Here is a 67,965-nt window from a genome sequence, read left to right as displayed (position 1 = left end):
GAGAAGCTTTAATTATTCCAGAATGAAGTTGGGAAGAAACTTCTTCTGCAATTTCAGACATCAAGTTTAGAGAAGAACCAGTCTCATTGTTTTCGCCATCAGATAAGGGGTTAGTTTCAGATCTATCAGTTCGCCATGTATTTAGCATAGATAGCAAAGTGAAAGGACCGCACTTATTTTCGGCATGGTATATCTGCACAAGAAATAATCACATAGAAAAAGTAAGAGGCTACATAACAAGCACAGACATGCACCAGTTCACTAAAGGATAAATCAAATAGAGAAAGGTGCTCCTTAAACATGCATTAATAAGTAAGATATTTTTCAAATGAGAGACCATATTAAACAAGTAAAATCACAATGAAAATCCTTCACTGCCCTCATATATTACTAGGGAAGCAGAAAAGGGTAGAGGAGGAGGGGGTGCCCAAAATAGCTACATTGAACCATAATATTGGAAGCCTCCAATTTCCATACAGATACAAGTAAAGACATAAAGCTCAATGCCTTCCTTTCCAAAACAATGGGACCCTCTTATTTCAACTCAAGATCTTGAACCTTGCATGGGCTCAAGGATATTTTGTCAGCATAGCCCAGGATACACCAAGCCTCAGAAGAAATTTATCAAAGGCCAGACTAAATGGCAATGCAATGCCTTTAAGTGTCCAATTTTTAAGAAATAATGCAATCATCATGTACAAGTCTTGAATGTGATCAAGGTGCTACAATGGAGCAATTCAAGCTTCAACTATTTATTCAATTAAGTAAACATGTACACACAGCATGCTGAAGAGGAAGGATTTTCATTTTTTAACTAGTGACATCCATATCCTCATAGTAAATTCTATCATAATATTAAAGTTCCATAGCTCACCATTGATGAATCGCTAAGATATCCATAATGATGCCAAGAATATAATTCTGCATAAGAATGTGGCCCATGTTTCCTTCCCTCACTATCCTCAAACAACCAACACGATGCTTCACCTGACTGGGATTTATACATTAAAAAAGAAAGAAAAACAAAACAAAAATTCAATAACCGCATAAATACTGAAAGATGCTTTTCATACAGTGAAGAGAAAAACTAGGTACTCCACTGAAAGAAGAAAACCAATGAAAGTTGCAATACCAGATGTGGATTTGAAGTACTGCAGTTTGCTGCTTCAGTGTTTGGCATTTGCCCGTCAAATCCATAAACACTGTGGCTGACACATGGCTGGGATGCTGACTGCAAATAACCCTTATCCAGAGCAGCAAACTCAACAGTGCCATCTTGTCTGTGTGCAGTCAAATTTGTAGGCCTTATTGTGGCTGAGATGCCAGCACTCAAATATGCAAAACCTGTGGTAACATGGTCCGGGAACTGCTTGAAGTATTTCAACGGTACAGGATTGATTAAATTCCCATTCACTACAGGATACACAGGAAGCTCATCAGGTAAAAAACCAGTAGATAAACCCTCGTATAACTGCTGCTGAATGTAAGGACCACACATTTGCCCTTGTTCATTGATGTACATCCATCCACCAACAAAAGGAGGAGGGGCATATCCAGAGCCACCCCTGTCCTGGTTCAAAGTCCCCCCAATATTACAAGATTGCAGAATATCATCAGTATTGCCATTAGACCGGCAGCTCATCTCCATTGCAGAATATGAACCAACTTGCTCATCAGAATTGCAACAAGATGAGGCCTGAACAATCTCTGAGCTAAAATGGCATCATCAAGAAATATCACAAAAATAAAAAAGACAAAAAAAATAATAAAGTTAGAAGATATTAGAACTGGTCATCTTAGAATAACACGAGAGGAATAGACTAATGACATCAGACAGATACAGTACCCATACAATGTACACTCTTGGGTGCTTGGCTGTGAAGGCAAGGCAACATCAAAATTGCCAATACATAAGTGTGACACTGAGTTGTCATGTACGGAATGCGATACTTTCAGTCTTTTTCTGGATAAAAAGAAAGAAGGGTCCTTTTCATGGAGATGGATTATCGAATCAAAGAAGTTAGTTTTTTCACAACAATGTGCTGATGAAACCATGACCTGAATGAGCTCCTCAGAAGCAACTGGATGAAAAATCTGCAAGTAAGAATTTAAGTTATGCACTCAACTCATCACAAAGAACCAAAGTGCGAGACACATTATTCTTTTCTTTTTTTTTTTGATAAATAAGCATAGATTGTATTAACAAGAGGCAAAAAAGCCAGAAAGCATACGAGACACATTATTCTTGAAAACCACTATTTATGGTGTTCATACATCAGGAGATGTGGTCATTTTATAAAATGACCTCAATGAAACCTGTCATCATCTTCCTTCCATCTAAAATGGGCTACGGAAAAATTTTATGGAAAACACATCCAAGGGAAGACTTTCCTGAAATTTTTACAATCCTTTAAGCTTCTGCCCGTGATTATCTAACAGTGGATCAAGGGGAAGAGTGATTCAATACCTCAAATTGAAAAACCCATTAATCCATTTTTCCCAATGAAATTTTGCCTAGAAATATAGTAAGAGCAATCAAACTGTGTCTGATTCGTGTCACAGTTATTACAATTGATAAATAACCAACAAAAACGACCAAAAGACAATAGAAAGATGTTATGATGTGATATTCGCTCATGAGGCCAACCTTTCATCGATTAACAAGAATCGAGGGTGAAGGAAAGCAGCCAAATAGATTTAATTAACCTCACATTCTGCTCTGATGCCTACAACTAAATATTCAGATGCCTACACCAATTGACGAAGCCTAGAATCAATGCAGAAAAAGGAATCGCTACCTTCAGAAATCAAGTAAAAACCCCGTAGAACAAAGCAAATAATAACCTAAAAAACAATTTACAACCAAAATCCACCAATTTCAGAATTAAGTAAAAAACAAAACACTCCAAATCAAATTTAGAACAAACACCCAAAAAAAGCCCCTGCTAGAAATATTGACAGGAATAAAAAGAAATTTCATAATATTCTTACGTTTTCCCGGGACTAGATACATGATCAAAGATGTCTGATCGTCATATAATACGGGGAAAACCCCCAAAATAAAAGTCAATAATAGAGACAACGGAACCCTAGATCTAAATTTAATCAAACAAAACCAGACAAAATAAATGGAAAAAAAACCCCGGTGAAAGGACATTGGGAGATTCGGAGACTACCTCACCGGAGAGATTGGGAAGATTAGGGATATTTCCTAGGACCAAAAAAAGATCTGAAGACTCATTCGAGGGTTACGTTCATATGCTTTTCCCTGCTTTTGGGGCCTTTATATATGAGAGTAAGCGCGAAGAGACGACGTAGAACTGTACATTCGGTCGTGCGGCCCGCCCCAAGGCCCAATATTGAGGTTTCGGGTGGGTCGAGAGGGCTTTTCGATTGGAGAATTAAATACAGGCCACCTCCGTTCTCTCAAATTCAAGGCCCAAAGTAAGGCTCAATGGACCTCAGGTTCAGTATTCAGGCTTTGACTCCGGGCTTAAATATAGGTCTAATTTATATTTTTAAATTTTAAGTTTTATTTAGATATTATTTAATAAATCGGAAAATTATAATATTAATTATGAAACTTATAAAATAAACTAAGATATTTCCAATGTACAAATCAAGATAGCACAATAATTTTTTTTTGCATTATATTTATTTTAAAATTTTGAGTTAATAAAACCATATAACGATTTTGATTATCTAAGATATCTCATTGATTTTATTAGAAATTGAAATCACAAGTATTAATTTTTATTATTTTGTTTTTGTCACGCATCTCAAATAACATACTAAAATAATACACGGAAAAATAAATAAATAAATAAATAAAAGTGTGGTGGCAAAGGTCATAAAGGGAACTTTATATTTGATTTGTAAGCTAAGCAAGTCACCTAGTTTGGGTTGAATTAACAAGTTGGGCTTCAAATCAAATCCGATTCCAACCTAGAAAATTTCGAATAAACTTTGAGTTTTGGACTATAAATTTTTATTGCTCTATTTTTGTTATACATCTTGAATAACATACTAAAGAATAATACATATTAAAAACATAGAAATAAAAGTGTGGTGGCAAAGATCATAAAGGGGATTTTATATTTGATTTACAAGCTAAGCGGGTCGAGCCTAGTTTGGGCAGAATTGACAAGTCGGGCTTCGAATTAATTCTAATTCCAACGTAGAAAATTTCAAACAAACTTCGAGCTTGGACCTTTTGGGCTTAAGGGTGGGGGTGGTTTTGATTTTTTTCTCTTTCTTCTTTTTTTTTTCTTTTTCTTTTTCAGGTTACATCTCTGTTTCTTTTTTCTCTTTTTTTTTTTTTTTGTCAGCTTTTGGTGTTGGAATTTGGCTCTCTTCTAATGCATTCACTCTTGGATTACTGTTGTTGATGACTTAACCTTGTTCCCAAGGGGGAATATGTCAATGAGACTATGATTTCTTATTGCCCTTTTTATGTTGACAAAGCATGTTTGTCATAGGAATGGCCTTACCTGAGAAGGATCTATATTCCATAGGATTGTATTTGTGAATCCTTGAGCTCTTTGAAGATTGGAATATAATGAGTTTGGTGATAAGGATCCATTCTACAAGATTGTATATGTGTATCCTTGAGTTCCTTGGAGATGGAAATGGAAAGAGTTTTGTGAGCTTCTTTCACTTGTAGTGATGGCATTCTACCATCTAGTTTATGATTTTCCGATCATGATTTTGAGGAATTTGACTTTTCATTTTGTAGAGTGTACAGTGATTGGTGAACTTTTGGAAATCATTTTGTTTGTTTATCATCACCTTCTAACTCTAGCATCATCTTATAATTAAAAATAGTTAGTGTTCAATTAATGTAGGTAAAAAATATAAACTTGTTTTAAGAATCATCATTTAGGTAACTCATTCTTACAACTTAAAAGCGGCGTTATTACATTCCAACATTGTGCTCATGTGGGTCAAACTTATAACCTTAGGCTTTCAAATCACTTGTGATATCAAAACTTTAATCGACTTCTCAAAAAATCAGTTAGTATTCAATGATGGTAGGTCTAGTCTTTTATTATATTCAACATCATACCTCATCAGCCTAATTCATCCAATATTTAAGAGTGACATTGTTGCAATTGAATGACATCATTTGATTTGCCCTAAATGTTGTTCATGTCATCCTTCTACATGTTGTATGGTTTGATTACCTTTCTTTTTTTCCATTTTGAACTTGTTATAATAAAATAAAATGGAAACTTCGAGATAAGAGTCACCCAAAAGTTGATTGAAAATTCTTATTCTACCTCTTATTTATGGTTTCAATCCATACATGTTAGTTGTGTGGAGACAAACCCAAGTTGAAACTTGAAACCAACCTCACCCAAGTTGAAATTTTGTATTTTTTTAAAATGCAATTTTATTTTAAAAAAATTTTAAATTATTTAAAATTTTCTTACTGTGATTAAAAAATTATGATCTTTTATTTTTCAAATAATACAAATATTTTTATATTTTTTTGCCATGAAATTTTTTCTTGTGATGTTGGTTTGTTAACACTTAACATGATCTTTTTTGTAATTGTTTTTTAAAAACTTATTGCCATAAGAAAAAAAATATATCTTTGCTCTTTTTAATACATAGTAATAATACAATAAATTTAAATAATTTTAATAAAAATACTTATAATAAAGACAATTAAAGCAAAGCCTTACAAGTGAAGACATATTCTAAAATCTATTTTGATTGAGATGCATTAATTAGAAGAATTGCATGCATATCTTTCAAACGCAGGTATCTTTTACAATAACTTAGTAAACTTATATTTTTCTTAAATTTAACTCGATGTTTTCATTATTAAAATGCTTTCTAAAAATTAAAGAAATAATAATAGTGGATTCTTCTATTCATTTTGCATTCAAAAAGAGTTTTTTTTTTTTTTTTTTAAATATCTTTGTAAAAAGGAAATTAGTTGATCATACAATCAATTGAGTCAATGTCTCTTTCAGAAAAACTCAAACGATTAAAGTTGAAGACACCTTAACTAAGTGAGTGCCAATTGAGATCAACTTCAACTGATCAAGGTGGGATTTGTGTTTCTTGTAAAATTCAATTACATATATTTTTGTTATTTTAATCCTTGATCGAAGCCTTTTGCGTCTTCTTCTCACTTTATTTTATTTTATGTCTTTTATAATTAACTTAATTTTTGTTATCTGTATCATATTTTGTTGTATTCCATAGATTTGATTAGCTTGACTTCACATCCTCGGCAAATATGCCTTTTACATGGCCCTACCTCGTTTTATTATTAAAGAGATAACTAAAGAGTTATCAGCAAAAGGGCCCATCGGACAAGCACTCAAAGAGCACTACCACATTTTGTCGTCAAAGAGATAACTTTAAAGAGTCATTAGCAAAGGGGCTCATGGGACCAAGCACTTAAAATAGTAATTTTTATTAACAAAAAGATGTCAAATTAGGACTATATTTTGATAATCGGAGATCAAATTAGTTTAAAATTGAAATCCAAATAACATGAATTAACCAGGAATGGACCCAAAGTAATTTAACTATCCCGGTATTTTTTTTTTCAAGATTAATTTATGATCAAGATACCATGAATCAAGAATTAAGGAGAGAAGCATCTCTAAGAGGAATTTTTATAGGCATCAAAAAAGCACTACAAATCGTGTGATATATTGTTTATACTTTAATCTCATTTATTTATATCATTCTACAGTCTAAATCAAAATGGGAAAATTCGATAAATACGAATTTATCACCTTAATACTTTTCTTTAAATTATAAAATTAATCTAAACTAAACTTTTTAAGATACTAGAGTCACGTCTATCAATATGCCCAAATTTTATTTATTCATACCATTATACCTCGACATTATTTATTTATACTATTATCCAACAACCTAATAATGTGTTTGACAGCGATTATACGAAATGTTTCTGACATTTTTAATACTTGAAGGATGAAAATTTTCAAGTATAATAGAGGTTATAAACACTTTCTAGAATCACTATCAAACACACTCTAAATTTCATATAATTCAGAGATTCGGATGAGAGAATTGAGTAGGTACAGATTCGATACCTTACTATTTTCTTTTACATTACACAAAGCTAACTTAAACTTTTGAGTTGACATTATAAAAATCTTCAATCAGATGTAACCCTGTGGAAGGTGTCAATCCACTTGCTTTTTCAAGTGTTCTTTCAAAGTCTGGTCTATTTCTCTTTTGGAATCAATATTCATTGGAAGCTTATCAAAGATTCCAATGAACTTGGCTTTGCAGCAGCCACAGATAATGGAGGAGGAGGTTGAAAGTGGAGTATAAAGGCAATCCGTTTTGTAACCAACCTCTGAACCATAATTCAAATTGGGCATCTGTCAGTGTCAGTATCCAAATTGTGAAGTCTTGAACATCATTCAACACAATGGGGTCCTTTTTCTTTTTGACAAGTTAGATGGGATATTTGATCAATGGGAATTAATTGGTCCACTGGTCTCGGACGGTTACCAGTGTCCTTCAGCCATGACGTCCAAATAAAGGATTTGGTTGCCACACCCTCCATTCATTCAATGAATTATTGGTGGTTCTCTATTAGTCACTCGTGTTAGATGAATAATCAATTAAAAGAAAAAAAAATAATTATATTATTTTATAAAATAGGATCTAAAATCCATCTGCCGACACAATTGAAGGTATAAGGATTAAGGCATGATGGAGAGAGCAGATGATGAGAAACACAGAAAATTCTGGTTCAAATGTCAAGTCATTTTGATGAGGTGAGCCACGGCCATAGGACATGTGTAATGACTTGGTGAATGGTGACAACATTGGAAACTAGCGGAAATGGTCACTCGGTTAAACTTAAAGGCTGCTCTGTTACCATCATGTTATTTTATCACCGGAAGAAACCCTCAACAAGTGGCCTAAATGCCCACATCTCAGAGGGAATCAACCATCCTTATTGGTCCAAACCCAATTGCCTCAATAATCGTCAGCCTTTTCTTCTTCTTAGTCTGATTCACTTCTCATTATATAAGATGGGGGAGCTGGGAGGCCTTTTCTTTAATGGGATTTTTGGAAATTCAGAGCTTTCATAAGTAGGAGGAGGGATGGGTTTGGTTTGGTTTCTGGGGTGGTTTTATCTTCTTGCAACTGCTTCTTCGTTTGTGGAAAAAGGTTAATTTCTTACTGTTTGTTCTATTCAAAATTTTCTCTTCTTATGTTTAATCAGCAAAAATCGTCAGCTGGATGCGCTTGTCTTTTTGTTTTTGCAGAAAATGAGGCAGTAGCACTAGGCCCCCGGGTGAACCAGTCAGGAGGCGTCGTACAGATGACTATACATCATGTGCATGGACCTGGCTCGTCTCTAGCACCCCAACCTCCAGTATCGTTCTCGGACGTACTGGCTTGGGATGACGCACGTGTAAAGACACTGAACTCCAGGCTGACAAGGAAGGACACCCGGTTCCCGAAATCCGTTCTGACAAAGAAGGACATCCGGTTCCCGAAATCCGTAAGCGTCCCTCTGAATCCAGGCGCTTCGATTGGGTCTGGCAATTATTATGTGAAGGTAGGGCTTGGCAGCCCTGCTAGGTACTACTCCATGATTGTGGATACCGGAAGCTCCTTGTCCTGGCTCCAGTGCAAGCCTTGTGTTGTATACTGTCATGTCCAGGCGGACCCTCTGTTCGATCCTTCAGCATCTAAGACCTATAAATCTTTGTCATGCACCTCCTCTCAGTGCTCCTCCCTCGTGGATGCCACTCTCAACAACCCCTTGTGTGAAACTTCCTCTAATGTGTGCGTTTACACGGCCAGCTATGGCGATTCGTCTTACTCCATGGGCTACTTGAGTCAAGACCTACTGACCTTGGCCCCATCTCAGACCCTGCCTGGTTTCGTGTATGGGTGTGGGCAAGACAGCGAAGGATTGTTCGGGCGAGCAGCTGGTATTCTTGGGCTGGGCCGTAACAAGCTGTCCATGCTTGGCCAGGTGTCCTCCAAATTCGGATATGCCTTCTCTTACTGTCTTCCCACCAGAGGAGGCGGAGGCTTCTTGTCCATAGGAAAGGCTTCGCTGGCGGGATCAGCCTACAAGTTCACCCCAATGACGACAGATCCTGGGAACCCCAGCTTATACTTCTTAAGGTTAACGGCTATCACAGTGGGAGGCAGGGCCCTGGGAGTAGCTGCAGCCCAGTACAGAGTCCCCACCATCATAGACTCTGGAACAGTAATCACCCGTCTTCCTATGTCCGTATACACCCCTTTCCAGCAGGCGTTTGTGAAGATCATGTCCAGTAAGTACGCACGGGCACCGGGATTTTCCATACTGGATACTTGTTTCAAGGGTAATCTCAAGGACATGCAGTCAGTCCCGGAGGTCCGACTGATATTCCAGGGAGGTGCTGACCTCAATCTCAGGCCTGTCAACGTCCTCCTACAAGTTGATGAGGGTCTTACCTGCTTGGCGTTCGCTGGAAACAATGGAGTGGCCATAATTGGGAACCATCAACAGCAGACATTTAAGGTTGCTCATGACATCTCCACTGCAAGAATTGGGTTTGCCACTGGTGGCTGCAATTGATTGAAATCTATATTTATATATATGAATGGGTACACACATAAAAACAGGAGTTCAACCATAGATACCCTTGTCTATGTGGTACATATCCTTATAATTCAGAATCCCATAAGAAAGAAGTGTATATACCAGTATTGTGATTAGAGCCTGCCCTGCTTAATTAAATAGAATCTCATTCTGCTTGGATTGTACATATGAAGGGATAGATTGTATGTTGATCAATATATGTGAAATAAAATCTGCCCCAGCGTGTATCTCTTCTTTGTTTCACATCTCTGTTCATTGTCTCAATTCTGCTTCCATCTATGATGTGTTGCCTCCTAGTTAATTCTGTGAATGAAAGATGCGGTGGTCCCTAATTCATAAACATCAGTAGGTATACAGAATTTTCATTCTACTGTAATAAATTTGAAAGGGCATCATGATGTTGGTTAATTCGCCTGTCTGGCATGCCAGCTACATTGCCAAAGGGCAGGTCTCAAGGAGAACAAGTCTGCAGGACCCTCTACTTCCTAAGTAGGAAACAGAGAGACGGCATATAATGGGGATACTCTCACCCATTTTTGCAACACAATCGACTGTTTTTCTAAGCTAATTTGATACACTGCCATTTGATTTCTACTCTATTGGTAATAAATCCACAAGGGTGAAAGAATTGAGTCATTTTTTTCTTTTCTCCCCTTATGGAAATTTTAGTTCTTATACCTCAACAACCAACCCACTCCAAACCCAAGTCCTTTTCTGTTGAAATTTGGACTTTGTTGTTTTCTGGGTTGAATTTGAATTGTACTTAAAGCAAACTCAATTGCAATTAAAGCATACTTGTAAACATTGACACTTGGATTTACGTTTCTACTGTGAGGTAGAGAGCAAACTGTATAATGAGTAAATTTCATTATTGAGACATGAGAGTGCCCAATTAATACTAGTCTTGTTCTCAAAGTTTGAATTCACTTTGGGGCTGGTCGGTATTGAATATTGATAAATAATTCGGTTGTATCTCACCATTTCCAATGACTTACTACCCCATTGCCCTTTGAGTCACTCCAGGATTGGAACCACATCGCTCTTTCCTCTCATGTCATGGCGATGGAGCTGCAGCCTGCAAGTGCCTTCTGAGTTGTCCACCCACCTATAATATCTCTCATCTCTCTTTTGAGTTCTCCCAACCATCACTCTTCTCATTTCTCATGTCTATTGATCGCCTTGCCGACCTTAAACCCTGCAGCTCGTTTCATTTATCAGTAAACTGACTCGCCGAGAACGGCGTATACTCAATTGTGTAAGTCCCCTTAAGACCTGCTGATTTGTATTTCATTAGTTGGTTTGATTGTCTAGATTTTGTAGATTGGATGAACTCATTTCCTACAGTAAATCATCTTTCATATCCACTCGATTTGTGCCTGCTTTCAATGGAACTCTAGTCACTAAATGTTCTACTAGAAGATCAAACCAGAAAAGAGATGATCAGTTGAGTTTACACATCAAGAGGATGGTAGGGTCATGCAACCATATCATCTGAGGAGCCTATAGATTATGGTAAATGAATCTGCAAAAGAAAGTCAATAATGAACAGATTAGTTACAAGATACAGTGAAGCTCTTCAATTTTTCATGTACTGCTTCTCTGCCTTTTATGTATGGATTCTGTCCGCGAAGTCCCTGAAACTTTCCCATAATGGTTTGCCAAATTTGTCATCCTCTCCCAAATATTTTGCTAGTTGTTCAGTCATTGTCACAGGGAAAATGTTATAATGCCGAATAGGTCCCATGTCGACCTCTCAACCTAGACCTTTCAAGCGTATAGCTAAATCCAGACTGGCCTTAAAAAATGGAGTCAAAATTTAGGAATACTATTATTCTAGTTCGTACTTCTATTTTATTTCAGTAGAGGTGCACTACATGAAATCCGGAGTGGAGAATGTTGCAGGCAGCATTGAGCAATGCACACCCTTATTTATATTGTTGTTCTGTTTTTAAGAGGAGCGTCAGTGCTCTCTTTTGAGTTGGAAGCTCATCTGCAACTTCCGCCATTATCATAAATCTTCACATCTTGAAACACAAAACTCTGGATGGAATTCTTTTGACTTTGGTTCGTTTGGTTGGAACACCTGAGTTGATATGTACCTTATATACAACTTTTTCCCTGGTGGGGTAGATAGCTTATAGCTTAAAATTCCAAGATTTATTTCATAGGTCCTATTTTTCCACATTTCTAATCTAGTATGAAGAATTATCTTATTGAAATCTTTTGTTGCAACTGTTGCTTTTTATCGTCTTTGAGATGCAAGCAGGACAAGGCAGGGTTCAACAACTACTGAACTAAAATGGGATGCATTTGCTCAAAAGTCATGGGCAGATCAATGAGTCTTAAGGAAGACTTGAAGCAGAGCTTGCAGGGGAGAGCCAATGGCGAACTATTCATCTCAAGTAATGTCAGTGATGAGTTATTTCCACTTGTTTACACCTTTGACACCATGGAAAACAAATCCCAAACTGGGAGTTTCGTTCAAGAGTTGAACACAAGCCATAACCCAGATGCTGAGCCTGTAGAAACTGAGACTGCTAAGCCATGGGAGTTGATGACAAGATTTGAAGAACAGGGAGAGGGAAAATATATGCAGCAAGAGGCTCAGCTGCTGCTGTTGCCACCACCTGAAGTAGTGGAATGTGCTGATTTCAATATGACTAAACGGTCTAAAAGCTGTCATTGGTCGTTCCCAGAGCATGAGGTGTTGTCTCTTGCTCTAGGGATCTCTAATGGGGTTAAAGAAGTGGGATTCAATTGGAGCAATAATGGTATTGTACGCTGTAGAAGTTTTCATTCAGTGGAGGAATATGATGCAATGGTGGAAAGAATTTGGTCGTCCAGGTTGCAGCAAACAGGATTTGATGATGATGATGATGCAGTAACTAGGATTCTTCTTCACCATTCTGAAACCTCATCTAAGGAATCTCACCATGCTGACCATACTGATTATGATTTCCAGGCATTGGATCAATGGTGCCAAAGCAACAAACATTCAGCAAAGGAGAGCCCCAGGACTGAGGAGACTGGCGTACTGTTGACTTCAGCACTAGAAACTAAAGAAGTCATCTTGAGTACTTCTAGTAGCTGCAGCACTGCTGGGGATGTCGAGGGAGGACACAATACATTTGAGAAGGAACCAAAGAGAAAGGCTATTGCGAAACGGCTAAGATCACTCAGAATCCCATCAACCGTTGAATTCCCAGCCATTGCTAGTCTTAGAGAATGGCTTCCCATGGAAGGACAAATTTACTCACCTGGAGCTTATGTCACTCCTAAATTTGGTAGCTATGCTTTACAAATTGCCGGGACTGAAAATGAATGCAGTGCAAGCGTCCCCTTCAGTCCAGAATTGGTGGCAGCCTTTGAAGAGAGCATGAAACAACTTGAAGCAGAAGAAGAAAGCATTCTCAACCAGATTGCAGAGCAGCTGGAGGAAGATTGCACAAATGAGACGGAACCCAAAGGGTAAATTTCATCCCACATGCAGTACTAGAAAATGGATTTGACATAAAAAAAAGGATGTGGAGTTTCCACTTGGACTCTTCAGTTCCAAGGCTTGGGCCTTTTTTTTTTTTTTTTTTTGGGTGGAAATGGAATGGAGGAAAAGGAAAGATGACAAACTAATTAATTCCCAGAAGTTGCTAAAAAAATAGTTTACTAAAACAACGAAATTTTACAGATACACATTATTTAGCGTAGAAGTCCAGTCCCATCCTGCTGTGATGGGCGCTTCTTTCCAAGGTTGCGTTCCCAAATGCACTCCAGGCCTCTGTACATTCTCTCTTTTTATATCCATTTTCAACTGTTGAACCTCACTATCCTCTTTTCCAAAGATTGATAGTATTATTTGAGAGCTAAGTAACAAAACAAAGAAACAAGTGCAGTAACCCGCCCTCTCTGTGCGCACCCCACAACCCACCTGTCCCATGCTCTTCCTTGTAACTTGAGACATCATCACCTGCGTCCATGCACACTGCCCCTCCAATCAACCATACTCATGTTCCTAGGAAAATGAATATAGCTCGCAGTTATTGAACTCAGTAAGGAATACAGGTATGATTTCACAACAGGGAGTCAAGGTACAAATAATTCCTGCAGCGATTGTACTGAAGGAGGCTACCATAGGTGCGATCCCATACTCCAATAAAAAGGGATTCTGTGTCAGGGCTGAAAGATACACCAGAGATCTCACCAAAAAAATCGATCTCCTGCTCCTTTTCATAACCATTCTTCGCATCATAGACATGCACAAAATCAGCTGGTTCTGCCATAGCCATGAATCGCCCATCAGATGTGAAACGGATTGATCTAATTGCTCCTAAGTTGCCCTTGAGCACAGCAACAGACTTAGACAAGTTCCTAGCATCCCAAATGCGGCAAGTCTTGTCCTGGTTCCCAGTGGCAAATATATTGCCATCAGGATGCCATGCAGATGCAAATGAGAAATCCAAGTGTCCACACAAAGGCCTGATGGTCTACATGATAAAAAACTTCAAATGAGTGAAACCGTTTCTTATTTTTCCCCCTACTGGGAGAAGTTTTATGTTAGGAAACAGGTACCTTTCCAGTCTGAGAGTCCACCAGTATTCCATCTGGGTTGTCACCAACAATGACAAGAAGCTTACCATCTGGACTCAAAGAGGTATGCTGTAAACAGAAGGGACATAAAGAACATATTAGTACACTTATTTGTTCAGTGATTAGGACATGCCAAACTGGCTGGCCATGTACCTCAACAATCCTCTAGTTAGGTGGGGGTCATTTCCTAAAATAGCATGATACTCCGGCACTCCCTTGATTTATCAAACCTCAAATCAGGCCAATCAGATTGATCCTATCTAGGTGAAGCAACTGTATTTGGAAAGCAGAACCCAGAATACACTTATAACACTTGCCTAGGCTCAGCTAAAATATATATTTGATATGTGATGTTTAGATTAATCATTTATCAAATAAAAAATGAAAGAAAAAAAAAACAAACCATCAACTAAAGATTACCAACCAGCCATATAAGCGCAAATCCTGAGTCAGAACCAAAAAAGTGGGCCTTCATTATGGGCCAGCTGTCTAGAATTGTACAACCTGGCTTAGCACATCATCACTCCTAACTCTATCCGATAATTTCTTATGGACTGTTGTTTGTGTATAGGGAGAAATTCAAAGACTGAAAGTCACTACAGTCATACATTTCTAATGCAGAAAATTCATATATTTGCTTTCTGGAATCATACTCTTTTGGAAAGCACCTCAAATTAATAAAATATCAGTATGATTTACAATGTTGAAACCTAAAACATGCCTATTTTTTAGGAACGATAACAATTTTAGATAAATTATGAGAATACCCTGTTGCCATCATCCATTATTCCCAATAGTGCATATGCAGGTGCACCCTCATGCACTACTTTTGAACTACAAGAACCATGGATTTATTGCATGAGCTTACCATCTATCCTAAGGCTTCAATTCTAATCAACTCATATGACAACAAAACTAGTAAGAGATGCTTACATTCACTGGCCAAGGAAAGGAAAAATGCTTAGAAAGATGAAATCTCTCCATGTCGAAGTCCCTAACTCCACAGTCATTATTTGAAGCCATGAAATGAGTGGCCCCACTGGACAAAATTTTAGCTCAAGTCAGCTCCTGTATTTAGATATGAATTACTTTACCACCACTACAACAAAAGATAATAAACAACCTGGGACTATCATAAATCTCTACTGCATTTGTGATAGCATTGTCGTCATAAGTTGTTCGAGAACAAAAGCAAACTCCAGGTCGATCTAAATACTGCACTCCAACAGGAAAAAGATTTTCGACTTATGAGCGATGATATATGCCATTGATTCAGAAAAAACACAACTAAATAAATAAATTGAATTTTAGAATAGATGAAACACTACAATCACAAGCTAGCCTTTCAGAACTCCAAAACTATGTTTCCTCAAAAATAAAGGCTTCTAACAGGCATCTTGTTTACTTAGATTAAATGTATAAAAACAAATTTTGTCAGAATTAAGCTTAAAAATCAATATCACTTCTCACCAAAAAAAATTAAAAATAAAAAGGAAGAACATAGAGGAGATAAAAATAATGGAAGGCAATAAAAACTTCAATTCAAAACATAAGATTCACTACATGCTATATTGATCATGCTTTAAACTCTTTTATTCTTGATATACCGAAATATGAGCAAAAGTGTATAAAAATTAAATAACAAAAAAGGATCAAAATGAAATCATATTGGCAGTTATGGTACTTAGGGAGAAAATTAGCGTTGTTACACATGCAAACATTAAAGTTCAGTTTTATGCCAAAGGTGTAATAACCATGTCACTATCAGAAAGCTCCTGCCATTCAAGTGCAATTTTTGTTCATAGTTCATGTCTTGGATTTTCAGATTATGATACCAGCAATGATAATACTGCAGCAACTAATAAACAGATTTACCTTACAAATAAGTTCTCCCTGAAATCCTCCAGCAATCAACAACCTATCTCGGACTGCCAGAGTACTCACTTGTGTCTGAGTAAATCCTTCCAAAAGACTTCCAGGGTGTTTCTACCAGATAAAAGAAATTTAAATGAAAAAAAAGAAGATTAATATGTATAATCTAAATAAAGGAATTGTCAACTTCACAAATTCAGGAGTGTTAAACAACTAGTTATCATGAGAAAAATGCACCTCACAAGGTGCCACATGCCCAGAAACATTAAGAACTTCAGTCTTCTTGCAACTTAACGAAGACCAATGAATGATAGAAAAATGAGACATAAGGTAGACATCATGCTTTGATGTAGACCAAACCAAGTTCCTCAACTGCAATACACCAATACCAAACAATAATACTCAGAAGTCAGAATGGTTATTTACACATTTTGATATATCCAAATCATTCCCTAATATTGCAGGAAAAGAAGAATAGGCATAAAACCAAACAATGAATTTATTTCTGATGAATTGAACTAAGCTTCTTACAAGCTAAGAGCCTGAGACCAGCTGGGCAGCATCACAATTTTAGGTAATATGTCCTTGGGGAACAAGAACGAACTTATATTGGCCACATTTTGCTCTTAATGGCCCATAAGGAGAAGAATTATAAAAAAAAAATGTTTCACTAACAGATCACCCCTGAAGAGTATGGTTATTTAAAAAGAACTCATATAAGCTACCCCTGATCCCTCAACAAACTGCTCAAAGCTTAGGTGATAACTAATTACTCTAATCTATAATGTGCTCATTCTTAAAGTCTAAGGCTTGCACTAAAACAACTAATTCAAGAGTTCCAGTTTTGGGAAGTTTTCCAACGTCTAAAGCTCAAGCAGGAGTTGTTAAAATTATTGTTTTGCGACCCCTCTTTTTTGGCACTTCTTAATACATGCTCTTGTTGTCTATCAAAAAAAAATATTATTGTTTCAAATGTCAATTCCTCAGACCAGAATAGCAACACATGGAGAATGCCTATAAGCAATATTAGAAGACACTCTGTCATCTCTCTTACTTCATCCCCATGTTTCTGGATTCTTCAACTTCATGCAAGATACTCATATTGAGACAACATGACAAAGGTGAAAGTATGAGATCCTTGTTGGATACACCTCTTTTGCTTTAGATAAGGCTACTTTGATTTTTCCGAGGCGTTGTTTTTGTTCTTGTTATCATTAATATTATATTCCGCACATCAGGAAAGCAAGCTTTAGATAAGGCTATGTTGATTTTGCAGAGGCCTTGTTTTTGTGGTTGTCATCATTATTATTATATTCTGCACATCGAGAAAGCAAAGTTTTGCAATCAAGTGCATCATACAAGTACAAGAACATAATCCAATTTAAAATGATTAAATAAAATGGTATCAGCATACTTGGAAATGAAGGATGGTCGATTTCACAGATCTTGTGTTTCGCCAGAATTCATAATAAGCTCCACCTTTCTTTGTGACCTTGCACTCCTAACAAGTAAATAAGAAAAAGGACAAGTGTGAGAAAGTATGTACTATTATAAGTACAGTGTTATACCACTAGAACCTAGGGAAAATATTACCTTCTCCGAACCTTCTCCAGAATGTGGTATGTTCTCATAGTTTTTGTACTGCTCTAGTCTAGTTAGTCTGTACTTCTCACGGGAGATGCTAAGTCTCTCCCAGGGAATTCCTTGGATATCCTTTCCTTTCCTAGCATCCGCTGCAGATGTATCTGGTATCTTATTGTCCTGCACCAAAAAAAAAAAGGAAAAGGAAAAAATCTTACAAAGGAACTCAACATTTTCCTTTTTATGTTTTGTTGGTAGAGACAAGCAAAAAGAAAAAATGAAAATAGCCAAACAAACATGAACAATATTTTGGGAAGAAGAAAACCAAATTATAATCAATGCGCTATTTAAGGTAGGAAAAGAACAAACCAAGTGGTCATATTCATCATCATCATCCGACTCTGAATCACCCATTACTCTACCACGGAAGTACATATCATCATCTACTTCTGCCATTTCATAATCATCTGCCGCATAATCCATCTCATCCCCTTGGTGCTGGGACATATCCACCTTAGTGACGCGAAAACTGAGTCAGCATCATTTCAAATAACAAGAGAAAGAAAAAGAAAAACAGGGGCTAATATGAATCATGAACAAAAACACTTGATATAGAACCAACATATGGTGCCACTTTTCTTAGTCCTAACAAACCTACTAAATCAAGAACTCCATTTCTCAGAAATAAATGCCATGATCCTAGGTTCAAATGTTTAATCTCATAACAGGTTTTACATAGTAAACCTTTACCTACAGGTCTCTTGTTGAGCCTCAAGAACCCAGGGGGCTTTTTTCTTTCCAGAAAATTATGTGAGGCATGTGAATAATTTTCCAATAATGTATTAGACAAGCAGTGGAAAATAATGAAAATGATTGATTTTTCCTTTTTTCTGTGCCGAACTTCTGTACTGGGTTTTATGGGAAGAGCAGAGTCCAAAATCACAAGAGTATTTACAGCTACACTTGGGTCTTGTTTTCCACATTAACAAAAGTTCAAAAAATTCATCCAGTCGCAGTATTGAAAAAGCCAAATCCATCTCAGGTCTCTGCCAGTTTTATCAAAAATTAAAGCTACCAACAAACCAAGCTAGCTAGATTGTATCAATGAGCACTAGAAGAAAACCCAAGATAATCACATTCAAACATATTTAAAGAAAGACGTTTTCAGAGACCAACCAAGACACAAAATCCATAAATCCCTATTCAACTGAAAAACGCACTTAAAAATATTACGCAGATCATAAATGACAAAAAGAAATTTTTTTTCCTCCTATTTTCATATTCTGGTGGCTGCGATGATCCACGCAGCATCAGATAGCATATACAAACAAATTGGAGTTTTGAACGCACATCCCAAAATAAAAGTCGAATCTTTATGTGTTCGCTGTAAAGCAAATCTTGATTTTGTAAAATAAAAACATGCCCCCGAAAATGTAACATAAAAAACCCTAATCTGCAGACCGCGAAAGAAATAGAAAACAAACATAAATAAATAAATAAAACAAAAGCAATTAATGTTGATGATGAGAGCGACAGACATATAAGGATTCTAAGTTCTGACCTTTCCTCTTTGTTAGTCTGTTTTTTTTCTTTTTCTTTTCAAGACCAGGGCCGGATCTAAAGCTCTATCAAGCAAGTTCGGGGTGATGAGATCTGTTTGATTAAGACGGGATCAGCCTGCCTGCCTTCCTTCTCAGATGAGAAAAGAATGAAAAGTCCTTCGGCACAAGTACTTGTTTCTGGACGCAGATTAGACCGACAGAGGGATCGAATTGGCTGTGTGTCGCTGCCCCCTCTCTCGCTCTCGCCCCGCCATCTGCACCACCACCACCATAGATGTGTGAGGAAGAAAAAGACAGGTACGGATAGACAGTTGTCTAAATTTACGTTCATACCCCCACTATTCATGAAAACATCCAAAGTAGTATTTTTCCCATTTCCATTCCATTTGGTAAATCGAGTGGGAATTTTGAAAAAAAAAAAAAAATATATATATATATATATATATAGCATGGTTAAAAAATATTTCCAAATAGAGTTAAATAAGAAATTATTTTTATAAAACATAATTTTATTTTACAATTGTTTAAAAAATAATAATTTGAAATTTTGCATTAAAATTATATTATTAAAAAAGAAAATTTCAATTTTTCAGTAAAATTTTATAAATTTTCTAATTTCTTATTGAGATGAAAGTATGGAGGAGAGAATAGCGAGAGAATTAACGGTGGCAATGAGGTTCATAAATCAATACTCGACCTAATATTGTATAATAACGATCTGCTCCAACCGTGTAGAGATTGTCCGTTTTGGACCAAAAAAGACCATCACGGCTTTAAAACGCGTTTATTTGGTTAAGAGGAGTATGCACATATATAGCGCTAAGAACTTTCTCCCTTGTCCAATGTGGGATATTACAAACACCCTTTCATCGAAATACAATGTCCTCGTTGTGTCCTATGAGATTGTGGGGTCAAATAGACAAACACCCTTTATAGGGCCAAATAAACCCCCACACGGGGGTTCAGGATCGGTTATGATACCATTTATAATGGCTCGCATCGGATATGAGAGAAAATTCTTAGCATTATATATATGTAAAGGCTCCTCTTAACCAAATAGACGCGTTTTAAAGTCGTGAGGGCTCATTTGGGTCTAAAAGGGACAATATCTACACGGTTGGGAGCAGGTCGTTACAAATGGTATCAGAGTCGATCCCCAACCCCGATGTGGTGGTTTGTTTGGTCGTATAAGAGGTGTTTGTCTGTTTGACCCTGCAATCCAGTGGAACACAACGAGGACATTGTGTTCGCATGGGGAGAGGGGGTGTTTGTGACATCCCACATCAGATAGGGGGAAAAGTTCCTAACGTTATATAAGTATGAATTCCTCTTAACCTTGTAGACGTGTTTTAAAGCCTTGAGGACCCCTCTTTGGGTCCAAAGCGGACAATATCTACATGGTTGGGAGCGGATAAAATTTTTTTGCATTTAAAACCCCTAAATATAAATTAGATCTTTCATATATTCTCTATTCAAAAAACCCTTTTACATAGAGATTAGAAAGATTAGAAAGCATAGGGTTGAAGATTTGGAGATTTAGGGTTTGAAGATCAATTTTTCAGGTAAAATTTTTAATCTTTAAATTAATATTTTATATTTGTTAATTAGTTTTGAACACTTTAGATATTCTTTGAAATATCTTAATTTTGATTAGAGTTCGTTTAATTAATTTCTATGTCAAAAAGATTGAAAGTTTATGAACATAGTTTGATTTATTAATGGAGATCGATAAATTTTGATTACTCAAATGAATAGATCTAAATAAAAAAAAATTATATAGTTTCGGATATGAAAATTACATAAAATTTGTGAGTATGGAGGTTAAAAGTTTTGACTTTAGAGAGGGAAAAAAATGATGAAAGATGTATAGGAAGGATTTGACATGTAGAAAAAAAAAATTGCATGGGATATTTGTTAAGTTTCAATAGAAGATTTAAATAATAGAAATAATAGTTTAATGCAAATAAATATTCTTAAAATATTTAATTTAGATAAATTAGAAAAATAAATAAATTATTGTTTAGGAAGTTGAAAATAATATTGGATGGTAATAATATTAATATAAGAAATTAATTAGGATCCCTAATACTAAAAAAAACATTTTTAAAATTGTCAAATTTATATATTTAGATAAATAATCAATATTGTGTATGATATTATGTTAGATGATGAGTAAATTCGTTAAGATAAATACTTCAAGTTTTTGAGCGCTTCTTCAAGGTAAGGGAAATTAATGCAGTTTTTTATAAAAGAAAATAATTTTCTTTTTATATTGTATTTTGAAATGTGTAAAAATATTATTTCTATCATTTTCGTATGAATCAAATATGTCTTTTGTATGGAAAGTGTATTTTAGAATTTTCTTTGTTTATGAAAAGTGAAAAATTGAAGAGATATGATATTTTGTTTGCTAAGTTTGAATTAATGAAATAAAGTGTTTGACTTACATGGTCCTAGTCAACGGGTTATAATTGTTGACATTTTCGGCCCTAATCAATAGGTTATAATAGTTGATATTATATGGTCATAGTTAACGGGTTATAATAGTTGACCTTATGGTCCTAGTCAACAGGTTATAATTGTTGACATTTTCGGCCCTAATCAACAGGTTATAATAGTTGATATTATATGGTCATAGTTAACGGGTTATAATAGTTGACCTTATGGTCCTAGTCAATGGGTTATAATTGTTGACATTTGGTTTTGTTCACCTTAACTAGAACAAATTTGAAGCTAGTCACTCATTTGCGAAGTCTCACTTAATTGAGCATCATTTGTTATTTGATAACTAGAGTAAAGATATTTTGAATGCATTTGATTTGGTTTTGATGATAAATTGTTTTGAATTGGATATAAGAAAATTTTGTTGAAAAGTTTTGAATATATTAGCATGTTTAACTCAAAAGTTTTGATGAAAATGAATATATGTTATATCTCTTGTTTGTAATTATAATTAAAAATGTTTGATCCATGAAATTGTATTGATGTTCCTTATCGAGTTTTAAGCTCATGGCCCTTCGTTGATAATTTTTTTTAGATACTCTCAGTTTGGCGAGGAGTGATGGTTAGGCTGAGGAATTTTTCTTTGTTAGGATTTGGTTCAAACTTTATTTTGGACATTATTTAGATACTAAAATTTAATTCTCATTTAAATTATTTAAATTTGGAGTTATTTGGACAATAACACTCTGGTTGATGTGTTAGTTTTTTTTAAAGTTGATACTTGAAAATTTTAGAATCTTATCCTACTACTCCGAATAGGAATTTGGTAATTGGTAAATTTTCAGTTACAATATGAATGTTTATGTCTTTTCCATTTTGAGCCTTTGGGCTTGAGGTGTGAAATGGTCATCATACCCTTGGAATGGGTTTTGAAGCATGACATGTATGGTCAATTTTGAGTCTTTATTTTTGAACTAGTATATTTAGGTTATAGGTTCGTAAATATGCTACAATTGTTATCTACGTTAGTGAAAAGTCAATATATATAGAATGAGAGAGAAAACTAAGGAATTATAATTAATATTCTTTTTGTTAATTTCATTTTAAATTTATGAGAAGTTGTTATAAGATATTAAAATTGAGAGATCGAACATTGAATCGAAAAAGTTAATGATTCATAATTCACTAATTGGGTTGATGGTTGAATTATAATCGAGACAGTGAAGTAATAAATATATAATTTATATTTTATTTAAATTAAAAATAATTATAAAAAATTTAATATATATATATATATAATTAAAATTATTAATAATATGTCATTTTGTATATTTGATATTTGAAATTAAATAATAAAGATAAATACAAATGTATTAATATATTGAATTTTATTAAATAGAATATGTATAATATTTAAATATGAATATATATTTAAGATGAAAATAATATAAATATTTATGGATTTTGTTATTTTAAAATTTAAAATTTTATTATATATAATTAATTTATATTATTTTTCATATTTATTATTTATCATTGATAATTACTATAAAAATAAACATAGTTATAAATATTTATATTTTTGTTAAACAATAGGCTCGAGCTCCTATCATGCAAGATTCTTTTTTATTAAAGACAAAATCTATCCCACATCATAAAATGACAAAGCAAATGTGTGAAATAAATACAAATGCACAACTCAAAGGGTAACTAATTGTGATGGCGAGCTTTGGAGGGCAACAGAGAAAGTCCACCTAGGTGTTTGTCAAACAAGGGTTGATTGATTCATATGAAACTAGACAATCCATCCGACTCGGTGGTTCGAAGACGGCCCAACCCTTGGACATTTCACGAACCAAACCGGATCGGAAACGTTGTTGGTCGACCATTGGATCGACTTCTGATTTTTAAAACAATATTATTTTGTCATCTTTTTGGAATCTTCAGTAATTGATCTTACTGTTATCATCAATATAGACACTCTACTAAACAACATAAATTATTTGCATCTTCATGGTTTTGTTTGAATTCCTTTTTTATGTATCATATTTTGGATAAATTTCCCTATCAATTTCACAAATCCATTTACTTTCATATAACAAATTGGGTATTAGAGTACACAACAACAAAACATGTAGTTGGTGAAAATGTCAAATGAGTCATCATCCATGAAAACTATGATCTCAAATGCCAAATTTGAGATTAAAACTTTTAATGCTTTGAACATTTCTAGAATACATAACGAGGTTAAAGATCGATTGATCCAATATGATTTAAATGTGGCATTAGAATAGGAAAAACTTGTTGAGGGTAGAAGAAATTGAATAGTTACACTTGTGGCACTATTATATCATATCTAACCAAGGATGTGAAGGCTTTTATATATATATATATATATATATATATAAAAGTTCAATATAAAGAAGGTATGATTATGACAACTCATTTAAAATGAATTTGATAAAATTCTTATTGACAGTAAAACTTTTGGATATTAAAATTGATAATGAAGTTAAAGGTGTTATTGTTTCTAAATTCATCGTCAAACTCATATGATCACTTGACTACGACCTTACTTTATGAGAGAGAAAAATGTTAAATTCAAAGATATCTCAAATACATTAACAAATAATGAATATAGAAAATTAGATGTTGAGAAACAAAATAACTATTTCTTAGAAGGTTAAACTATATGAGGTAGATTTGAGTAGAAAAAAAAATGTGGAAAAAAAGAAAAATCTCATTCAAATTCAAAGGTCATCCTACAATAAATGAATTTTTATTTTTCCATAATAAGAAGTATTGGAAGAAAGATTATCATAAACTAAAAATAAATAAAATCAAAAAGCTAGTGTTCCATGTGATGAAAATTTTAATGATTCAAATTTTGCCTTGGCTTCCACCTCATTGTCACATAGATGAGTAAGTCTTGGACTCAAGATATACTCACCATATGTGTCCCAATAGGGATTGGTTTTCTAGTTCTAAAAGACTAGATGGAAGAACTTTGTTGATGGGTAATGATAATGCCTATAAAATACATAAAGTAACATTAAGTTATATTTACATAATAGTATCACAAGGTGTTTGATTAATGTCCAATATATGAAGAATGAAATTAGTTCCATTTCCCTTCAGGAAGAAGGTTGTTGGATGTAAGTTGGTATATGTATAGAATGAAATCTAATCAATAAGGAAAGATTGTATAGATATCTAGGCTAAATTGTTTACAAAATGATATATACAATAGAAAGGCAGCATTGACAATAAAGAAGTGTTCTCTCCTATAATTAACCGTTTTTCTATTAGATTGTTGCTAGCCCTTGTTGCTTAGTATGATCTAAAGTTGTCTCAATTAAATGTGAAAATTGTCTTTTTCCACAATGATTTAGATGAAAATATATGTCTTAATGTAAGGGTTATAAAGAATTTGAAAAAGAATAATTTTTTCGTAAATTAACCAAATAGTTAAAACAATCTCCTCAACAATGGCACACACGATTTGACCAATTTATGGTAAGAAAAAATAAATAATAAAAAATAAAAAACATTAAAAACTAATTCGATTATTGTGTTTATTTTAGCATATTATCTTTTAGAAACTTTATGTATTTGTTAATATATGTTGATGATATATTAATTGTGTGAAACAGTATGACAAGAATTGAGATGTTGAAAAATCAATTGAGGATCGAGTTTGCAATTACGGATCTTGGAAATAAGCGAAATATTCTCTAAATAAATATAATAAGGAACAAAAGAAAGGGGCTGATTATAAAAGAAACATTTTTTTTTTGTTGGGAACCTTGGATTACTCTGTTCCTTAGCCCTGAATCTTGTAAGGTGCATGCAATTTATTTATAGGCTCTTTAGATCTAATACAACGAAAAATATGACATTAAAAACCATATTAAAACTTAGATCTAAGGATTTAGAAGTCATACTTGTGATTTGGGTGTTCCGAACTTAAATCAAATCCATAGAAGATGTCGTTTATCTAACAATCTTCCATTCGATCTCTCATTTCACACATCCTCATACTAGTACCCTCTTTCTCTCACTTGAGGGTGGTTAGGGTTTGTTCTCTCTTTTTGGAATATGAATGACAAATGTCTAAAGCTCTAACCCCTAAATGGGTATTTATAAGTTTTCCTATGAGCTTAAATGACTTGAGTTCAAATTGAGTTTGGATCACCTACTTCAGCTTACCTGGGTCCTAATTAATTAATTAGCTCTATTGAGCTTCGATTAATTAATTAACCAAATTCAAAAACTTCATTCATTAGATCTGATGCAACTTACATTTTTACCTAAATGCCCTTATGTTTTTATTAAAATGACTTACGTACACTTGTGAACTAAAAACCCAAAATCCCTCAAACAAAATATGTCACCATGAACTAGGAGCTCAAGTAAGGATCACTAGAACCCATAGAAAAATAGTAGTTCCCACAAAATCAAAATTTGAAATCGACTCAACACTCCATTAAAGAGAATCAATTGCATTTTAGTATCTTATGTAATTATAGCAAGGCGAAGCTTTGACCTATGACTTACTATCCACTATATCAAAACTCCTTATGAATTGGTGTTTATTATTTAACAAGGTAGTGTTATCAAACCTCTCAAGATTACCTTTCCGATCATTAAGTCAAAAATGATCCTATTATGTAACAAATTGATATACTATAACTCATAAAGAACTTATGTTAAATTCCACTAAAGGAATTGTTTTGGACAAGTCTTGTTGATCACATATCCATTAGATCACCTAATGGTTTACTATCCTAATCACATAAGATATCATAGTATTTTTTTATTGAAAATACCTATTGCTACCAGCCTCTATTAACATTGACCCAATTTGTAGGAATATATGATCATATTAGGGTTTCAAATCATAGGTCAAAGTCTCTTGTTGACATCAACATAGTTTTAACATCCTCTTAAGGTTAAGAGTTCATGGAGTATAGTAGTTTGGTGAATCCTAATAATTGATAGTTTTACATCATGACTCACCGTAGGCCCTATTTAATGTATAACTATATATACTAATGCACTTATAATGGAAACTCTATCTTGATGCTTAAGACAACTTACTTCTCTAATTAGAAGGTAGTATACTACAATTTATGTTAAATTGCACAAATTCATAAACCAAATATGAATTACTATCATTTTGTAAAGAACTCACGACTTAAATCTTTTGTGTTTTTCTTAATGCACTTAAGTTATATACAATATAAGTGGTATGAACATGAATGTTTGGATAACCAATTAATATATAAGGGATAATAAGAGGAATAAGAAATATAAATAAATAATTTTATCAATGAATTTAAAATTTGTTACATCATGTCATGCTTTATATAACTCTATCCCGACATGTTTGAAGTACTTTTGGTTTGATTTTTAAAACAGAGTTAGTAGGTATTCATTTGGCACCTCATATGAAGCTTAGTGCAAAGATGTCTCCTTACTCATACGAAGAAGTCGTCGAGGACATGAATAATGTTTCATATGATAATGTCATTGAAAGTTTGATGCATCTCATATTTTTGCACTAAGCTTAACATTTCACATGCTATTAGTAATTCATAAATCCAATGAAAAAACCTTGACAAATACTTTGATATATGTTATTGCACAGTTGGTGTTAGAGTAGTGTTCTAACCAAAAAGTTTAGCACAAGCTACGAGTGTGATGGATTTGGAGTCTTTAGGTGAACTTGATAAGCTCAAGTCTACCATTTCTATATTTATGAATGTTTTCAATTGTCAATTTATTTTCTATATTTCTATTTTTTTTATTATTGAGCTTTTATTTTAGAATAATTAAAATATATTATCAAAAAATACCTTATTTTTAGGACAAGTTCTTGAAAAAATGATTTTTATGGAAAAAATATTAAATATATTGTTGAGTATGAAAGTCAATTTTAAAATACAATTTTATAAAAAATAAGTTTGAATTTACCAATCTAATAAGTCAAACCATCGATTAATTGATGTTTCATTAATTGATGTTTCAATATACAATTGACTCTGCATCGTCCAAATCAATAATATAATTTTAATTTGATGCCTAATTTAATTTTTAAAACATTATTGAATTAAGATTAGAGATTCGACGATGATTGATCTAGCCATTAACCATGAATTTATAACATTTTTGTGCAATGACCGATTCAATTTTTAAAACATTGTTGAAACAAGGTTAGAGATCGGACAATGGAGGAGATTATGACGTGGCAATAATGTCTGAAGGGAGGCAGGTGACCATATTATAAAATCATTAATTGAGGTAAGCATAAACAAATTAAGGTTGTAAAAAAGGAAAAACAAAAGGAATATTTAAAATTTTTCATTTAAAAAAAAAAAGAAGGAAAAATTGAAAATGAGAGAAGGAGGGTTATCAGAAGAGGGTGCTCTGCCTCAAATTAAAGATGGGCGTTGGAATTCTTCAACTCAATTCAAAAAGCACTATGAATGCAGCACTGTGTAATATATACCCTATCTTCAAATTCTCCGAGACTCACTCCCAACCGTCTCGCTGCCCTAGTTCCTGGATCGCTGGCAGAAGCTCTAACCGGCTGCCAACTCCTCGATCTCTGGTAATTGAAACTGTGGAAGACCAAGTTGATGGGGAAGCGCGGTCGGAGTCAGTTGCTCGTCGCCTCATTCTGCTTCGGCACGCGAAGAGTTCCTGGACGGATCGTTCGCTGCGAGGTATTTGGAACTGGAAACCCCAATTCTCTATTTTCCCATCCCTCTCTTCAGTTCATATTTCCCACTCGGCGTTCAAATGCAGGCTAGCGCTTCTTGGCTTGTTCTGGAGCCGTTCTAGATCCCAGGTCTATAATTTGCCATAGTTCCCGTGCTGTTCTATCATACTCCAATCGAATCGATGAATTTGTACGTTTAAATGCCGCACAAGACAAAACTGAAATATTTGATTTCGTATCCACTTTCAGAGGCCCGCTCTTGTGATATAAGCACTTAATTAAGCGTGGCCTTGATTTGGGGATTCCTGGAAATCACGGTCCAGAGAGTAAAAATTGAATGGCCATGATAGCTTTCCATGTTCAGAACGAGTGTGCGCTTTGGGGCTTGAGCAAATATCATGAACTTTGTCCATTTCATTATCTTGTTTATATGCATTAGTGCACTACAGCAGACTTACGATCTCAAATTGTTCTTATGAAAAGCGGGTTTCAAATTGCAAGTTTGCTTTGTTTGAAAATAGCTCACAAGCACCATGCCTCCATGGAAAAATAAATAAACAAAAAAATAAAAGAAATGAAATAAAATTCAGCAAAGTGACTATCACTTAGATTATCTTCAGGCTTTGTGATTATAGTCTCCTCTTTTTGTCTTACACAGATCATGATCGACCTCTGAGTAAAGCTGGACGAGCTGATGCCATCAATATTTCTCACAAGCTCCAACAGTTGGGTTGGATCCCGGAACTCATCCTATGCAGGTTAGAACTTTCTCAGAATAGTTGCTTAAGTTTGTATGAAAGAAATCCATAGAGCACAGCTTATGGGTACCCATTAATCAATTGCACATCATTGAATTTGAGATTTTCAACTGGTGCAGCGATGCGATGCGAACAAGGGAGACACTTAAAATTATGCAGGAGCAAGTGAGAGGCTTTTCAGAAGCTGAGGTACATTTTATTTCAAGCTTTTATTCCATTGCAGCAATGGATGGACAGACTGCTGAGCACCTTCAACAGGCTATCTGTAAATTTTCACGGGATGAGATTCTGACAGTTATGTGAGTGCTGCTAACTGTATCAGCTTCTCTGAAATTGTGTATGAGTGATGCTTATTTGTGTCTTTAGTGCACATTTTCATTCCCATGGAAAAGAAGTCTTTCAATTGGTTTGTACATGGCATTCAAAGTGAGTTCATTTTCTTTTCCATAGAATTTCTACAATGAATCTATATTCCTGTCTATAGAAGACGCTTTTATGAGTTGATGCATGACATTGTTCCACATAAGAAGGTTAAGTTAACAATTTTTAATCTAGGAGGCCCAATAAGCTAATCCCAGACATTTGTGTGGTGAGTAGGTTTAGTGGGGAGTCACTTGATCACTTTCATTGTCCCAATACCTATTATATCAGAGATTTTCTCCTTAGCTGGTGTTAAATGCATGATACCAGGGATATCTCTGATAGATTTATAATATCCTCTCATGGTTTTGGTAGACAGAAGAATTTTTGTGTTGTGGAATTCTGCATCTTAGGTACTTTAGGTGTGATTTGTATGGAGTGGAATGCTAGTTCTTTTAAGGTTGCTTCCAACATTGATAGAATACAACAGAACTTCCTGTTGTTTGGGATTGAGGATGTCAATTTAGAGTTAACTTATCGGAGTAAAATGGAAATCATATGTATTGAGGTTCTGAAACTTGATTTGTTGATGCAGAGGAGATATCTCCACAATGTTGTAATGCTCTTTCTTATGGAGACCATGCTTTCCCAACCAGTTTGCAACAGTGTAGCCAAGCAATGTACTTCTAGTTGAGAGTTTTTCATGAGTGATTTCTTGCCCCCTTAGTTTTGTCTCTCCACTCTGTGCAATGGTCTACTAGGCTGTTTGTGGGAGCTCCCTTTTTGTTTTTTACTTGGTTTACTGCTTTCTTTGGCCTTTCTTGGTTCTTGTTGGAGTTGTTTTCTCTTTTTGGTCAGATCTTTTGTATTTCCAAGGGATATCTTATCCTTCATTGTAACTTCTATTTATTTCAATGAAATGATGTGCCTTCTTTTTTTATTAAGAAAACTTACTAGTATGGGCAGGATCTATCTATTGGTAATAGAGGCATGATGAAAGAGTTGGGATATATGCTTGTTCAAGGACCCTTAGATGGTGATCTCATAGGTTGCCTTTGGGATTAGGGAACCTTGATTCATCTCCTGAGGGAAATTTTAGATTTGTCTGGAAGTCTTTGGGTGGCTTATGGATAGGCTTCTAGTTCTTCAACCAAACATGGACTTTGAGCTACAAGAAGGGTGCAATGTTTGGATGTTCTTGCTGGAGACTGCTAGTCCTTTTGAGTTGACTTCTTGCTGCCTTTTTTACTTTTGTTGTTTTTCTTGCTTTTTTATCTTAGCTTCTTTGTTGCCTTGAAGGGCCCCTCATCCTTTATTGCTCTTCCTTTTCCTTTTTAATGCAAATTGTGTTTCTAATAAACAAAACTGTTGTGGTTTTAAACTTTTACCAACAGTCCTGGTGGTGGCTCCATTACTTTTATGGATCCATTCCAGAAATTGGATTGGTGCCCTGAAATGCAATGGAAGGCTGACAGAGTAATTTTTAACACACCATATTTGCAAGAGCAGAACAGTAGGACCTATGAGGGGATGGAGCATTTGGTGTTTGGTGCAAGCCTTGAATGATATTTTTATTGGTTCCTTGTTTATGTGGTCCAGAGGTTGCTTGGAAGCTGATTGTTCCTCTCTATTTTGCTTTTATTGATCGTAAAGGATCCTGCTAACTTTTATGTTTTCTTTTTAGCCTTTTGGCACCCTTTGTATACTCCTGGTGTACTAGGGCTGTGCTCCTCAGTTTAATTGATAAATGTCAATGTATCCTCGTTGAAAAAAAAAAAAAAACAAATGTACATATCAAAGACAGAATAATTTGGACTAGTTTTTTTAGTTCAGTACCAAAATCTTCCTCAGAGACAGTTAGGATTCTAAAAGATGAGTTACGATGTGGTTCCCTTCCCAAAAGTTTTTCAATTTTATTATCTAGGTGTCATAATTTAAGTTGTTCTTTCTCACACAAAAAAGAACAGTAAATTATGCTTTGATATTTACAATGATTGGACCTAAAACATCTCACACTAGTTTATCATCATAGAAATGACTTAAAATAGAAGAGAATGTTGACCATTAGGTAATTACACAGGTGTATGGGACATAATAGAGGATGGGAAGAGGCTGCCTCAATGTTCTCAGGTGCTTCCATAGAACTGAAGACATGTAATGCTGCTTTGCTGGAAGCCACTGGAAAATCATGGGAAGAGGTTGGAAATCTTTCTTTTTTATGAATTTTCCCATTATAGTAATACTTTGCCAATTTCATCTATATTAAAATTAATGAAGTGTATACCCCATAACTTTCACAAGTCCATTCTATATCGCAATAATGAAGAAAATCCAAAAACAACAAAGCTATACATAACCAACGAGTTAGTATATCTGTTGGAAATTATATTACCATGCAATATTATACATTAAAATTTGAAACCCTTAAAGTTGTTCCATGATGTTATGCAGAAATTATATTTCACATAAAAGTTACATCCTCAAGAAAGAGTTTTTGGTCTGTTGCATAACTTAGTTGGGCATAAATCTTGAGGTTAGATTGTTTTTGCTATTATGTGTTTTAGACATGTTAAGATATTGTTAAGAATGATATGTGCTGATTGTAGTGAATTTTATGGTGAGTGCAAGTGGAATCAAGCTCTAGTGCAATGTTTCTACCTAATCTCTAAGAAGAAATGGGTAATGAACATACAAGAGTTTTGTCCCATTAGCCTCATAAATAGTGCACATAAAGTGGTTGTTGAGATTTTTCAAAGTAAATTAATGAATATTTTTAGAAAGCCATCTGATTCTCTTATAGCGTTTATTCAATAGTGATAAGTTCTAGTTATCATTCTTATTGCTCCAAATGCATATATTCTAGAAGGAGGTGAACCTTGAGCTTTGGTTAGCAATTTGACATTGAAAATTGTTTCAGAATATAAGAATTAAGATGTCCTTCTTTACTTGCTACAACAGATAGGTTTTGGGATTAAATAGAGAGGCTGGCTCCAATGATGCATCTTCCCCCCATTGATCTCTATCCTAATCACTGGAGTGGTGGTTTGCTTCTTCATAAGCTTTTGTGGACTTCATGATTGTCATGGAATGAGTAAATTGATCAAGAGGATGAAAATTCTTAATTTTATTAAAGGTTTTCTTTTACTTCCCTCCTTTGGATGGCAAACAAGAAAACTCAGATCTTATATCACTAATTTGCAGATAGTGTTTTGTTTCATAAGGCATCACCTTTTTGGTAAAGGATTCCTGTATGTTTTAATCTCTTTGCAAACTTTTGGTTAAAAGATCATGTTTTAAGAAATCAATTGTTAAGTCATGGTTCAAGGAAAGAGACAAGAACTAGAACATTTTTTTTTCGTAGGATTGCCAACATAGAGGGAATTGTATTAGCAAGCTTAAGGTAGACAGTGTATGGATGTCCAAAGATAAGGAAATGAAACAAGGTCTAAGGCATGGTCTTTCTTTGAGTACTTGCCTCTTGACCATTGGGTTTGAAGGTTTGTCTTGAAAACGAGCCTCTTTTTTGGGGATATAGCTCTAGGTCTGGATGGATTTTCCATGTCTTTTGGTGATGAAAATTAGCTAACAGTCAAAGTGGATTTTCTTAGGAAGTTTTACATTTCTGGGTTCTTTGAGAGGCACCTTAATGCTATCTTTCTTGTTTCTGTCCCCAAGAAAGGCTAAGCAAAGGATTTTGGGGTTTTAAGCTTTTGGCCCAAAGTCTTGCCAATAGACTTGCAAAGTTGTGGGGAAGGTAGGGCCGTAGACTCTAAATGCATTGTGTGGGTAGGAAAGTCCATGACACAATTCTTATTGTCCATGAAGCTTTTGACTCCATCTTGAAGAGTTTGAGGGAGGTACTAGAAAGCAAACTTGATATAAAGAAAGCCCAGGGGTGTGCTAGGAAAGATAAGTTTGGGCAGAAGTAGATTGAGCATTTGAACTTTCTATTTTTACTGTAAGCCTTTTGCTCTTAATGGGTGGTGAACTGACAGGTTTTTTCATAGTTATAGTGGCACATGGCAAAGTGAGTCTCCCATTCTCTTTTTGTGTTGGCAATCAAATCTCCCATCATCTTTTTGTTCATATTCTGGGTTGATGCGTTGTTGTTGGGTTTTATGTTTTCTATTCTGTGTTTCCTAGTTATTGCTTATTTCAATTGAGAGTACTTTGTGTCATGGCATGGCAGTTCTATGGGAAAAGATTGGAAGAAAATTTGGAGGTTTGCCCCTCTCTGTATTTTTTGGTTTATTTGGAAGGAAAGGAACATGATTGTTTTTAAGAGTTTTTGAAAGGTTATAGCTTCATGTATTAAAGTTAAAAGATTGTTTCCTTCAAATCTTGGTTTTCCTGGTTTTCCTGGTTTTGGATTCTTTAATGGAAAGGAGTTTGACTCTTTGTTGATCAGAAGGTTGGGCGGGCATTGTCTACTTTTTTTTTTCTTTTCTTTTATCTGAGGCTTACTTTACACATCCTAAGTGCCAAGGTTTTCCCCCATTTTGGCACTTTAATCTACTTACCTCTTCTAGCTATTAAAAACCATCAAATTTTTCAGAGTGGGAGGATGGATAACAATGAAGAGTTGGCTGGTGATTCGGGGTTTAGTACTTCCCCTGTTTTTTAAGCCTTTTCTTAATTTGAAGTGATTAAAGCATTTTTAAAGACATCCAAGCCTCAAAAAATTTCCAAATAGGTATTGAATAGCTGTCAAAACATCCAAAACTCTCTTATCATTTTTTTTTCATCATCAGGCTTCCCAGAAGTAATAATCAATCATTAGCTGCATCAAAATGGGGTGTCTAGACTGTGACACATGTGCAGGTGTGCCAGAGAATGCCATGTTCAACATGAAGATGGGCTTCTCAATGGACATGTCTCCACTACCTATGGTAGCATATACAAAATTGTAAGGTAGTGCCAATTAGATACAAATTTGAGTTGCATTTCTAGAGCCACATTTAGAAATCATTCTTCTAATGCTAACTGGTAGGTTGAAGAATAATGACAATAGACAAAGTTTTGAGGATGGAATTAATGGGAATTTGATTATGGACGATCTGTATTTTGTGTGAAAGAAAGATGGGATTCTTTTTGTTTGCCATGTTAGATTAAACAATAATAACAGTGTGGTCCCTTGTTTAATATAGGGTGCTGGTAACAATAATTAGTAGCTTTGCATCACAAAGAGGATTAAACATGATTTTTTTTTTCTATCAGGATAGGGCCTGAAATTGAACTTTCATCGTTCCTCCTGCAATCAGAAAACAATAAAATGGAAGTCTATAGTTGGAAATGAAGTAGAATGGAAGTACGAGATAAAGAATTTGGTTGCTATAGGAATGAATTTTTAGGTGATACAGCCTACAGGAAGCAACCTCATGTGACAGATTTCTACTTATCAAAAAAAAAAAAAAGAACTTGTGACCAGATTTCTGAATCTAACTTATAGGAGGTAAAATTTACCATATTTACTTGCTTTTGATTGCTTTGTAGTGTTAACAAGGCCAGGTTAAAAGTTCTATTTATTTTCCTGTAGCTCTAACAGTATGTGTTACATTGCAGGCATTTAATTTGGCAGGACTTGGTGGGTGGAAGCTTCATGGCATTGTGAAACCGAATACTAGCCAGTAACATTGCATTAAGTTTTGGATGCTAACCAAAAACAAGCAGCTCTTGTTTTTGGTTGCGATGTACGTTTGGCTCTGCTACTTGCTACTTGCTGACTTGTCCTTCTTTCCCCATCTTCCCAAAAACCTTGTCTAGGTAACATTAGAAAAGAAAAGATCATTTTCACAGTCCAAGCATTCCCTGAATAGGGGAATGGAAGCGTGATGGTTGGATAGCTATCAATTCACCTCTGTCGGTAGCATTTTTCTGTTGCAAACTAGAGATATTAGTCAGGACTTTGTGAGGTTGGCATGCTAGGGTTGAGGGGTTGTATCTTGGTATGCTTTGCACTGGATGAGTTTCATCATTTTTCAATTAACAGAGGACATTCCTGGTTTAGCCATCATCTGAAGAATGATGCAAGATTGTGTCAAAATTTGTTCTGCCTGTGGAAGATATCATTACCTGAAATTATGCTATTTGGGTAGGATTGCTGATTTGTTACAGTTGTTGACTATATCCATGGGATTGGTGAACCAATAATGCCTTCAATGTAAAAATGTAATCTCATTTCTCACCGGAGTCCTATGTAAATATCATACTTCATATGGAAAGAGGACAATTTTCATTTGATCTGTCATGGAAACCCTAGTAAAGCATCCTGCATCGTTACCTTATTTTTCTGCATTATGGGCTCAATTCAAGTGCCAGGATAAGCCCCTCAAATGGGCTAAAAGCGCTTTCTAATGCTTGTAAGCATTTTAGCAAATCTTTGAAAATCATTTTTTCAAAATCCAAAAAATCACTTCAAGTGATACCTAAACAATGTTGATAGATTACTCTTCAAGCATTACTGATAAAAATGCTTTATTGACAATCGCTCCCAAACAGGTTCTTAGTTTTTGTGAAACCACGTCCTAGTTTTTCTATTAATCCTATGTATAAAAACGGGTGCCACTTGCACTTGAGATGATGTGAGTCTGACCCAGCTCACAACCTCATTCCATCGCCGTCAAAGCTTAATGGGGCACACCCACGCCCTCACATGACAAAACAGTAGCAGTACTACACCCACCCTGGTTGGCACTTTTTGAAAGGGCAGGTGCATTGGCCTTTTCCTAGAAGCGTAAGACAAAAGGAAATCCAAAGACAACAGATGGTTTATGAAGACTCAGAATCGACCAAAACCCAGTAAAAGAGGTACTCTCTTAAACCCCTCTTGGTCCTGCAAGCTGGATGCCTTCTGCATTAATTCTGTGCAGGCGAGGTGAATCCTCATGTTATAACTACTGCCAGGCTGTTGAACAGGAACAGAGTTGACAAGCGCCCAGGGGTTTGTTTGGCCAGGGAAATAAAAATGAGCTTCAAGATACTATTTCCTAATATTGAAATAATTCTTAAGTTCTCTTAAAATATGGATTAAATCCTAAACTTTCTACATAAATTTATTCAACTTTTACTTAACTACGTCATTAATAAAAACGATGCCTCGTAAAAAAGAAAAGAAAGAATAAAAAATATACCAGGGGAGAAAAAGGAAGAGAAAAAAACTTCGTGGGGTGAAGGCTTGGCTTTGACGAAAGGAAAAAGAAGCAGCAGCTCAGCTTAGCTTAGCTCAGCTCAGCTCAGTCCCCTCTGTCGCTGCTCCCAGCTTCTCTCTTCCATTTCTCTCCGGTAAGACGATAAGCTCCTATGTCTTTGGTTCTCTGCAAACCGCATTTTCTCTCAAGAAAGTTCTCCCCTTTTCTCGTTCTCTTTTGTAATGATCTCCTTTTTATTTTTTATTTTTTATATTTATTATTTATTATTTTTATTTTTCTCAAAAAGGAACCTTTGTAGTTGTCCTTGTTCTTTTGTAGTTTGAGATCTGAAAATTGGGTAGGACGAGGGGATTTGATGACGATGGTTTGATTTTCTTAACTGTGATTCCGAGCGTACATCAACTTTCCAGTGTGTGTTGGATCTGGGGATTGGAGAAAAATGTTTTCGCTGCGCTGAACGGAATTCTTCACATCTCTGTCTTTTGGTTGGTGTGATTGAATATTTATGCATAGGAAAAAAATTTGATGTTGACACATGGTTGAATATTATAGAATTTGTAATGCGAGCGCCTGTACGGTCTCTCGGATTCTGGTGCAGTTACAGTTGTTTCAGACGAGGAAATCTACATAAAAATGATGATAACGTTGAGATGCCTCTGTCTTTAAAAGCCTATCGACTTTAATAAGTCACTTGATGTTGCTTGACCGATTTCGTTCTGCTACTGCAAATGTATTCTTGGAGTTCATGAGGAGTTCTATTTATGAAATGGTGGGAATTTGAATTTGTGCTTCTCTCTGACTCCGCTTTAGTTGCATTATTGTAAGTCGGAGTGCCTCTGAGGAGGGCCGTCCTCTTGAAAGAAGATGATTGAACAGTTCATCAATTTTGTGATTCGCCCCCCAAGGTATTTTTCTCTGGCTTTGTTCCCTACTAAGAAACTGCCCCCTTCCTTTCCTTCTGTTTTTTCTTTTTCCCTAGACAATTTTACTATGACAACACAAAAAGTTTCGTTCTGCTTATTTTGGTTTTGAATTGTTCAAATTTTTGCATGTCACTGCTTTCTGTTGACTGAATGCATGATTCATGTCCTTGAATGTTTCTTGTCATATCCATGATGGCTTTCATTCATGAGGCTTGTATTGGCATGCTAGTGATATCTCTATTATTTATAATTCTGAAGCTTTCAGTTGTATTGTCATTTATCTTCTGTCAAATCTGATAATTAGGGTTGACATTCATGTTTTATAGCAACCAAATTTGTCCTTTTGTGGTGCTGCAGTCATTGATCTTCATTCCATGAGCATCGTTAGACTATGTTTCATTCTTGGAAAGAAAATAGAGAAGAAAAATACAAAGAAAGCAAAATACATATATATATAAAACATTATAAAATATTTCTCTTGTTTCGCTGTCCATTGAAACATCAAGGGAAAGAAAACCAAATTTTTGAGGAATGCACTTTCCCTGAACATTCCCTACCTTATTTTTTGAAGGAAATGAGGAGGAAAATCTTTTAGAATTTTCTTCCCTCTTTTCCCAAGTATTTTTTTTACTTACATTTTCCTTAACATGTTTGTCCTTTCCTTAGCACTTTCCAGAGACAAGCATAGCCTTAGTGCATTTCAAAGTTTTCATTTTTGTTACCTTTAACATCATGTAATGCAGCCACTGTGGGCTCCTTCAAGTGTTACTCAAAATAATCTGATCTCTCCTTCAGCTATTTACATGCCATCTGCTTTGCTAAATATACAGGGCAGAGTATAATCCAGATCAGTATTTATGGGAAAAGGATTTCACTCTTGCAGGCAGAACATACAAACGACAGGATTTGGAGGCAAGTATGGACAACAGTTACCAAAACTTTACAGTTTGTTTTTGCCTTTACTAATTTACAACTAGTATTCAATGTTCATGCTCATAATGGTTTCTGGGCTTTCTAGATTAACCAATTGTTCAACATTTTCAGCTTACTAATGGAAGGGGTCATACGTTGCATTGTAGTCATTATGTGCCTTCACCTTTCCCAGAAGACACTCCTCTTCCCTGTGTTATATACTGCCATGGAAACAGGTTAGTCATGCTCTTTTGGGAAATTCTGTTGCAGGAAAAATAATTCTTTGCTTGGCTTGTATGCTGCCATAAAATATGTATTTTTCTACATTATATATTATATGTTGAAGTGACTTCTGTTAGCCTTTCTCTGGCTAAAATTATATGTCACTTGTTTTACTTCTCTCGCTAGAAATTTCAATCCTTTTGAAGAGTTCTTCGCATGAGAGAGTTCAGAATTGATTCATTTGGCTCTTGTGGACAATATAGTGGATGTAGGGCAGATGCGAATGAGGCTGCTGTAATTCTTCTCCCATCAAATATTACTGTTTTCACACTTGATTTTTCGGGCTCAGGCTTATCTGATGGTGATTATGTCAGCCTTGGTTGGCATGAGGTTTGTTCTTCTCTCTCTTTCTTAGGTTTATTTGAACTCTAGTGTCTGAAATTGATCTGTTTTCATCTGTATGTCAGAGGGATGACCTCAAAGTTGTGGTGTCTCATCTAAGAAGCAACAAGCAAATATCACGTATAGGTCTTTGGGGACGATCCATGGGTGCAGTTACTAGGTATTTTGGCTTGTTACTTCTCAACTTGTTCTTGTGTTTCTTTCTTGTATAGTTCTTTTTTCTTGGAATTTGGCATCTTTGAGAACTTTATAATTTGCTTAGAAACTTGTGATGCCCAGTGTTGAAACTGCTTATTGGCTGGTGGTCCAAGATTAAAAATCTTTTCTTGCCCTTTTTAGGAAATATTGTTAGATGGTTTAGGAATTGCGATTTCCAAATTGCTTCAAGAAAAAGAACACTTTGCAGAGGAGAATTTTGTGCTGCAGTTGAGAGAGTTGTGGTTTTAAACCACCTAAAAGAAAAAAACTAGTTGCTGTTTTAAACTCACATCACAAGATTCTTGAGATCTTCATGTGTCTGTCAATTTCTTTTTTTTCTGTGTCACTTTATTTCTTCCCCTTGAAAGACATATAAGCCACCTTGTCCATCTATCAATGTTTGAATACTTCTGCTAGTGAAACTGAAAAAAGTTATGTGCTTATGAATTATTGTGGACTGCTAAAATTAAGAATAGGAAAATTGAATTGACCCCCAGGTGATGCTTAAAGTTCTGTAAAGATAGTAGATGCTAAATATTTTTGTGGGATAAATTCAGGACTTCTGATGTAATTAACTATTAGCTTTTCTTAAATGTGGTGCAGTCTTCTTTATGGAGCAGAAGACCCCTCTATAGCGGGAATGGTGTTGGATAGTGCCTTTTCAAACTTATTTGATCTAATGATGGAACTTGTGGATGTATACAAAATCCGACTTCCTAAATTTACAGTACTGATCTCTCTCTCTCTCCCCTCTCTCTCTCTCTCACACACACAGAGTCACTCACATAGGCACTCTATTCCTTCAATGCTCTAAATGCATTCAATTAGTAGAGCTGTTGTACATATTGTATTTTGTATTGTTATATGTGTTAATTGACTTGAGGTTACTAAATCTCTCTCTCTCTCTCTCTTTATCTATCTAAACGCATACATGCAAACACACTATTTCTTCAATTCTCTTAATGCATTTGGTTAATTATTCATATAATGTTGGCTTATTATTAGTTTTCATTTTTATACAAGGTTTCTCCATAAAAGTGTTTCCCCAATGTTATATTCTGATTCAACTTTTGGTTTATGGACTTAAATAGTTGCTTAATTATAGTTTTCCTATGACTTCCAAGAACTCCTTTAAGCTTGATGCAGCAAAAGTACGAAGATAGGATATAGAATCCCTTAGATTTTGATGATGCATCAAACTATTTTAGTTGTATAGTCATGCCTTTGCTGGCCCTTTTAAATCACTGGCTTCTCATATTAGTAGAGTCAATGCCTTTGAAATACTAGATGCATTGTCCCTGTCCTTAAGCCATAAAGCCCTTCACTTTTGTTCCCAAACAAACCTCTTTCATTTCTGCTATCTGTTGTTGTGGTTATGGTTGCAGTAGAAAGTGTTGTAGTTTTGTCTACTTATGTGTTTTCAGTACCTTGTTTGGATTCTATAGTTACACTTGGATGGGGCACATGCAATGGATGTTCCATCAACATATCTTTGGCATTACTAATGTATTGCCATTGCAGTACAAAAAGGGATTATGATCCTTCATCTGGTGGTCCTATACTGTTTCAAGTGTGCAAAAGTATCATGATTTTGATTTTTCAACCATCAGGTGTCTATTCAATTTTTTTTTGAATATTTTGGAAGCTTTTGGTAATGCTTCATAAAGATACTACAATTAGATAGGTGAATCTCATCTAACCAGGCAAATATGTTGTATCATCATTTGATCTTTCCCTGTGGATGGGAGCATGTGGTGAAGTGTTAACTTTTTTTTTTTTGATAGGAAGTGTTAACTTTTTTGGCAAATACTTTTGAGCATATATTGTTAAACTTTGCACATATATAGGGATGATTGGAGTTTGACTGTTAACATTTTTAGTGAAACTTTTCCCACTTCCTCGAATCAGGTTAAGATGGCAGTACAGTACATGCGACGAGTAATTCAAAAGAAGGCAAAGTTTGATATTATGGACCTTAATTGCTTGCAGGTTTGTTTATGTTTATGATGTTGAGATTGATAATTTTGACCTTTTTAAGCAGCCTGGGTCTAATTTCCTTGTATCCATCAAAATAATGTTTTCATTTGTAACTAGAATTTTGATTGAGAACTTGTAGTTAATTAAATATGTATTTTCTTATAGTTAATTTGAATGCGGTGATCTGTTCATTTCCTTTTCCTGCACAATGCATCAACATAGCACTATACTTTAATGTTTTGTAACACTTGCAGGTTGCACCTAAAACATTTATTCCTGCTCTATTTGGCCATGCTACTGAGGACAAATTCATTCAACCCCACCACTCTGACATCATTTTCAAGTCCTATTCGGTATTATGTCATTCTGGAGGCCTTGTGGTTAGATTTTAAAGCGAGGCATTGCAATTGGCGTCTTTATGAAAATTTTACCATATTGTTTATTATGTGCAGGGAGATAAGAATATTATAAAGTTTGATGGTGATCACAACTCTTCTCGACCACAGTTTTATTATGATTCAGTTTCCATCTTCTTCTACAATGTTCTACATCCTCCTCAAGTTTCTTCTGTTTATCCGAGTAAGCTTGACAAATATTATGATTTAGGAGACCTGAAGATTGGTGCTGGTATGGATGAGGTGATTTTGATTTCAGAGCATTAGCTGTGTAAATTCAATTGTTGGCTTCAATAATTCATTACTCCATCATATGCTTTGTGAAATGCTTGAGGAGAGTCCTTTCGTTCTTATGCTTTAAAACTTTCTGCCAAATTTGGACCAATGAGCTCTAGCTCAGTTGGTATCTTGGTTGTTCTGAAAGACCTCAGAGGAAGAGCTCAGGAGTTTGGGTCAGCTGTATGGATCTTTTTTCTCTGGGGTTGGGGTTGGGCAATGGCGTGAAGAATATATGGTATACCAGAGCTGCATATCATCTGTACAAGTTTCTCTGCAATAACAAAGATGGTTAAAAGGCCACCCTGATCATCCAATAATGATGTCAGGGTCATAGTACCCCAACAAGAGGCATCAAATGATCATTCCATGATGCAACCGTCCAAAATTTAGAAAATCCATTAATTATCTATGACTTCCTGATTCTGATTTGATGATGACAAGGTGTCAATATGTTCTACCCTCAGTCATTCCTTATTGTGGTTGCTTGTCAATGCTTATGAAAGCTTTAGGTTATTTTAGAATGACCACTTATGAGATAATTTGGGGTTGGGAATAGAATCCTATTCTGCTACTCGAGGCTGATGCAATAATAGTATGCCCTGTAGAAGATTTTATCTTCGTATTATTCCTATGTTTCTGTCATATTGAGATGAATTCTATGTTCTTTTTGTTTTTAGAGAGTGTTATATGAGATAATTGCTGGTCTTCGCACTGCTGGGACTGATGCTGCAAGCTCATCATCTGCTCCTCCTAGCATCTCAAGCACAAAATTCGTAGGCGAATTTCTTTCTGAAATTGCACCAGTCACTAGTGTATATGATCTTTCTTTCTGGTTTTAGTTGGATTTCTCTTCCCATTATGTTTATGCATTTATGATTTCCCTTTTCTTTTTATTTATTTATTTATATTTTAAATACAGGTTTCCATGCTCAATGAAGAAATTAGCATTAATGGTGATGATCCATTACACTTTCAGGTGATCTTATTTGCTGCTATCCATGAGATCTGATATAGGAAGTTTCTAGATCTATGATTAGATAGCAGTCTTTTAATCCAATAGAGGCTGGTGTGACATGTGTTTTGTTTCTAAAGGGAATCAACCACATTGTTTGTGTTGTCCTTAGGGTGATATATTTGTGTAGTGTAACTGCATAAAAGGGAGATACCAATGCATTTTTCATTTTGCCATCTGGGTGATATTTTTGCCTGTGTATGAGACAGGGAAAGATAAATGCATTGTTCATGTTATCAGCCAGGTGATGTTTTGTGTCTATTGTATGTGTGAGAGAGATAAATTCATTGTTCATGTGTCTTTCAAGTGATGTTTGTGTGTGTGTAGAGAGAAAGATCAATGCATTTTTCATGTTGTCATGCAGGTGATGTTAGGGTATATGCATGAGAGAGATATATGCACTGTTCATGTTGTCATCAAGGCGACGTTTGTGTTTGTGTATGTGTATGAGAGAGAGGAGGGGGATCATGCTTTAATCCATGCACCTTTGTGTGGGGGGAGTGAATTAGTAAGAGAGAGGAAGAGAGGAAGAGAGGAAGAGAGGAAGAGAGAGAGAGAGAGAGGGTGGGGGGACTATGGTTGGAGTTGAATTTTTGACTACTTTGACCATTTCACTTAAATGGGTTCACTGGATGCGGTGGATGGGGGTTGAGGCCATGGAAACAATACATGACCCATTGTTGGAATTAAACTTTAAAGTGCTTTTTTACCATTTCACTTAAATGGGGGTTCACTTGAGTTTTTCGATTGCGATTTCCCAGGATAAGCCAAATGGTCAGAATGATGAATGTTGCTCATATACAAGCTCAAATAGAGAGAGTTGGGGAAGATGCTCATCTTTAGGAGGCAGTGATGAAGAAACTTCTGCTGATTGTGCAGCTGCTAACAATAGCCATCAGGTCTCTCTCTCTCTCACACACATGTTCATAAAGTTTTCTAAATAAATTCTTGTTGATCATTCATATCTCGTTTATATATATAAGCTTTGGGTTGGGTCTGCCTTACAGGTAGATCAATTATAATCTCCTCTAAGCATTACTTCTTTTGTCACCAATGCACATCAGTTCTCATGATATTTTTGCTACAAAGTTAAAACTAAAATAGTGTCTGTCTATGCTACTTGATAGGGATTTGAATGCTTTTTTGTTTTCAAATTAAGCTTCTCAATGAGCTTTTGTGATTCTATATTTGAACTATTATATGCAAAATCTCCCTTGATAAGAAACATGGGTATGGAAGATACTAGTATGTTGCCAATTGTGCTCTTTGGTTGCCTTTGGGATAGTCACCAGTAGTTCTATTAAAAAATTTTAGCCTTTAATCTTGGTTGTATAAATTGTTTCCCTCAAGTAATTTGTATTTTTAAGTCAAGAATTTTACTCTAACACTAAGGTTGATATAGGATACATTAGGATGGCTGCTCTAATAAAGAGAAGATAGAGAAGAAGAGGTGGGAAAACCTTACTGCCTCACTAAACCTTTTAAGAGATTCATCTAGAAAACTAAACATTAGAATTAAGTTTTTAGAAATTGGAAAGCTTGAAAGTATAGAAACTTATTCAAATAAGAAATTTCTAAAGAAAAATTTTAAATTCTAAGTAGGAATCAAATAATTAATTATTACTAAATTTGACTCTAAATAACCTAATATGAGAAATTATTGTAATATCTTTGAGGATTTCTTTATTTCCTTTTCTTTCTCTCTTGAGTAAACCCTGAAGGCTCATCCTCATCAAGGTGTTGAACCATACTGTGTTTTTGAGAAACAGAATATACAAACAAAATGAAAAAATCAGTGTTGTAGAGGAACTATGTATTTTCACTGTACCCTACACCACCTGGTAGAACCCCATGTATTTTCACTGTACCCCACACTACCTAAATACCAGGAAGGCTAGCAGTGAAGTAATCCTTGAGTGAGATGGGTCCAATCTTATAGCCTACATCACTTAAATACACGAGGCTTGAACTGAGAACCTCAGGCTCATGTCCAGAGGACACCACTGTTCAGCTACACCACAGGCTTTGTTTTTGTTCTTTAGGAATTTTTTAATGTTCATATTTATTTATTCTCTCTTTTTAGAGAGAGTGGTGGTCACAAAGACAACAGAGGAGGGTTTTAGAGAGAGAAAGTAAATTTAATTTTGCTGAAAGAGAGCAACAATGTTGAATCTTTAGGTTTAATATTCTTTTGTTTTAGAGAGATATGAGTTTAGTTTTGTGAGAAAGAAAACTTTGAGAGAACCTGAGTTTAAAGGGAAACCATATGCCTACCATTTTTTGTTTTGCGAGAGCTTCCTTGAGCAACCTGGGGCTTTAAAATTAATAAGCTAATGAAATTAGGTGTGTCTGAGCGTGTGTGAGAGAGCGGGAAAAGGCATAAAACTAATAAATTAATGATATTCACACAGAGAGAATAAAGCTGGAAAGCTAATAATATATTGGGAGCAATAGAGCAGAAAAAGCATAAAATTGATGAAGAGAGCCTAAAACTTGTGTGTGTGTGTGTGAGTGTGTGTGTGTGAGAGAGAGAGAGAGAGAGAGAGAGAGACTCAAACATCACTTCAAGTAGTCAAATTTTTGGCATGACTACAAGAAGAATAAAACAATTAGTGAATAAAGACTAAACCATCTGAATGCATGTGATGTGATTGTTTTCTATCAACTACTTTAAACAGAGGGGTATCAGCGACAACAGGAAAAGCAAAGTGGCGGTGTTTCTTTTTATGCAAAGGCTGAGTGCATAATGAGTTTTGTACTTGGACAAACCATCTGAATGCATGTGATGTGATTGTTTTCCATCAATACTTCAAATGGATGACAGGAAAAGCAAAATGGTGACTTTTCTTTTATGCATTTTAAGATTCGAAGGCTTGGTCCAGAATGAATTATAGTCAGGAATGAAAGAGTTTGTTAAGGTAGTGCAATAGACCTTGGTTCAAGTTTTGCTTAGGCTTGAACATGAAATATTCTGTTATGTTATCTTGTTACGAAAAAATGAACAATAATCGCAATATCAATAGGATTAATTATCTCCAGATTGAAGGCACGACAGTGTTTGTATTAGTATGTGGGATCCTGCCATTCTGTGTTTACCACTTTGATTTAATGTGCTTAAATAATTTGCCTTTGAATGGTATTCTGTGCTGCAGTTCATTCATCTGCATCATATGTATACTCAAATATTTTTATCTTTCTTGATAAGAATTTTTTACCCTTTTATTTGATTCTAGATGACTCTAAAGGCACTTGCAACGCCTCTTAGAAGCACACAACAAAAACCGTCAGATCCACCAGAGGAAAAGAAGAAGAAGAAGACAAAACCACCAACAGCTCCTAAGAAGCCTAAACGCGAGAAATTTGAAAAACTGGAGGCCCTTAGCCAACGGCTGCGTCTTTGCATTCTAAAGCGTGTTAATCATAGGAGACATCATTCTTCATGAATGCTTTCATACAACAGAATGGTCTTTGTAACTGTAGTTGTTTCTTTCACTTTCACTACCCTTCCTTGCATCCTGTATGTTTTCTTCCCAACAGACATGGGCTCTGATCTGATTAGTGGGTACCATTTAGTTTGGAGATTCTCCTAATTTGCTTCATGTAGATTGAATGAATTTAAATCTTCAGTGACACTACACCTATCTTTGTATAGCATGAAAGGTGTTAATTTGCTTTCTGTAAATTGTATGAATTGCAAGCTTAACTTGCTTGGCATGAAAAGGCGGTGGTTGATGAATGAATATGGATTTTAAGGTTTAAGAATGGTTTCATCATGATTCCCATTGTTCATTGTTGATTCATGGGGCAATTAATTGTGTCAAGTGATTGAATTGGCAACAACAAACTACAGCAACTCTGATTATTATTTTGGTTCTTGTCTGAAAACTACAGGCAGCCTGTGGCAGTAAATTAAATGGGAAAGGTCCTTTCCCAATTGTTTAAACATGGCCATAGATGCATATAGCCATCACCAAAATGCACTTCAATTGTGAGTTTCAAATCTCTGAGTCCCATCTCCCATCCTTTTCAACCGACTACTGCTGCTGGTAACCCTTTGTAATGTTGCAGAAGCCCATCTTTTGTCATCAAATTGGAAATGTTTTGATCCGATTCTCTTTTTATACGACACTCGAGTTATATTTGATCTTAAAACTGTACAGTAAGTTAATGTTTAGATTATTTCAACATGCTCTCTCTAGCAACTTACCATGGGAAAAGATGGCCTAACAGGGCATGGTACTTAAATCAGCCAGGCAAGATCATTTGGCTAATCAGGATGTTCTCTCATCTACCAAAGTTAATGAAATAGAAGCATCCAACATTATAAATGATGCAATACCCAATGGGGTTTACGGTTATCTCAATCACATCTCCACCCCTGTACACAGTAATCATCTCATTTGATGAAACCCCAGGTTTTTTTTTTTTTCTAAAAAAAAGAGTAAGTTCCAATAAAAGTGTCTTAAACCTAATTGTCTCATGACATCTAAACTCAACATTGGTTCCTTGACCTAATGAAATTTTTTTCCTAGCAACTACACATACAGGGTATAAATTAAGCCCAGAAAATACCATGCAGCATACTGACCTAGTGATTGCTGCTTGGAACCTTTTCCAGTTGGTCTTCATTGCTGATTGATATCCCTGCTTGAGGATCAAATTGATCTCTGTTCAGAAAAACTGAATGTGGTTGATGGAAGGAGGAACTTAAGCTTGACTCTAGTATCTGGTGCGTAAGAACCATCTCTTGTTTGGCATATGCTGCACCTATGCTCACCCGCTGCTTCTTCACTGATCTCTCACCTTTTGGGCTCTCACCAGGGGAATTGACATGGCAACCGGAATCTGGTGTCAGTGGCTCATGATGGGATGAAAAAGATTCATCTATTGAAAGACTCTTGGCTGGAGCAGTTTCCTTCGCAGCCTTATCTAGGAGGGGCCCCTCCGAGGTTGGTGCAGGAGTTGCTGGGTCAGTCTTGTCGGATTCTAGACAGTTGTCACCTGATACTGGGACAGGAACTCCGGAACCAGGCACTTCTGTAATAACCCCACTGAGTCGCTGTTGCTCTTCTATTATCTTCTTCAAGTACTTTCCTTGGGCTTCTATTCGCAACTGAAGCTGTCTTTGCACCTGTTGTAGTCAAATTCACAGAAATAATTTGTTCAATAAGAGTTCTGCTCATCTCAATTTCTGGTGCCTGGTCACATTCAGGCACCGCTTCAGAAACAAAGGAGATTAATTTGCATCCCTACACTATTTTGCTTCTAGTTTTTGCTCACATGAATCCTAAAAATTTTCAGCAGAATGACAACTTGCAATCTTTAGGCAACCAAAAAGCTGGGTAAGGCTTTTTTAACTCTGCCTGGAGCATATTTACATACTATACCTTAATAGCTTATTCTACTATTATAAATTACATTAAATAGTTGTTGAAATTTCATCCTATACAGCATGTTTTCTAACACATCTCTTCAAAGATTGGTCTTCTCGTGTTGCTGTAAAACATGTGAGAACACATCTATTAAAGAATCAAGTCTCTTGGTTTTGCCTTACAGTTTTGGACTACCTACAGGCTACAGACCTCCAATTCAGTTTTCTCCTCATTTTACCATACTGGGATTTCATTAATTTTAAATGATAATATAATAAAATCCTAATAATAACATATGCATTTAAAGTGATAAATAAGATCTCAAAGAGAAAACATACCTCCAATTGCTCATGCAGTCGCTTTTGCACCTCCATCTGCAGCTTGAGTGCCTCAGTAATTTGCATCCCACTGCAGACAGAAAGAACACATCCTTCTCATGTCACATAGTGTGTAAACACAGCCAGATATTGCATTATATGATTACGATGTATGGTAGTCTGCTTTTCTAAGTTGGTGGATGCATTGTCTTACACGAGCCCACAGAAGAAACACATTAAAAGCTTGGGGTCATTCAATCTGAATAATGTTTTGGATGAGGATATATAAAAAAATGGGAGTATTTTAATGGTTGGCAACTCTCTCCATTTCTGAACAGAGTAAAAAATATATTCAACTTATAAGAATTCGATTTTTTTCAATCAAAATTCCCAACTTCATGCATGTCTGACATGTTTATATCCCATGGCATGATTTTGAATATCTATTCTCTACAGGTAAATTAAAGATATACTAGATAGGTGCCAATGAGAATGTATATCATGTAAATCTATTTGTCTACAAGTAGCCAAACAAATAAAAAGCACAAGCAAAAGTGGAAGCTACTCACGAAGAACCATCCAAACTGGAAAGCATATCCCCAGACTCTTTCTTGTCAGCTTTTTTCCCTTGCATTAACAATTTATTGAAGTATCAATATTTGATCATCGTACAGAGGGTTCTATTCTAAGCCATCTATTGTATATATTTATCAATACAGAAAACCTGCCTAATTTATTGTTGGTTGGTAATAATCTTTAAAAGAAACTGCAGGAAATCAGATATGCATACCATCAGATGATGAGTCCGGAAGGTACTTTGCAAGTCGATATTTCTGGATGAATCAGTATAGCAGAATAAAAAATCACAAAGGAGAATCAAGAACATCAAGAAAGGACCTGGAACAGAAAGTTCTGCACCAGAATGAATCAGCAAATATATACCTGCAAATGGCTTTTGACATGGTATATTGTTAAACCTTGCACACCCATGACTCTAAGGACACCTTTGGGTGTAGCCCCTGAAAAAGACAAAAAGACACCTCTTACAACACTGTTACATGGATAAATTTCATTTATGAAACTCAATGTATTGCTCATATGAAAAATTTGAATTTCCATGCACTTAAGTGAGTTTCTGGAGCCTTAATTTAGCTGCTCACATGGTTCAATGTCTTCTACTTCTAGAATCTAAATAGAGTTTGAAAACCATCAGTTTGCACTAGATTTCACATGTATTAAATTGCTGAGTATTTGAGGCCATCAAGCATATCTAAGCACTAAGCGCAACTTTTGTTTCCACTAATTTAGGTAGTAACAACAGCTAACTTTTCCATTAAGTCTTTCATGGTAAAAACACTTCTTTTTTCTGCAAGAATTTTATGAGAATAAATAATCTAAAATTTACATAAGAAAGATGCTTAGGAAAGTTTTTTAAGAAATAATGTCTTATGACAGCTGAGGAACTCCATAACAGCACCCTAGTCCACTACGCTTATGAACAGGCAGTATAAAAACATTATTCATAATTGCTAAAAAATATATTGAGGGAAAAGAAGACGAACAGAAAAACTAAAAACAAAATCCAATCAGCAAGATAGAGGATGCAACTCACGGTCTGGACCACCAAGTTGTGCAACAGCATCAACAAAGCGTTCATGAAGCTCATGAGTCCAACGCAATCGTTGCTTTGAAGCGAGACTAGGGTTGTTGTTGAGACTGTTTCCTCCATTGATGGGATCCATTGTGTTGGCACCACAATCTGAATGCTGACCATGAACTAACGAGTTGTTGTGAACTAAACTTGGACTAGGAACAGCCTTAGGTTGATACATTTGTCATTTATCTAGAAACATGAATCCAGGAAGTTATCAAAAGCATGAAAAAAAATCTTTTAGAACATTTCCAATTTAACTACTACATCCATATACATTAGGGAAAAAAAAAGGAAATAAAATTAACATTATAGAATCTATGCCTCAAGAAAAAGGAAATGATTAAGATTTTCTGCCCCTTAGGCAACAGTTAGCATGGCAAGTTTCTGATCAGCAGGGTGACTCAACCCAACACTGCCCACTTGTTTATGATTTTTTATTTGCTTGACATGAGACCCTTATGCCTTTAGGTAAACTCAAACCTATTTGAAACTGGGCTAACTGGCCATCCTGCAGGTTTATAGGCGAAATCTATAAACAGACTTGGATTAGCTATCCTAATCCTGTGAATATACAACATTCAACACAATCCAACCCAAGGATCATCCTCTTATTTCTTGTTAGTATCGATGGAACGGTCTCTATCATATTGGTTCCACAGAACAAGTAAAGTTTTGAGATTATGGCATGATAAGGGTAAGGGAAATGGATTAGGTAACAGTACATCATACAAATGGTAAAGAGATACATATACCATTCCAGGAGGAAAGAAGAAACTTCAATCTTTTCATGCTTTCAGAAACTTAAAGAAAGCTAGACTGCAGAAATGGAACTTCCAAGATCGTTAACTTTTTTCTGGCCTACTAAACTATGAAACTTGGGGAATGTAGATGTCAGACAGCAAGCCAGCAAACCTTTTGATTTCAGAAGCTAAATTTGTATCCGTGACCCAAGTATAACCTGCTGCTGCCTAAACCAACTGAAATGAAAGAAGACAAACAGAACAGATTAGACGCCTCCCAGTCAAGGACAGAATCAACATAACCCCATCTTGAAAAGAATTAAAACAATGAAAGGAAGAAAAAAATAACAAATGTTTTCATCCAAGAAGAGTGAGAGAAAGCAAAAACACAGAAGTCTAATATGCACCTCTCAAGCTTAGTTAAAATTGAAGAGAGAGACAGAAATTTGAGGCCATCCATATCATCCACCCTAATACACTCCCATCCCCCAAACTCTAAGTTATCAGTTAGAAAAGAGTCAAAGAAAATTATTAAAATAGTGAAAATCGAACCAATCAAGTGTTTGTTTTATGAATTTTAAAATTAATTGTATTACATTGAAAATTTTAAATTTCTAGGCTTGGTTTGAATATTGGAAATTATCAGTGGAAGGAAAAAGAACTATGAAAATCAATTTCTCTCGTTTGGTTTTGATAGAAAATTTGTGGAAATGAAGACATTTTAAAATTTATTCTCTGTATAAAGAAGTGAAGGAAGTTGGAAAAGAGTTCATGAAAAATTTACTGGGCTCAATTTGCTTTCTGTTTTCATTTCTTTTTTATTTTCTTTCTTTTCCACCTTTTTCTTTTCCATTACCCTTCCCTTATAGTTTCCAAAATCCAAATGGAACTATAGAGTTAATTCAACTTCTGGGAATCAAAGCTTGACTTGAAGTCAGATGTTAAAAAGTTTAAATCTTTCATATCTATGCAAGGTGTTACCATTTTAACTTCCAGCCTCCTCCAATTTTCTTATCTTTCTTCTACAGTTTGAGTAACAAAAACTAATTCAAAGGTCAAAGGTTAAAACAGAGCAGGTGATGTTTATATTAAGTCAAACATTAGCATCTGAAACATAAATACTTCATTGTTAATCTCTTAAAAGGAAAAGCCATAAACACAGTGACTAATGATAAATGAATAGAAGAAGGTAGAAATCAAAAGGCATAACAATGACATCAGGACTAATGATATGCTAATGTCAGGTGTTTGAGAATTTTACTCAATAGTTCCAGAACAGAAAAAAGAGCATGACTTGGAACAGGAGCCACACAAGAGTGGCTCATTACATGATCCATATAAATGCAACCCCATATCCCTTTCACCCAAACCCCACACCCTCCATGCAAACAAGCTTGGCTAAAAGCTGAAGCCACCCAAGAGATGGACCAGATTGAGAATAAAAATCATATAGATAAAGCAACAAGGATCCTCAACTGGTGAAATAATTAAGGATGGAAATAACACCAATGATAGAACGGATTCAATGGAGTATAAGTTGATTCAGCTGGCTCGGTTTCTTTGGTTGACACTTCAAAGGGGAATCAGTAGATTATGTTTCATTTGGTTCCTCAATTACAAAGAAGTAACATTTATCACAAAACCCAATCTTCAAAAGTTCAACGTTTCAAATCCTAAGTTATCAGTTGATATAATTAGGGCTACAGAAACAAAAACCCCCATAAGCATGAGCTAGAACTTTGGTTATAAACATAGGTATTGTCCTGGAAAACCTAAAATTCGACCCACCGGCAGCTGACATATTTCCGTCAATTCACCAAAAAGTGAAGTAGAGCTCCATACAATTATCACAAACCAAGAAATTCAAGAGTCAAGGAATCAACAATCTTAACAATTACTAAACAAAACCAACACAGGGAACAAAAAGGGCTAAGAAATAGAACCCACCCCAAGATCTATAATCCAAGAGAGAGCCCTCGAATAAACCTGGCCACTCAAATTTGATTCAGATTCGTTGGACGAGTAGCCCGGATTCCACCCTTCATTCCCTCTTGTGTTCCCTCGTGGAGTTGGCCACCATCTACTAAACTGGTTTGGAACGGTGGTTTGAGAACTGTGAAAAAAAAATTGTTTTCCAGAATCAATCTTGTTTTTCCACGGAACCAAACAGGGTATGAGGTTAGCCAAACAACCAATCATGGAGTTTGGTCATTCAAAGACAAAGACAAAAGACTAGGATAAAATAAATAAATAAAAATAAAACTGCCCGGGTCACCTATACGAGGCTGCCCGTCTGACCGTTCCAAGGCCCGGTCACAGTCCTAGTATGATGACCGGCTTTGACGGAATCATATTCCATGCGTTTCTCTTTATATTTCCGGCCAATGCAATGTCCCATTTTCGTCTCTTCCCTCTTTCAAACCAACATGCTTGGGATTTTCTCTCCATCCAACCATGCTCTCTCCCTCCTTTTTTCCTTTCTAATTTTAATGTGTTGATGATATTTAAAAGATAGGAGTGGAAAGGGAAGGGGGGATTTGGACAAGACTAAATATCATGGGCGATGAATAGGACAGGATGAGTGGCATGGTGGTTTGGTTCGTTTGGAGAAGGCATCTTTGTTTGGACAGGGAAACAAGCATTTGACTTCCAATTCCCACTCAAATTCATTCACTGGGCCCTAGTTTGTTGATCCATGGTTTTCGGGCAAAGGTTTACCCAAAGGATAATTTTAGGGTTTAATTTGTCATCAAACTTTTGATCCAAAATGTTGAAAGTATATAATAAAATCTAAGTTGTTCGATGTAAATACAAATACAATTTGATTGTTCTTGTACGTATCGAAGCAAATGGATTGGATGCTGTATTGGGACCCGAAATGGAAAAGATTAGTGTTATGAGTTAACCATATTTGTTAACAGTAGCTGCCATGACATCCAAGAACAGCCTAGTGGGTCTTCCTTGCTTCCCAGGTATTAAGCTCTGTTAGCAGTGGAATACAATTTTGAGAGCTAAAGAAGAGCCATTTCTTCATGAGTTATTCTCCACGTTCTTCACTGGGCATGCAAGATGCCTTGTTTTCCTGGCTCCTGGCACCCGAATTTGCTTCTATCCACAACAACTCTACCACAATAGAGATCAGGACCCAAAGTCTAACTACTCTCTGGATATAGATCATCAAAACAAAAGGAAAAGAAGAGAAAAAACGAAAAGAAAAGAGAAGAAAAGAAAAGCGTTTTTAACAATAGTAACCGAGGAGAAATGCATGAAGTTAAGATTGGCGTCTGAGAATCTGTAGAAACAAATTAGATTTGGCATAATCAGAGCAACTGGTCTTAATATTAAACCACTAGCAGCTTCAATTTACAGCTTGGAACAAGTGGATTCCACTTCTATTCTGCCAACCTAATGAATCAGAACAGGTCACCAATGTTCTCATCATCAATCAGAAATTTGAGCATTTAAAGGCCATATCCAGCGATTCCATGGGTTTCAACTTGAGGCACATTGACATCTTGGGTTCTCATTTTGGCTTCACTCCAAATCAACGACGCAGTCATTGAGTCCAAGCTTAGCATCCTTTTCTTCCCACCTGCAGGAGATCCTTCCAGAGGCAACCCTGCAGGACTCTCGTGTGAAGTCAAGCAGCTTTCAGTGGAACAATCGGTCCTCTGGGGATGGAGACTAGGTAGCACTTCATCTTCAGGGCCATGCAATCTGACCAACTCACCAGATTGTAGAGAATAGAAGCCAAGTAAATTCTGTGAGGAACTTGTGGGTGTTGTAGCCCCCAATCCTTGAAGTTTCTGTTTGTCCGTATCTATAACTGCACCTCCTATAAATTGATCAGCAAGCATCTTACAAGCTCTCTCAAGCATGGCCATATATCTTCGTTCTGCATCCTGCCGAATCTGCAAGTGCTTCTCAGCCTGCATAACTAAGACATATTAACTCAACTGGCACATGAAGCCAGGTATCCAGTCCACAGACTACCTTGTGGAATAACAAGTTTACTTTTCCTCTGAACTAGTTATAATTTTGTGTATGTAAGTTGCCGTTAAGCCTTATTGAGGATAATCATGCTAATGCTAGGTGAAAAATCAAAGGGAAAAAAAGAAGAAGGAAAAAGATCAGATCAAATCAAATCAGATTTCTCAACTAAATATATTCCCTATCCACAGCAAATCCCACTTTCACCTGACCAAGTGCACTCTGAAACACTCAGCATCATGGTAATCCAAAGAAATCCAGCTCTCTAAAAAGGAAGGATGCTTACTTCAACTTGCAGATGTAGTTTACTTTGCACTTCCATTTGGACTCTCAGTGCTTCCTTGACTTCATAACCCCTAAACATGAAATTCATTCCCTTGAAGAATTTAGTAACTTCAAACTTTATAAATCGATTATGATACCTAAACAGGTGTTACAAAAGTTCTGAAGAATGGATGGAAGTTCAATCTTACTCATTTATATCAGAAGTTGGCAAGTTTGGAGAAGAATTACTAGTGCCGGGGCTTTCTGAAAGGTATGAAGCTGAGATTCCTTCCATTTAGTAGCAAAAGAAGTCAATTTAAAAATTAAGAATCTTATCACTGGACTCTACTTTCCCCAAACCAGTATCCTATTAAAAGATAATCAGTTGCTGGTGTATAATAAAAGAAACCTAAATGCACTTTGCTTTCAAATTTTCTTTACCCTGACAGCTGGAAAGAGAGAAAGAGAGAGTTTCCCAAACCAATATCATATAATATTATTCAAGGATAATCAGTCAACTCATTTCACTTCAAATTTCTTTACTCTGACAGGCCAATTTTGGTTTTACATGAGAGAGAAAGAGTTCCAAAACCGATATCCTATTCAAAGATAATCAGTTGCTAGTGTATAATTAAAGAAGCCCAAAGGTCCCAAACCATTTCACCTTCAAGTGTGAGTGTGTGTGTGTGAGAGAGAGAAAGAGACTGTTCTTTGTCGTAGCCAAAAGGAGTCAAAATAGTAAAATTCTGAGTGCTGAAATACATGATCAAAGAGTGTATAGAGGGAGGTATAAGAAAATTTACCATCTTTGGGTGCCTCACCCATATCCTTCCCTGATTGCTTACCTAGTCTGTATTTCTACAAAGCAGCAAGAATAATAAATTAATAATGAAGATATCAAAGTTTCAATTGTCTGCTATCATCAAGATAATGCAATAATGAAAAGAAACCTGGAGGTGACTCTTTAGATGGAAGAGAGTCAGTCCTTTTACACCCATTGTCCGCATGATTGCCTTCGGAGTAGCTTCTGAAAATATTTTCATAGCATCGTCAGAATGCTAATCATCTTCGTAAACTTAGAACAAAGGGTGTATTTAGCCAAACGAACAAAAAAAAAAAGGAAGGCCTTGGATAAACCAGATGACAATTCATGTAAGCTGTATATAGTTGGGAATAGGCATTTTTGAATTCCAACCAACAGATATGCCATCAGCATGTGCATTGAAGAAAGGATGATGTTGGGGGAAAACATAATATCATCAAATAAAAAGTTTTTTTTATAGGCAAAGATCAAATCTATTAAAAGCAACTAACAAAGGAGCGCACAAAAGTATCCAAGGTGCATACAAAGACACCAAAAGTGCATATGAAGTGGAGAGAGACAAAAAAAATAGTCTCTCCCTACTTACAGCTCAACCAATCAATGAAGTCCACCATGGACATTGAGTAATCGCCTATATACACTATTCATCAGATAAAAAGTTAAAAACCAATAAAAAACAAATATGCCACAAACAAAGGCTTGAAACCCATGGCAACCCAAAGCCCACTTTGTCAAATACCACTAAAAGGGCTTGATTCCTACACTCTCACTTGAGATCACAATTAAAATATAAACCTAGCAAAGATGCCCATAATAAGAAGTATTTATTCCTAAATGAGCATCAAGTTGGACAAAGAGGGAAAAGCTTCGCATCAAAAGAAATGGGGAATACAAAATGAATAATTATTCACTCATTCCTTCCTGCAGGTCTTAATTTTTAGAAGCAAATATTTTCAAAAAAGAACATTGATGCAATTCACATTGCGTAGAAGAGCTTCTAAAAATGAACCTGAAAATCCTAACAGAAAAGAAGACTACCACTGGGGACGAATTAAATCTTGTAAGAGGAGTGAAGCATTAAGTAACTTCTACTTTCATTGAGGTACTAATAAGATGAGCATATCTCTAAGGGCCCAATAGAACTGTTGCTTCACTAATTAATGACAATTGTAAAATCACTTAACACCAGAAAACAAGAAAGGATTCCTTCCCCCCCACCGCTTTTTGAGACAAGTTTTTTAATAGAACATGTAAAATATCTTCAAAACCCTAAATTCTAACTGTTGCTGAAGAATAGCACCCACATTGAATTTGAATGCCCTCTGCTAGGAGAAGGCAACTAACCTTCTTTTCCTCACAAACAGAAATTTAGATTTGCCTGAACTCAAGAGTGAACAAACCCCGACAGACACTACGATTTTAACACTGTCAATGAGAATATTGACCCCACAGAGTAAGTGTCCTTGGAGGTCCTCTCATCTTGCAACATAGTTTGAGTGCAAACTTGTTCACTATGAACAAGTGTTCAAAACATTTTCTTAGGTGTGGAATCATAGCTTATTTGCCAACAGATCAAACAAACCCAGTACAGCATGATTTAGATGTGTCTCAAGAAAGCCAAATTTAACTATAAATGGGATATATCCGTAAACAATGATCTACATACATATAAAACCATTAGAGATGTGCTCCCGGGCTTGAAGATAACAAAAATTTTAAGGTTGATTCCATCATCATGACCCTTTATTACTTCTCTCAATGTATCGACATCAATTCCACAAGCCCTTTTAGGTGATTCCACATCAAAAACTTATTCTCTGGACACACTTAGGTGTTGTAGCAGCACACTGCTTTCAGAAAGATGCCCTCGTTAGCTTAAACTTAGAACCAAGAAAAGTTGACTTCTTTTTCTGCTTCAGGGCAAGCATTGCTATAGAGAACTATGTGAACTACAAAGCAAAAGTTGGTTTCATTCCAATTGAAAACGAAATTTCTAATTTGTAGAACTATATTACCCCATAATTGCATTCCATGATGGTTAAAGGAACACATTGGCCAATCCATAAATTGTTATGTCGAGAACCAGATGCTGATGCATCATGGTGCTTCTAGGGTTAACCGAGAAGCATATCAAAACTTGGAAATTGATTATATGTAGTTCAACAAAGCTCAACCCCCAAGTTCCCAACTCTGACTAACAAGAGTCGGCCACATGAATCCCTTCTGGGCATTATGCTGTCTATTTCTGTATACAACAAACAAATAAAAAAGCCCCATTTAACACAAACAATCCTCACCCAGTAATAAATAGAGAACCAAATTCAGAGCAGTTTAGGAAAATCAGAGAGTAACCCTAGAGTAAAACAAACCCAAAAATGAAGAAAATTTTGTTAAAGGAAAAAAAAAAAAAAAAAAAAAGCAGTAGTAAATTACTAACTATTAGCCCCTCCGAGCTGAGTCACGGCATCCACGAAACGTTCATGGAGGTCAGCTGTCCATCGGAGGCGGGGTTTGGGATCGGAAGTCAAGACGAGGCAAGGGTCACCGCGGTGATTCGAGCCCCGTAAATCTTCCTGAGGAACGATCGATTCATGGGGCTGAACTTGGATCAGTCCTGGAAACATCTTCCTTAATATCAACGGCGGATGAATCCCAAGAAAAAAAAAAAAAGGCAACGAAAATAAAAACAAAAGACGAAAGACTTTTCCTTTGTATCAAGAAAAAGAAGTGGGGATTTTGTTCCCTGGGGTTGAGGAGGACAACAGGGCAAGGCTAAAAAGAAGACACTATTTCTCTGCCACACTTTATCAGATTTTGTTCCTTTCTCTCGTGCTCATCTTCATCACAATAAAAACGAGTTTTATTTTCCACCTAAAACTCAGCTTAGTAATTTTCCAGCAATAAACACATGGGAGGTCCTTACTCTCATCAGCACACTGATGATTTCCATTTTTTTTTTTGGGTTGGAAAAGATGGGGTACAATTTATATAAAAATAATAATAGAAAATAGAAATGGGGTTGACTTGGGCATGGCTCTTTGGTGGTGGTGGTGGTGGTGGAGCAGCATGTGGTAGAAGCCTGTTTTTGCCTTGAGACACTTCAAAATAGTGATTACCAAAGAAGTGCTTTGGTGGATTTACTCAAATGCAAAAGGAATCAGCCTCATGCTTCCTGTTTTGACTTTTTCCCCTTTTTTTTTGGGTGTTGTCTGTACTCTCTAGCTCATCAATCTGTTTTATTTTGGAATACCCTCCCTAAAAGAGATTCTTCCTTGATTGTCCAATTGTTGCCTATGGCAATGATATTATGATAGTTACTTGTCCTAGTTTTGAGCATTGCCTGTCTTCTAACCCTTGTGTTTAGGTATGATAATCTGTCTCTTCCAGGGTTTTAATTTGATTAGCATTGTTTTGTTACTCTTTCATTATAAATACCTTCCATTCAACCTAAACCTAGTCACTTTCTTTAAAATTCCATTTACTGTATTGCACAACCGACAGGTTTTTCAAGGGTTGCATTCAAATATGTGGTTCATTCAATGAACATATGATGACCTCTGATTTCAATTCAGGAATTTGGCATTGCAGTTGAGTCCAGCTACCCATGAAAAGAGGAGTGACCCATCATTTTCTAATGTTCCTTGTTTTTTATGCCTCAGGCTTGGTGAGCTTAGAACTTTTACCAGGGCAGGGTTAGTAGACAAGGCTTTTTAAGGAGGCACATAAGAGTAGTACTTCAATCTTCTTGTGAAATTCAAGTGCCACTAGTCGGTTTCTTTAATGTTTTCATGAAATGCTTGCAGGTTGATGAGGAGGCTCACAGTTCCTAGCTAATTCAGACAAGTACTCTTAAGGCAAAGTTAGTAACACAACAATTTCTATCCATATCAGGTGGAGCTATGCTGTATTTGTTACTTTAAATGTTGAGCTACCATTCACTTTTGAGTCATCTAGCAGAAACCCAACTGTACGTATGTATGTGTGTATGTACCTGGTTTCTAGTTTTGAAGGGAGAAGAGCATGGTAGAATTTCAAGTACTGAACATGCATGTTTCTAGACAGTCCAATCAAATCCGGTGTGGTTCTTTGACCTTTATTTTATTTTTAAAAAGGTTTGAACTGAAAGCACAATTGTGAGATACACGTTTTACGTAATTCCCCATTTCCCATAGCCCCGTGTCTTGAAACCTCATTTTCTGCAATGATCCATTCCCCATACTTCCATGTTTACAAAACCTAAATCCAGTTTCATATCCATTTAGAATCCAACCCTGTAGAGGTTGAAGAACAAGCTGCTAGTGCAAATTTTAAGGAAAAAAAAAGGAAGGAATTTATATCTTTGGAAGGACTTTAATAGCAAACAATGACATCTAGCATATAAATGATATTTTCCCTACAAGACAACAGTGGAAACAGAATTGAATACTGAATTTGAAAGATTAGGATATGAATTTCTACTGCTTACATAGACCTATATGCACAGGGTTTGTGAATTTGTTTTATGGAAGCTAATGCTAGAGGATCTGGGGATTTGGTAGTTTACGCATTCAGTATGTTTTGAAGCAAATTTTATTTTTTTCTGCACAGTTGCTTCATTCTGCCCTTCGGTCTATAAAGGTTTGCATTATTACTGAGGAATGGATAGCTCTTTTGGAAAGCTAAACAGTTCCACTGTAAAAGGAACAGGATGGTGCAGGTCTTAACTCATATCTTTACCTTTTAACTTTGATGCATGACATGAGTAGCTGGCAGTTATAGCCATAATCTAATAAATGTAATGCAAAACAATGGAGTTTTGGAAACAAGGACAGTGGTGGACTTCTACATAGCAAATATTAGGAATCAATAAGAAGCGAGTAATTTGTTCTTGTTGGGAAAGAAGAGATTAGCTCAAGGCAAGGCTAAGGTAAAAGCCCTGCTGTGGGTGCTCTTGAATTTTGTTTCGTTTCACTGTTCCTGTAGCAACAGAAGCCAATCTTTTATTAGATTTCCGAGTCTTGTTTCTCTATAAATGTACATTGTAAGGAGGGAGGAAATATAAAAGGTATGTTCTTCTCCAATAGGAATGCAAATCCAATACTACTGCTTTCCACAAGGAAACCAAGCAGGAAAAGAGTAAGGTAACATTTCTCCTCAGTATCATAATTTTTACCATACTATTATTTTGTTTTGGCTTCTTATCTTCTTCATGTACCTCTCTGCAATTGACGTGCCAGTGCAGGTGATTGTTTACAGGCATAAGAAGAAATACAAAGTTTTCTGATCATGTCTGTTCTTCTTTTCTGTCCTTTTGGCATAAGAAAATTGCAAGCACACAACTGTAATTAGCGACATAAAGTTGTTTTGTGTAGAGAATGTAAGCAACAGCGGCTTATCAAATACTCAAAATTTCAGCTAAAATCACATTTCTGGAAATGACATATCTGTAAGATTTACAGCACTACAAAGGGTGAGTATCATTGCTATTATTATGATCACTGCTATTTCCTTTTTCTTATCATGTAAGTATCATCATGCCTAATTCCTCAATTGCTTTCTAGGATTACTGCCCATATAAATACAGATAGACACATGGTCGAACTGGTTTTGCCTTAATTTCATGATGTTGAGTTATTTTCACTAACAACAAGGGAAACTAGCCAAAGTAAGGAAAAATGTGAACAAGCTTGTCATAACAATTTTGCAAATTGTTCTTTCATAAGACCTGTATGATTCAACCATAGACAAAGCACAATGTTAGCCGCGAAGGCATAATGTCCTTTTGGTGAAGTTAACTTAAAATCCACATTCATGAAGATATACATCATTGAATTTTGGAACTGAGATCTTGTCTCTGCTCAAGTTACTTTGATAACTGGTCTAATCTCAATCAAATGATGCAGGAAAAAGCAAGGAAAAAGAAAAAGGAAAAAGGAGGCAAGAAGTAAAAAAATAAGAATAATATTGCAATTGGAATTGCCATGACAGCAAGGGGATATGAAATTAAATCCTTGCCTGTGGCTGAAGTTTGGTAAAACTGGAAAAACAGTAGACTATCAAACAAATTTCTTCTATACCTTCCTAGAAAATATATAGTTGGGATCCATCAAAGCAATTCTAAATCACCACATGCGGTACTTGTGGAAATGGTTGATGAGTATGTATCTATCTTATCTTTCTGGCCATCGATATGATTCACAGTCTGTATCCATGCAAATGTTTCGCCCATCTTCTTGCCATATAAGGATCATGGTAATCCCAGCTTTCAACACTACTAGTCCTCCCACCTAAGCTCACATCCCCCCCTCCTACTTCTGCACTTTCACTTGTTTCAGTCTTATCTTCCGCACATACCACAGTTTCCCCTGTTCTGATGCAATCGTCAATCCCACCCTCCACGTAGCTGTATCCCACACAAACATGTTCACAATCACCCATGTCTAATGGAATTCTCCTCTCTTCACCACCTCTTAATTCTCCAAGTCTTATAATCCGGCCATCATCCCCAATCCTCAATTGGATATCTCTGATCACACCTCCCAGCAATCTTGCTAGGAACTCTTCAAATTCATGCATCACAAATCCATTTGAAGCGCCAAACCCAAATCCCACATGAAACCGGTGGATTGGAATGGGCACTTGCATGTTCATGGCATGGTAAGATCTGGTTGGACTGTCAGACAGGTGTAGGATACATGACTGAGGATTTTTGTGGGCGCGATCTTCAAGTATCTTAATACCCTTTTTAAGCCCTTCAATTGGATCAGCTTGCCCCATATAGAAAAGCCGATCAATGACTTGAAGAGCAGTTCGTTTCCCATAGGATGTCATGCGCCTAAGAGGGAACACACGAGCTGCAGCAGATGAGTAGGTGACAATGGCCAACCGATCAACTGGTCTAAGAGAGAAAACGACTAATGCCATGGATTGCTTGAGAAGCCTTAGGTGAGGGCCATTGGGGCTTGCAACTAGGACCAAGTCAGTTGCTTGCTGGTGTGCTAATTTAACAGAGAGATAAGCTCTATGATAAAGTGTTTGCCCCGTTGCTGTGTAATGTTCTGGTGTTGGCAATAATGATGAGGAGCTGGTTAAGTTTTGAAGTGGAGAAAGGTAGGAGAATGCACTGTTGAGCGTGTATGGATGAAAGGTAGGGTGAGTGAGTGGGAGGGGTATGAGAGAGAGATGAAGACGGGGATGGTTTGGTGAGTGGTCTGGTTCGATAGGGTCGTCATCATCATAACGAGCAGAGCGTAGAAACGAACGCCTGTGGACCCGAAAATTGGCAATGGAGTCATCAAGGATCCGGAGGATGGGATCAGTTTGGTTGCCAGCCAGGGAACAAGGGGGTGGATTAAGGTTGCGGGGCAGCTGGGTCCAATGTGCACGGCAAATGGGGCAGGTGACACTACCATGCCGAACATTGGAGGAGATGCAGGCAAAGTGGAAAGCATGAGAGCATTGAGCGGTGAATATAGCCGGGCCTGGGCTGGTGCCGGTGCTGTAACTCAGGGGGTCAAGACATATTGCGCACAAGTTCTGCCACATAATAAAAGGCACTAAATTACAAAACAAAGCCACATGTACACCAACACTAACATGCATGGTCATGACAATAATTTTGAGGTAAAGGGGGGGAAAGGAGCAAGAACTGAAACAACTTTTTGCTGCCAAATTGTTCTGTATTCATAAAAATATAAGAAAATGGGGACGCAGGCTAATCAAAATTGGGGTGCAACTACTTCTGACCCACCCATTTTTTTTCTCTCAAAACAAAGAAAGAAAAAAAGCCAACCCACAAAGCAAAAGGCAGAAAAAGGAAAGGGGTAGTGTGGTTGCTGGCATATATGTTAAAGGAGAGGAAAGGTAAAAGAAACCGCCAGAGTTGCCGTAAATAAAGTGGTCCTTGTTTTACAACATAACATATTGACCGCAAATGGGCGTGGTTAAAGAGATGGAAGGAAAGTGTAGAGTCTGTAGACACAGCTACACTCAATTTGAAGACCCACCCTTACCCCCACCCCAAACTGTATTACACGTGGAAATATTTTGTTTCTTATTTTGTTTGGTAAAGTAAGAAGTTAAAGCCCAAATCAAATTAGAGCGGAGTTTAAAACAATTAAATCACATACAGAAAGAGGCGGGTGGGGTCGGTCATCTGGGAGGAGAGCGCATACGCGCAGGTGCTTTTTGGAATGGCATGCTAGTCTTCACCTAACATTAATTGCCTCTTTCATCTGATAAATGGGTAATTTCTTGGGGATTGCTGAGATTTGAAGCCCCACAGCGGGGTGTGGGTATGGATTCTCAAGAGGGAAGAGGCAAAAAAACAAAAGAAAGGGCATTTTATTTATTTATTTATTTGATGAGAGTGAGAGTGTGTGAGTATGGAGATGGGACTTGAGAGGAGGAGCAGCAGCAGCAGGGACGTACAGGCGACCGACGAAGGGAGGGGCGGGGGTCCACTCCAGCTACTCGGCCTCCCACAGGCCACATTTGCTCCCGTGAAATTCAATCATTGCCCTCTTTCTTTAAACAAAAACAATTAATCAATTAATTTTTGTTTTAAAATTGAAAGACAACCAACCAACCAACCAACCAACAAAGCATCTATGAATGTGGAGGAGGAGGAGGAGGAGGAAGATCAAAGATGAAGTCACTCCCTTCGTCATTTTTTCCATTTCTTTTTCTGAATTGAGTAGATTAGGTAGGGGATGGGTGAAGCAGAGGGGACTGAGGCTAAAAACAAAAAGGGTACCTTAGTAAGCAAGGCGTTGCAGGATTCTGCTTCGTCAGCTGCGTTCTCTGAGACATTCCCTCCCCACTTTGGAGAACTCGAGATCTGCAAACACCACAACTCACCTTATCACACTTCTTTCTTCCTTCCCCATTTCCCTTTTTTCCACTTTTATTTTTATTTTTTTATTTTTTTTCCAAGTCACAACATTGTCCAAGGGAAATACACACAGACTGCACAATATTTTCTAAGCAAAAAGAAAAAAAAATCACATTGAAATAATCTCCTCTTCAATTATCACTTCTTCTTTCTAAGAAAATGCAGATTAAATTAGCATTAGAACCGATTGTCTGATTGAGCAGAGAAAAGCTTACAGTGAACGGAAAGTAAAGGAAAGAAAGACAAAAAAAAAAAAATAGAGAGAGAGAGAAAGAGAGAAAATGAGAGACAAACATACTGCGGCAGTGGCAGTGGCAATGGTGGCGTCGGCGGAGGTGTCACCGAGCACAGGGTCGACCAGCGATTGCCTCCGCGAGAAGGATCCACAAGCTGTCACCATCTTCCTTGCCGCTTTTCTCAGTCGTGAACCTCCGCCTCCTCCCATCCCTAGAACTCTCTCTCTTTTTTCTTTCTCTCTGCAAATATGTCTTCTTCTTCTTCTTCTTCTTCTTCTTCTTCTTCAAATTCTATTCCCTTCTCTGCTTCCCACAAAGAAGAAGCGAAGGAGACAAAAGCTCTGAAATTTGTTCTACTGCTCCTGCTCCTGCTGCTGATGCTTTATTTCCTCACCCATCTCCACATGTCTCTTTATATACCCCCAAAATCAGGTGGTCCAAGATTTCCCAAATCTATTATTTTTATATTTATTAACTATTTTTCAATCCCCCTTATGTTCTATCCACCACCATACTTTTTATTAATAAAATTTTCACTAAAATTACTTTTTGTCTCTTTTCCTTTTCGGTATGATAGATGATGCCTATGACATCTCTCATCCATAACCCCAAACCCCAAACCCCAACTCCCAACCCTTCATCCCACTCTCATCCTTTCCACTCAAACACACCCAACTCATCCCTCAACCTTCTTCCACAGAATTAGTCATGATTGTAACTTAAAACAACAGCCTGCTCATGCTTTAATTTCATAATTAGGAAATTTCAAATTAATTAACACATATTTTAGGGGTAATTAATGATAATTAAGAGCACCCCATTCTGTTCTTTTTCTCTCACAGTGGGTAGAAATTAAAAAGGATATTGAGTCCAAAATTCCATATGCATAGGGGAAATAAAGCAAAAGTGGAGGACTGAGGAGTGGAAAAAAGGACCGTTAGATTTGAATTTCAAGTTAGGGAATCAATGATGGCTCCCTCCTTTGCTTTTGTGGTCTTTGTCTTCCGCATACGGCACACACAGGCATACAGCAGGTTCGCGCCAAAATACTTTCCCTCCCCCTGTAGCCTTCCACTTGGCTTCACTCGCCACTTGACACGTGGGCCCTTGTTCATTCATCTAACCCAAAAATGGGCGGTTGGGGCCATGGGGGCTTAAAGGACACAACCCCATTTTGAACATTAAAATCAAATCAAATCAATCTAATCTATTCTCATGCATTAAGAATCGAATGAACTTAACATAAAGATAGAATCGATGGATTTGGCTTGGTTTGGTTCAATGACAACCTCAATCTAAATCTAGTTTCTTTCCAATAAATTTGGTTCAACAATAGATTTTTTTCCCCCCTCAATTTGACCCATAGCTAAGCTTGTAACTAGACACTATGGATTAAATCTATTTGAATGTAGCGGGACCGAGAATTGACGTGCATTCAAATCATGTTGGTTATGTTATTGTTACTATGATAAAAAAACAAAACTAAATATATCTTTGAAAAGATCAAAAGTAACCAAAGTTATAATTATATGTATTTATAAAGAATTCAAATATGACAACGGTACTAATAATAATACGATACGATGATAAGAAGGAAACCCAAAAAGATTTGGAAAATAAATTTATAATAAGTTGATTTTTAAATAATTTAAAATTCAACTGGAAGGGCTACGTATTCTTTCTAAATTTTTAAATAGTTTAATTTAACTTTACCAAAATTATTATATATAAAAAAAAAATCTTTAAAACTTTGATAGAATCCATCAAAGCAGGGACTTGATTGGAGGGAGGTATTAGCAAGTCAAAGTAAGGATGTGATTTGGTCAATTTGCAATGGAAACCTCAGCTTGAGTTCAAACTTCAATCACTGATTTTAAACAGTGTGTGTAGTTGTTTTCAAAAAAGGCTTTTTCAAAACGAGAGCATTTTCTTTTTCACAGTAGTTGGAAATATAATATTATATTGGGTAATAGCAAAATTCGAGAATAAAGGCATCCGGATGAAAAAGATTGATGGTTGAATACCCACTTGAAAAAGAGAACTAATTCAATGAAGGAATCGATTTGGGAATGGACCAATCAAAAAGATCAAAAGCCCTAAAGGCATTTCCTGTTGTTGAACCCACTCATCAACCAAATTATTAGTCAATTGATTATGTTGACACATCTAAGCTTAGCTAGCGACGGAGTCAGAATGATATTCTCATCCCGGATGTTGCTGTTTGCTCTAGACAAATAAACCCCAAAAAAAATGAGAACAGAGAGGGTGAATCCTCTTAATTAATATTGTGGAAATAGATTGGGATTTTGTTGCAGAACCCAGTTTTGGCAGTGTTTGATAAAGAAAATGAGAAAAAGGGAGAGTCTAAGGAAGTTCAAAACAAGATCCCTGGAGACCAGGAAAACTGGCTGACAAAAAAAAAAAAAAAAAAAAAGGAGAGCATTAGCAGTATTGAGAGATGGGGAATCTCTCTTTTGGGCCTGACATATGGAAAGGCTTTTATCAATTCTTCTTGCCCATCAAAAGAAGGAAAAGATGAAAGGGTTTCTGGTCTCCACAACAAAGCAGATTGCCTACCCAAGGCTCATCAGCCATTTGACCCAGTCAAATCCACTTAACATATTTTTTTCTCTCTCTCTTCTGTGAACGTACTGATTGATTTGGGTATGTTTAAGTTTCCCTCTGTTTCCATATATAGTCGTTGATCCAAGATTCATATAGTATAAGATATGTTTA

General features: G+C 36.1%; 9 protein-coding genes across 35 annotated transcripts in view; 4 read left to right on the top strand and 5 right to left on the bottom strand.

Annotated features, from left to right (window-relative positions):
• Window positions 1-3,273, bottom strand: part of LOC104878403 (histone-lysine N-methyltransferase ATXR7) — a 12,435-nt gene extending 9,162 nt beyond the window's left edge. For 3 of the 11 annotated variants that reach the window (XM_059740328.1, XM_059740326.1, XM_059740327.1), the window contains exons 1-5: window positions 2,992-3,149; window positions 1,847-2,081; window positions 1,133-1,712; window positions 875-991; window positions 1-193 (exon numbers count right to left, since the gene is read on the bottom strand). The exon at window positions 1-193 is cut by the window's left edge and continues 128 nt beyond it. In XM_059740328.1, the coding sequence (XP_059596311.1) occupies window positions 1-193; window positions 875-991; window positions 1,133-1,712; window positions 1,847-2,081; window positions 2,992-3,013 (1,147 nt within the window). In that variant the 5' untranslated portion in view covers window positions 3,014-3,149. Of the gene's footprint in view, window positions 194-874; window positions 992-1,132; window positions 1,713-1,846; window positions 2,095-2,991 lie in introns of those variants that run through there. The other 8 variants (XM_059740331.1, XM_059740335.1, XM_059740333.1 and 5 more) reach the window with 8 other exon arrangements.
• A 4,418-nt stretch (window positions 3,274-7,691) lies between these two features.
• LOC100263804 (aspartyl protease family protein At5g10770) lies at window positions 7,692-9,856 on the top strand. Its single transcript, XM_002277344.5, has 2 exons — window positions 7,692-8,178; window positions 8,277-9,856. Exons 1-2 carry the CDS (start codon window positions 8,112-8,114, stop codon window positions 9,587-9,589), a joined length of 1,380 nt encoding a protein of 459 aa, XP_002277380.4. The 5' UTR covers window positions 7,692-8,111; the 3' UTR covers window positions 9,590-9,856.
• A 761-nt stretch (window positions 9,857-10,617) lies between these two features.
• Window positions 10,618-13,595, top strand: LOC132254502 (uncharacterized). Its single transcript, XM_059740325.1, has 2 exons — window positions 10,618-10,868; window positions 11,880-13,595. Exon 2 carries the CDS (start codon window positions 11,913-11,915, stop codon window positions 13,083-13,085), a length of 1,173 nt encoding a protein of 390 aa, XP_059596308.1. The 5' UTR covers window positions 10,618-10,868; window positions 11,880-11,912; the 3' UTR covers window positions 13,086-13,595.
• Window positions 13,255-19,521, bottom strand: LOC100853597 (uncharacterized WD repeat-containing protein C2A9.03). The gene is made up of 10 exons (XM_059740324.1): window positions 19,209-19,521; window positions 18,017-18,160; window positions 17,660-17,827; window positions 17,481-17,567; window positions 16,304-16,438; window positions 16,070-16,180; window positions 15,318-15,409; window positions 15,128-15,233; window positions 14,177-14,263; window positions 13,255-14,091 (listed from the first exon to the last, which is right to left on the bottom strand). Exons 2-10 carry the CDS (start codon window positions 18,152-18,154, stop codon window positions 13,678-13,680), a joined length of 1,338 nt encoding a protein of 445 aa, XP_059596307.1. The 5' UTR covers window positions 18,155-18,160; window positions 19,209-19,521; the 3' UTR covers window positions 13,255-13,677.
• An 8,472-nt stretch (window positions 19,522-27,993) lies between these two features.
• On the top strand, window positions 27,994-35,740 carry LOC100247110 (uncharacterized protein At3g52155, chloroplastic). 2 transcript variants are annotated; one of them, XR_009466805.1, is made up of 6 exons: window positions 28,012-28,379; window positions 29,034-29,133; window positions 29,253-29,432; window positions 31,574-31,691; window positions 34,711-34,945; window positions 35,056-35,158. XR_009466805.1 is itself a non-coding variant. In XM_059740323.1 (5 exons), the coding sequence occupies exons 1-5, from the start codon at window positions 28,097-28,099 to the stop codon at window positions 35,122-35,124; spliced, it is 750 nt and encodes a 249-aa protein (XP_059596306.1). In that variant the 5' UTR covers window positions 27,994-28,096; the 3' UTR covers window positions 35,125-35,740. The 2 variants fall into 2 exon arrangements, 1 of the variants encoding a protein (XP_059596306.1); XM_059740323.1 differs by lacking the exon at window positions 34,711-34,945 and having other exon boundaries at window positions 27,994-28,379; window positions 35,056-35,740.
• Window positions 35,741-36,150: 410 nt separating this feature from the next.
• Window positions 36,151-46,723, top strand: LOC100242843 (uncharacterized). Of its 9 annotated transcripts, none has more exons than XM_059740313.1 (15): window positions 36,218-36,300; window positions 36,409-36,774; window positions 36,960-37,546; window positions 38,395-38,476; window positions 38,609-38,712; window positions 38,962-39,088; window positions 39,166-39,260; window positions 39,902-40,025; window positions 41,207-41,287; window positions 41,530-41,628; window positions 41,728-41,913; window positions 42,627-42,761; window positions 42,869-42,925; window positions 43,723-43,860; window positions 46,195-46,723. In XM_059740313.1, exons 3-15 carry the CDS (start codon window positions 37,506-37,508, stop codon window positions 46,402-46,404), a joined length of 1,479 nt encoding a protein of 492 aa, XP_059596296.1. In that variant the 5' UTR covers window positions 36,218-36,300; window positions 36,409-36,774; window positions 36,960-37,505; the 3' UTR covers window positions 46,405-46,723. The 9 variants fall into 9 exon arrangements, with proteins under 9 accessions (XP_059596294.1, XP_059596296.1, XP_059596295.1 ...); XM_059740309.1 differs by lacking the exon at window positions 36,218-36,300 and having other exon boundaries at window positions 36,346-36,774; window positions 36,960-37,126; window positions 37,240-37,546; XM_059740306.1 differs by lacking the exon at window positions 36,218-36,300 and having other exon boundaries at window positions 36,346-36,774; window positions 36,940-37,126; window positions 37,240-37,546.
• Window positions 46,724-47,258: 535 nt separating this feature from the next.
• Window positions 47,259-53,628, bottom strand: LOC100248144 (myb family transcription factor PHL7). Of its 6 annotated transcripts, none has more exons than XM_010648783.3 (9): window positions 53,320-53,627; window positions 52,992-53,157; window positions 51,217-51,281; window positions 50,263-50,493; window positions 49,593-49,669; window positions 49,441-49,483; window positions 49,220-49,277; window positions 48,672-48,741; window positions 47,259-48,092 (listed from the first exon to the last, which is right to left on the bottom strand). In XM_010648783.3, exons 4-9 carry the CDS (start codon window positions 50,480-50,482, stop codon window positions 47,550-47,552), a joined length of 1,011 nt encoding a protein of 336 aa, XP_010647085.2. In that variant the 5' UTR covers window positions 50,483-50,493; window positions 51,217-51,281; window positions 52,992-53,157; window positions 53,320-53,627; the 3' UTR covers window positions 47,259-47,549. The 6 variants fall into 6 exon arrangements, with proteins under 6 accessions (XP_010647085.2, XP_010647088.2, XP_059596299.1 ...); XM_010648786.3 differs by having other exon boundaries at window positions 49,220-49,268; XM_059740316.1 differs by having other exon boundaries at window positions 52,992-53,628.
• A 638-nt stretch (window positions 53,629-54,266) lies between these two features.
• On the bottom strand, window positions 54,267-59,344 carry LOC100253272 (protein PHR1-LIKE 2). Of its 3 annotated transcripts, none has more exons than XM_059740319.1 (6): window positions 58,559-59,344; window positions 56,249-56,325; window positions 56,102-56,156; window positions 55,508-55,586; window positions 55,321-55,390; window positions 54,267-54,973 (listed from the first exon to the last, which is right to left on the bottom strand). In XM_059740319.1, exons 1-6 carry the CDS (start codon window positions 58,743-58,745, stop codon window positions 54,506-54,508), a joined length of 936 nt encoding a protein of 311 aa, XP_059596302.1. In that variant the 5' UTR covers window positions 58,746-59,344; the 3' UTR covers window positions 54,267-54,505. The 3 variants fall into 3 exon arrangements, with proteins under 3 accessions (XP_059596302.1, XP_059596304.1, XP_059596303.1); XM_059740321.1 differs by having other exon boundaries at window positions 55,508-55,577; window positions 58,559-59,327; XM_059740320.1 differs by having other exon boundaries at window positions 56,249-56,322; window positions 58,559-59,327.
• Window positions 59,345-62,045: 2,701 nt separating this feature from the next.
• LOC100253188 (hypothetical protein) lies at window positions 62,046-65,628 on the bottom strand. Its single transcript, XM_002269654.5, has 3 exons — window positions 65,292-65,628; window positions 64,856-64,939; window positions 62,046-63,636 (listed from the first exon to the last, which is right to left on the bottom strand). The coding sequence occupies exons 1-3, from the start codon at window positions 65,436-65,438 to the stop codon at window positions 62,296-62,298; spliced, it is 1,572 nt and encodes a 523-aa protein (XP_002269690.3). The 5' UTR covers window positions 65,439-65,628; the 3' UTR covers window positions 62,046-62,295.
• Between the last annotated feature and the right edge of the window lie 2,337 nt (window positions 65,629-67,965).

Source organism: Vitis vinifera, chromosome 10, assembly GCF_030704535.1.
Source record: "Vitis vinifera cultivar Pinot Noir 40024 chromosome 10, ASM3070453v1".
Taxonomy (NCBI): Eukaryota; Viridiplantae; Streptophyta; class Magnoliopsida; order Vitales; family Vitaceae; genus Vitis; species Vitis vinifera.
The sequence above is the reverse complement of the archived record's forward strand: the minus strand, read 5'-3'. Positions and strand labels throughout refer to the sequence as shown.

Excerpts from the sequence above, each read along its gene's own strand:
- LOC100263804 (XM_002277344.5), top strand. The coding sequence starts at position 8,112 with ATGGGTTTGGTTTGGTTTCTGGGGTGGTTTTATCTTCTTGCAACTGCT. Across the intron at positions 8,179-8,276 it reads TTCTTCGTTTGTGGAAAAAG|AAAATGAGGCAGTAGCACTA; the intron begins GTTAATTTCTTA and ends TTGTTTTTGCAG.
- LOC132254502 (XM_059740325.1), top strand. The coding sequence starts at position 11,913 with ATGGGATGCATTTGCTCAAAAGTCATGGGCAGATCAATGAGTCTTAAG.
- LOC100853597 (XM_059740324.1), bottom strand. The coding sequence starts at position 18,154 with ATGTCCCAGCACCAAGGGGATGAGATGGATTATGCGGCAGATGATTAT. Across the intron at positions 17,828-18,016 it reads ATGATGAATATGACCACTTG|GACAATAAGATACCAGATAC; the intron begins GTTTGTTCTTTT and ends TTTTTGGTGCAG. Across the intron at positions 16,439-17,480 it reads CGACCATCCTTCATTTCCAA|TTGAGGAACTTGGTTTGGTC; the intron begins GTATGCTGATAC and ends GGTGTATTGCAG.
- LOC100247110 (XM_059740323.1), top strand. The coding sequence starts at position 28,097 with ATGGGCGTTGGAATTCTTCAACTCAATTCAAAAAGCACTATGAATGCA. Across the intron at positions 28,380-29,033 it reads GACGGATCGTTCGCTGCGAG|ATCATGATCGACCTCTGAGT; the intron begins GTATTTGGAACT and ends TGTCTTACACAG. Across the intron at positions 29,134-29,252 it reads CCGGAACTCATCCTATGCAG|CGATGCGATGCGAACAAGGG; the intron begins GTTAGAACTTTC and ends CAACTGGTGCAG.
- LOC100242843 (XM_059740311.1), top strand. The coding sequence starts at position 37,506 with ATGATTGAACAGTTCATCAATTTTGTGATTCGCCCCCCAAG. Across the intron at positions 39,261-39,901 it reads TCCATGGGTGCAGTTACTAG|TCTTCTTTATGGAGCAGAAG; the intron begins GTATTTTGGCTT and ends AATGTGGTGCAG. Across the intron at positions 42,926-43,722 it reads ATGATCCATTACACTTTCAG|GATAAGCCAAATGGTCAGAA; the intron begins GTGATCTTATTT and ends GCGATTTCCCAG.
- LOC100248144 (XM_059740316.1), bottom strand. The coding sequence starts at position 50,482 with ATGTATCAACCTAAGGCTGTTCCTAGTCCAAGTTTAGTTCACAACAAC. Across the intron at positions 49,484-49,592 it reads ATGTCAAAAGCCATTTGCAG|AAATATCGACTTGCAAAGTA; the intron begins GTATATATTTGC and ends TGATTCATCCAG. Across the intron at positions 48,742-49,219 it reads TCCAGTTTGGATGGTTCTTC|TGGGATGCAAATTACTGAGG; the intron begins GTGAGTAGCTTC and ends TTCTGTCTGCAG.
- LOC100253272 (XM_059740319.1), bottom strand. The coding sequence starts at position 58,745 with ATGTTTCCAGGACTGATCCAAGTTCAGCCCCATGAATCGATCGTTCCT. Across the intron at positions 56,157-56,248 it reads ATCTAAAGAGTCACCTCCAG|AAATACAGACTAGGTAAGCA; the intron begins GTTTCTTTTCAT and ends GCTGCTTTGTAG. Across the intron at positions 54,974-55,320 it reads AACTACATCTGCAAGTTGAA|GCTGAGAAGCACTTGCAGAT; the intron begins GTAAGCATCCTT and ends TTAGTTATGCAG.
- LOC100253188 (XM_002269654.5), bottom strand. The coding sequence starts at position 65,438 with ATGGGAGGAGGCGGAGGTTCACGACTGAGAAAAGCGGCAAGGAAGATG. Across the intron at positions 64,940-65,291 it reads TTGCCACTGCCACTGCCGCA|ATCTCGAGTTCTCCAAAGTG; the intron begins GTATGTTTGTCT and ends TGGTGTTTGCAG. Across the intron at positions 63,637-64,855 it reads GCAACGCCTTGCTTACTAAG|AACTTGTGCGCAATATGTCT; the intron begins GTACCCTTTTTG and ends ATTATGTGGCAG.